This window comes from Gossypium arboreum, chromosome 12 (assembly GCF_025698485.1).
Source record: "Gossypium arboreum isolate Shixiya-1 chromosome 12, ASM2569848v2, whole genome shotgun sequence".
Taxonomy (NCBI): Eukaryota; Viridiplantae; Streptophyta; class Magnoliopsida; order Malvales; family Malvaceae; genus Gossypium; species Gossypium arboreum.
This window is the reverse complement of record NC_069081.1, coordinates 11,216,613-11,288,701: the sequence shown is the minus strand read 5'-3', so window position 1 is coordinate 11,288,701 and position 72,089 is coordinate 11,216,613. Positions and strand designations below refer to the sequence as shown.

The 72,089-nt window shown below is 32.5% G+C and overlaps 3 protein-coding genes across 6 annotated transcripts; 1 reads left to right on the top strand and 2 right to left on the bottom strand.

Moving 5' to 3' along the window:
- Positions 1-24,038: 24,038 nt before the first annotated feature.
- On the top strand, positions 24,039-24,925 carry LOC108477062 (uncharacterized). Its single transcript, XM_017779492.2, has one exon. It carries the CDS (start codon positions 24,240-24,242, stop codon positions 24,702-24,704), a length of 465 nt encoding a protein of 154 aa, XP_017634981.1. The 5' UTR covers positions 24,039-24,239; the 3' UTR covers positions 24,705-24,925.
- Positions 24,926-28,164: 3,239 nt separating this feature from the next.
- Positions 28,165-42,179, bottom strand: LOC108479333 (nibrin homolog). 2 transcript variants are annotated; one of them, XM_017781870.2, is made up of 13 exons: positions 41,889-42,179; positions 41,724-41,801; positions 41,344-41,575; positions 41,166-41,254; positions 40,155-40,285; positions 37,553-37,599; positions 37,352-37,460; positions 33,686-33,772; positions 30,874-31,045; positions 29,357-29,754; positions 28,932-28,993; positions 28,706-28,808; positions 28,165-28,612 (listed from the first exon to the last, which is right to left on the bottom strand). In XM_017781870.2, exons 1-13 carry the CDS (start codon positions 41,923-41,925, stop codon positions 28,550-28,552), a joined length of 1,608 nt encoding a protein of 535 aa, XP_017637359.1. In that variant the 5' UTR covers positions 41,926-42,179; the 3' UTR covers positions 28,165-28,549. The 2 variants fall into 2 exon arrangements, with proteins under 2 accessions (XP_017637359.1, XP_017637361.1); XM_017781872.2 differs by lacking the exons at positions 28,165-28,612; positions 28,932-28,993 and having other exon boundaries at positions 28,707-28,808.
- An 8,038-nt stretch (positions 42,180-50,217) lies between these two features.
- Positions 50,218-66,353, bottom strand: LOC108479383 (auxin response factor 8-like). Of its 3 annotated transcripts, XM_017781944.2 has the most exons (15): positions 65,805-66,297; positions 65,605-65,717; positions 65,404-65,502; positions 65,268-65,324; positions 65,033-65,188; positions 64,875-64,959; positions 62,929-63,019; positions 62,603-62,767; positions 62,401-62,523; positions 60,184-60,259; positions 56,474-56,621; positions 51,949-52,692; positions 51,749-51,855; positions 51,462-51,652; positions 50,218-50,600 (listed from the first exon to the last, which is right to left on the bottom strand). In XM_017781944.2, exons 1-15 carry the CDS (start codon positions 65,848-65,850, stop codon positions 50,426-50,428), a joined length of 2,376 nt encoding a protein of 791 aa, XP_017637433.1. In that variant the 5' UTR covers positions 65,851-66,297; the 3' UTR covers positions 50,218-50,425. The 3 variants fall into 3 exon arrangements, with proteins under 3 accessions (XP_017637433.1, XP_017637432.1, XP_052879039.1); XM_017781943.2 differs by having other exon boundaries at positions 51,749-52,692; positions 65,805-66,300; XM_053023079.1 differs by lacking the exon at positions 50,218-50,600 and having other exon boundaries at positions 51,479-51,652; positions 52,058-52,692; positions 65,805-66,353.
- Between the last annotated feature and the right edge of the window lie 5,736 nt (positions 66,354-72,089).

Here is a 72,089-nt window from a genome sequence, read left to right as displayed (position 1 = left end):
TTTTATTCATATGAGATGTGTTGCACACATTCTTAATCTCATTGTGCAATACGGTATTAAGGATACTTCTGTATTTGTGGATTGAGTTAGAGGTGCTGTAAGGTATATAAGAGCATCACCATCGAGGTTGACAAAATTCAACCAATGGGTAAAAGAAGAAATGATAGATAGTAAGGCTCAATTGTGTTTAGATGTGCCTACTAGATGGAACTCAACATATATGATGTTAAAGGTGGCCGAAAAATATGAGCGTGCATTTGAATCATATGTACGTGATGACCATAATTTTTTTATTAACCTTACTGCTGGAGATGGAGTTCCTACATTTGATGATTGGGAAATTGTTCGAAGAGTTATAAAAGTATTAGAGCCTTTTTATCATCTTACATTGAAGGTGTTTGGATCTTTGCATGTTACCTCTCATTCACTTTTTGAAGTATTGACGGATGTGCATTGTCTTTTTGATGGGTGGCAAGATTGTGGAGATCTAGACATAATTTCTATGACTTCCAAAATGAGAGAGAAATATAATAAGTATCAGGGTGAAGGAAACAAAATCAACATGCTAGTTTACTTGGCAATCATCTTTGATCCGCGATGTAAAATGAGTTTTTTGGACTTTGGGGTCAACTTGCTTTTTCCTAATGTTGCTAATGACATTATGAAAATGATTGATAAAGAACTACATTGCTTGTTCAATGAGTATTCTTCTAATGCCGGGAGAATTGAATTGTTTGAAGGTTGATCTAGTTCTTCGACAAATATTTGCAGTTCAATGGAAATAGATCAGTCGAAAATGAAAACGGGCTTGGCCAAACAAAAATACCTTAAGAAGAAGAAACAAGTTGGATTAGAAAGCAAATCTGAGTTGGATAGATATTTGGATGAGGATGAAGAAGTAAACAATTCAAGTTCATTTGATTTACTATTGTGGTGGAAAATGAACAGTCCTAGATTCTCTATTCTTGCACAAATGACTCGAGATATTCTTGGTATTCCTATCTCAATAGTTGCCTCAAAAAGTGCATTTAGCACGGGTGGACGTGTTCTCGATAGTTTTAGAAGTTCTCTAACTCCTTTCATGGTCGAAGCTTTGGTTTGCACACAAGATTGGCTTCGGAAATCTAATGATGCCATCAATCTTAAAGATTATGTTGTTTAACTTCAAACCATGGAAGATGGTAATATATAAATTTTAATTTATAAAATAAACTTTTGTATTCTTTATATTAGTAAGCATTACCATAATTTAGCTAACAATTTTGTTTTTAAATTTGCTAGACTTATCCAAAATACCCGAAGATCAAGAAGGTAATATGCTTAGCATTAGTTTATAAAGTTAAATGTTTATTATTTTTTATTATTTAACTAACTCATTCAATACTTTTACTAGATGATTCAAGATTATCAATGGTGTTTGAAGCACAAGAAGAAATTTAAATGATTCTATAATGGTTTTTGAACTGATGTGTTATTGTTATTAGTTTGGTTTGGTTTGTTATTGTTGTTGGTTAATTAGACTTTTGTTGTGTTCTTTTTTTTTTGTTTGGACTGGTGTAGGTATCTATTGTATTTTGGACTTTTGCTTATGTTTTTTTTTTATAATGTCGTTTACTTCGAATCATGCTATTTACTTGGCCTTTTACTTATATTTTTTTTATTATAATCTTGTTGTATTATTTTTGTTGTTTATTTGGAATCATGTTGTTTATTTGGGTTGATGTTGTGTTGCTTTCAAACATAAACTATCACCTCTTTAAATCATATAGAAATAATTGCAATGCATGAAGCAAGTCAAGAACGTGTTTGGCTAAGGTTATTGACCCAACATATCTAGAAGATATGTGATTTGCTTTTACAGGAAAATATGTCAACTATCTTATATGAAGATAATATATCATATATAGCTAAATTGAAGGGTGGTTATATCAAAGGTATTACCAATCACAGCATTTGAAAGACTAGTATACAAGATCGAATGCATCGACTCAAAGATGTAATGTGATGTTGCCATAAGGGGAGTCTAAAACACGTTGTACTCTTTTCCTTTAGCCAAGGTTTTGTCCCATTGGGTTTTCCTGGTAAAGGTTTTTAATGAGGCAACTTGTAATAAGAGATTGTGCACTCTTTTTCCTTAAGGTTTTTATCCCACAGAGTTTTTTCCAATAAAGTCTTAACGAGACACATTTTTATTGATGGACACCCAAAGGGGAGTACTGTAAACCCCTTGATAAATGGATGTCCATAATCCCCAAAATTATCCTTTGTAACCCCTAAAATATGAATGTCTATAACCCTTAAATTCATTATATTGTAACTCCTAAATCATTTATAAGGTACCTTAAAATTGGTCATCAATGCTTTGTAACTTATGGTTTTTGAAGCCTTACAAGTAAGGGCATGTACAAGCCTACTGGATGCCAATATGAAAGTTGAATCATCTTTTTATCTTCTGTTCTTCTCTCTTGCTCATTCTATATTTCTTTTAAATTTTATAACAATTAATTTTTAACATATAAACAATGTTAATTGTTTCTTTAACAATTTTGTAAATGATACATATTGCCATAAACATTTTATCAATATTTTAAAAATATTTTTAATTAATATGTTTAAAATTTTAAATTAAATTATTTTAACATTGTTAATATTGTTAACATATTTCTAATAGAATTTTTAAAAATATTGTTTTAACAAATATATTTAAAAAACTTAATTTTTTAATTATTTGAAAGACTGTTAAAATGTATACAAATTTAAAATTATTAACATCATATTTTCAAATTTTTAAAACTAATTATATTTATAAATTATTTTCAATAAAATAGTTTTTTTCAAAAAATAATTTAAATTAAAAAGTCTATATAAAATGCATGTAAAATATAATTAAATTTAGAATAAAATTTACAAAATATTGGTGTGTAGGGATAAAATGAACTTATGAGAAATTAACGAAGGCTTAAAGGTTTGTATCAATGCCAATTTATTCGCCTCCACCTATATTATGGTGTGCAAAAAAGTTATTGACAAATGAACCTTGAGGATACAATGAAACCCAATGATTGTCAATGTTTTGCATTGACGGGAAAAATCCACTAAATACTGAACAGAGCATAACAATGATATCAATTTCTATAAAGAATTTCTACAATAATTCTTTATATACTAATCTAAGAATATAAAAGATGGTGTAATTCTTTATAGAACAATCTAAGAATATAAAAGATGGTGGGAAAATAGAAAGAAACTTTGTTTCTATGTTTTTTGGTATGTCATGTAACAGCCTAAAATTTCAGTGGTGTCGGAATAATTGTTCGAGATCACTAAATTCGACAACTGGGATTAGGAAATTAAAATAAAATAATATTTAGAAGTGAGATAGATGTTACAAATATTTTAAATAGGTGAAATTAAAATTTAATGAGAAATTATTAAATAAATTAAGTTGAAAACGAGGTATCGAGATCTCGATCTCGTAAAACCAAGCCAAAAATATTTTTATAAATATTTATGGAGTGTTACTAATATGATGTTAAAATTTTGTTAGAAAATTTTATCGTTTGGATGATTAATTAAATAAAAAGAACTAAATTGTAAAGGTGTAAAACTTGTGAAAGTGATTAAATAGCTTAAGTGTCTAATGAGGAAGGACCTAAAGAGAAAATTTTCCCAAGGGAGATATTTTGGACGGCAATAGCTGAGAAAAAGTCAGGAAATTAGTGAAATAAGGGCAAAATTGGAATATTGCCAAGACTAACTAAATAAAAGTTAGGACTAATTTGGAATTATCTAGGTTTTTCTTCATTTTTCTTCTTTCTCATCAGCTAAAAACACCATAGGAGGCCTGGAATAAGCTGGTTTTTCATATTTTTGCATCATGTGAGTTTAATTCTTGCTTTTTCTTTGTAATTTTTGTATTTTTAAGACTTTTACAACTAGGTCCTACTATTAAATTCATTTGTTTTTGATTTTATGAGTGAAATTGAAAGTTTCCATGAATAAGTTCTGTAATTTTATGATGATTTAGCATGGATTTGAAGTTTTAATCTTATTATATGATGATTTTATTAAGCAATTTTAGTGGGAATTAATTTTTTTTATGACCTAATTATGAAAAAGTTTGGAATTAAGATCTAATGCTGAAATTCTGATTTACAAAGGTTATAAAGTAGTTTAAAGTAATAGAATAAAGTGTTAATTGAGAAAAATTAGTTCAATTGGAGGGTTAATTGAGCAAGGACTAAATTGTAAAAATTGTAAAATTTGACGTAAAAGTGCAATTTTAAAATTAAAGTGCATAAGCTGTAAATTAGAGTAGAATTTGAATAAATACTAATGAATAAATGGAAAAATTTTATATTATAGATAAAGAAATCGAGGATAAAAGAGGAAAAAAGAAAATTTCGGAATAGTTCCAGAAATCTCTACAACTACTGCAAATTGTTCCGGGTAAGTTCGTACGGTTAAATTATTAAATTTCAATATTATTTTATGAATGGTGATTAATATTTATGTATGTTAATTGTTGAAAATAAGTAAATTATATACAAAAGTTATGAAATTGAACTGAGTATTTCGGAGGAACGGAACGCAGGAAATGAGTACGATCGTTCAGTGAAAAAGATGAATTGAAGGTACATTACCCAAGTAAACTGAGATTCAACATTTGTTGAGAATTATCGTGTTTGCTTTCCGTTTAGCTCAGGAAATTTCCAAATGAACAATTTCAACGAAATCTTTCAATTAACCCTTATGAGTTTCAGTTAACCCTTTTGGGGTTTCAGTTCAGCTCTGATAAGCTTCAGTTAGCCTTCGGGATTCCGTTTAGCACTTGTGTGCTTCAGTTAGCCTTCGGGCTTTCGTTTAGCACTTGTGTGCTTTAGTTAGCCTTCGAGCTTCCTTTTAGCACTTATGTACTTCAGCTAAACTTCGGGCTTTAGATCACGATGTACTCAAATCCGTAAGTCGTTCCTTGAATGGACAAGTTGGTAAGTCGTAAATGTAACGTGTGGAAAAAGAAATGTAAGTAATGTTATCATTATTGTTATTGAGCTCAATTAAGTAATTTTTTTTAAAATGAGATTATGACTTACAGGATGAAAATAACTTACTTGAAATGTCCGTATGATTTAAATTTTGGAAAACTAATATTTGGTAAGATTTATAGTTAAAGTCGACGAACTTACTAACCTATAGTCAGCTTACTTGTAATGTTTATTGCTTTTTGTAGATTAACGGGAGGGTCAGAGGATCGGATCATCACGCTCAAGTCACACTATCTCGATTTTCTGGTAGATTTTGTTATAAATACTTTAAATGGTTTATATGCCATGTATAAGAGCTTATATGACTATGTTTTGTATTAACTCATGAATATATTAGTTAAGTTAATATAAGTTAATAAATGATATGAATGGAAATTAACTAAGATGTTTAAATACTACTTGAAAGTATGAATGGATATAATTAGATAAAATAAGGACTAGTGATATTGTTATGAAACGAATGTGATTTGGATGAAGATTGTATTTATTGAGTTGATGTTTGTGTTGAATTGGTTCCAAATTTGAAATTACAGGGAAGGTTAGATGTTTCTAAAGGGGTTATATTGAGTTTTTTTAAATAATAATAATAGGATGAAAAAGAATTTCTGGAGTACTTGAATAAGTCTCTATTCATTTATAATACGTGATTTAGGCCTCGAGGGTTCATAAAAGAGACTTAATGATTTAATTTTAATATGTTTGTTATTTATTCATGAATTGTTTGTAAATTAACCAATATGTTCGGTAATGCCTTGTAACCCTATTTCGGTGACTGTTTGAGGTTAAGGGGTGTTACATTTATTGGTATCAGAGCTTCGATTTAGCCAATTCTCGGAATGGACATGATGTGTAAAATGTTTAAAAATATGTGCCATATAAATCTGTGATAGTGTGATGTGTATGATACAATTTAACCCTTATTTTTTTTAATAGACTGTAAAGATGTCGGATAGGCCTGAAAATTCTGAACAGGAAGAAGTAAATAGTAGAGTACAGATATTTGAACAAGGGACAAGTAGTGATATTCCAATTTCCTTGTTGCGAGAACAAGAACTTAGAAACATGACTATTGGAGTAATGAATCAGTGGTATATTGAGAGGATGCAGGAAAGAAATCATACCTAGCAACCTCCTCCTCCTACAGTACCACCAGTAGTACCATCGGTTGCTTCTCCACCTCTTCCTCCGGTAAATGAATCAAGTAAGAGAACTCTGGTAGAAAAACTCAAAAAATTTAGGGCTGAAGAATTTCGGGGCAGGTCAGATGATGATCCAATAAAAGCTGAGTATTAGTTGCAGAGCATGATAAGAGTTTTTAAAGAAATGGCTTGTTCTCCAGATGATGATCTAAGGTGTGCTGTTTCCTTATTAAAAGAAGAAGCATATCACTGGTGGGAGACAATAGAAGTTGTGGTACCAGCCGAGAAACTTACTTGGGAATTTTTCCAGGCTGAGTTTAAAAAGAAATATGTTGGTAAAAGATATTTAGACAAGAAGAAGAGAGAATTTCTTGATCTTCGACAGGGAAATCGGACAGTAGCTGAGTATGAGAGGGAGTTTGTATAGCTTAGCAGATATGCTCGAGAGATTATTCCTACAGAAGAAGACATGTGTGTTCGATTTGAATAAGAGTTGAATGATGAAATTAGAATGATGATAGGTGGTACGAAAATTTGAGAATTTGTAGTTTTATCAGGTCGAGCTCAAAAGAAAGGCGTCTCACGGTCCTTCATGACGCTAGAGTTGGATTACACTTTAGAGTTGACGGGTTTTTGGAGTTAGCTCACCCTTGTGGAATCGCGACCCTTTGTCTCGTCTATTGTAGCACATGTGTCTCCCAGGGCATAAGGGGCATGATGACTTGATGTCATCCTCACCTTCCTCCGGCTTATCACCGGCAGTCTGCTTAGGGTTCCAAACTCAACGGTGGCAACTAAATCTGAAGGTTGCGCTTCGTTTGGGACTTAACCAACACCTTACGGCATGGTGACGATAGCCATGCACCACCGTGTCCGCGTTCGAAGGCACCCTCTCTTTCAAGAGGATTCTGGCATGTCAAGCCCTGGTAAGGTTCTTCGCTTTGCATTGAATTAAACCACATACTCCACTACTTGTGCGGGCCCCCTCAATCCCTTTGAGTTTCATTCTTGCGAACGTACTCCCCAGGCGGGATACTTAACGCGTTAGCTACAACACCGCATGGGTCGATACGCACAGTGCCTAGTATCCATCGTTTAGGCTAGGACTACTAGGGTATCTAATCCCATTCGCTCCCCTAACTTTCGTCTCTCAGTGTCAGTGTCGGCCCAGCAGAGTGCTTTTACCGTTGGTGTTCTTTCCGATCTCTACGCATTTCAACGCTCCATCGGAAATTCCTCTACCCTACCATACTCCGACTTGGTAGTTTCCACACTTTGTCGTGGTTGAGCCACAGGATTTGACGCAGACTTAAAAAGCCACCTACTGAATCTTTCGCCCAATCATTCCGGATAACGTTTGCATCTTCGTATTACATGCAATTCTTGACACGAGTTAGCCGATGCTTATTCCTAGATACCGTCATTGCTTATTCTCCGGAAAAGAAGTTCACGACCGTAGGCCTTCTACCTCCACGCGGCATTGCTCTGTCGGGGCTTTCGCCCATTGCGAAAAATTCCCCTTCTTGCATCCGTAAGAGTCCGGGCCTTGTCTCGGTCCAGTGTGGTGATCATCCTCTCGGACCAACATCGATCATCGCCTTGGTAAGCTATTGCCTCACCAACTAGCTAATCAAACGCGAGCCCCTCCTCGGGTGTATTTCTCCTTTTGCTCCTCAGCCTACTAGGTATTAGCAGTCGTTTCTAGCTGTTGTTCCCCTCTCAAGGGCAAGTTCTTATGCGTTACTCACCCGTCTGCCATTGGAAACACCACTTCCCCTCCGACTTGCATGTGTTAAGCATGCCGCCAGTGTTCATCTTGAGCCAAGATCGAACTCTCCATGAGATTATGATAAATCAGACAAAAAAAAATGTAGAAAGAAAAAGCAATACAAGAGCAACACGGAAGCAGAGCTTGACCAATTACCAATTTATGGAAAAAAAATCAAATTCAAGTTTGCATAGGTAGATAAAATGGGTTTTACACTTTTTATTTTGATGTAAGACAACAAAAAACTGGGTGGAGATAGAAAAAGAAAGACTTTTTTTTACGTTTTTTTGATTTCATCAATTCGATTTATATATCTTAATAGATATAGATCCTATTCTATCCTATAGATTTGAATGGAGATATAAAAAAGAAAGGTACCAATAAATTAAATACAAATTCTTCTCTTTTTTTTTCTGGATAGTGTATAGAGTATAAATAAAAAAAAAAGGGTTATATCATATTATTTTTTGTTCTAGAATAGAAGCATTTTATGGGATTTTCCCATCTCTATTCATTTTATGCAATTTGTATTGTAGTATATATATAATTATAATTTATAAAATCCATAGGAATAGATAAATAATGATATCAAAAGACCGATCGATTTGTTTTAAAAATAGATGTCTTTGACATCCAACTATAACACTGAATAACATTTTTTTGAATGGCAGTTCCAAAAAAATGTACTTCTACATCAAAAAAACGTATTCAAAAAAATGTTTGGAAAAAGAAAGGATATTGGGCGGCCTTGAAAGCTTTTTCATTAGCCAAATCTCTTTCTACGGGGAATTCAAAAAGTTTTTTTGTACGCCAAATAAATTTAAAGTAATCTGAATTGGTTTAACTCGAATAGGATACAAAGGTTTTACTTTTTTGAATTTTTGAATATCATTTTTATTTCCGGGGGGGAATTCTTATTTTCCCCATCGCCCGTTTGTATTTGTTATGTATCTTTGCGTACTTACCCCTAATCGAATTGTTTGGGATTCAAAAGTGAAAGAAATCATTTTATCTACTAATAGTGGACAAATTGGCGTATTACCAAATCACACGCCTATTGCCACAGCTGCAGATATAGGTATTTTGAGAATACGCCTTAACGACCAATGGTTAACGATGGCTCTAATGGGTGGTTTTGCTAGAATAGGCAACAATGAAATCACTATTTTAGTAAATGATATGGAGAAGGGTAGTGACATTAATCCACAAGAAGCTCAGCAAGCTCTTGAAATAGCGGAAGCTAACTTGAGGAAAACTGAAGGCAAGAGGCAAAAAATTGAGGCAAATCTAGCTCTCAGACTGGCTATGACATGAGTCAAGGCTATCAACGCGATTTCGTAACGAGTTGGTTAATCGAAAGAATTTCTGTAGAAAGCAGAACTTTCGTTTATACATCCCATTTTAATTTCGCCGATTAAATAGAATCAAATACAATCAAAAGTGAAATCGATTTTGATCTAACGAAAAATTTGAAAATTGAAAACGGAAATAGAATAGGATGAAAAGATAGAAAATCAATAAAAGAATGTGGGTAGAAAAACTTATTAGACACCGAGATCGATGGTATCTAATAAGTTTTACCTACTATTGGAGTTGAACCAATGACTACCGCCGTATGAAAGCAATACTCTAACCACTGAGTTAAGTAGGTTATTTATTATCATAAGGAATCATAAAGAGAAAGAAAAGGGACCTATTACATTGATGGATTATAAATCCAATATTACTTCTAAGCAATACCAATCAAATCGACCAAAAGGGTATGATTATGATGTTGGATCATGTAATATTCATCTTGACAAGAAATTATCTACATAATATGATAAAATATGTATCACAAACACAAGGGCTATAGCTCAGTTGGTATGAGAGGGAGTTTGTATACCTTAGCAGATATGCTCGAGAGATTATTCTTACAGAAGAAGACATGTGTGTCCAATTTGAATAAGAGTTGAATGATGAAATTAGAATGATGATAGGTGGTACGAAAATTTGAGAATTTGTAGTTTTATCAAATCGAGCTCAAAATAAAGGCATCTCGCGGTCCTTCATGACACCAGAGTTGGATTACACTTTGGAGTTGATCTAACTCTGGCTCACCTAGAAAGGCATTCTTACTGGCCGAGGATAGAAGCAGAAGAAGTGTACAACAGAAAAATGCAACGAGAAAGAAGAAACAAAGAATTTTATAAGAGAAGCTCCTCCAAATCATTTTCAGCATTTTCGATTAAAAAGGTTAAGGAGGATTCCATTCGAGCTACATCGGCACCTGAACGATCGAATACTAGAGTAACTCAACCTGATTATGGAATATCAATCAGCTCAGTTGCCAGTGAAGCTAGTGTATAAAATACTCTCAAGTCTAAATGTCAACATTGTAGAAAATACCACTTGGATGAATACAGAGGTAAAGCAAGAGCTTGCTACAAATGTGGAGCCACTGATCATTTTATCCAGAATTGTCCTCTGTTACAAAAAGATAAAGAAGAACAGAAGGAAAAACAGATGGCTACTTCTTAGACAAGTAAATGTGCGAGTCAAACTAATGCTGCAGAAGCTACTCGTTCGAGTGTAAAAGATTCTGTTGCTCGGTCAGAGGTTAGAGCACCAGCACGTACATACGCCATCCGAGCTAGAGAAGAAGGCACTGCTCCAAATATTATTGCTGGTACTTTCTATCTCTTTGATGTTATTGTATATGCATTAATTGACTCAGGGTCTACACATTCTTATATTTGCATAGTATTAGCATCAGAAAAGAAATTGTCTGTTGAACCAACTGAGTATGATGTTCAAGTTACTAATCCGTTAGGACAAAGTGTGATAGTAAATTTAGTGTGTCGAAATTGTCCATTGAAAATAAAAGGCTGTGAGTTTCCTGCTGATTTAATGTTGCTACCCTTTTGGGAATTTGTTGTTATACTGGGAATGGATTGGTTGACAAAACATGATGCTGTGATAAATTGTCACGAGAAGCGGATCAGTTTGAAATTTCAGACAGGTGATATACTTTCTGTTGAGCCTAAGAATTCAAATGATGTTGTCAAAATTATTTCAGCTTTTTTGGCTCAGAGGTTAATGCGGAAGGGTAATGAGGTATTTTTAGCTTACATCCTTGATACTCGAGGATATGAACCAAAACTAGAACAGTTTTCGATTGTTAATGAATTTTCTGATGTATTTCTTAAAGAATTACTGGGTTTACCACCAGATCGGAAAGTTGAATTTGTGATTGATGTGGTACCGGAGACAACTCCTATATCAGTGACACCATATCGTATGGCACCAGCTGAGTTAAAAGAGCTAAAGACACAGTTGCAGGAATTACTAGACAAAGGGTTTATAAGACTGAGTATGTTACCTTCGGGTGCACTAGTCTTGTTCGTGAAAAAGAAAGATGGATCTCTAAGGCTGTGCATAGATTATAGGCAGCTAAACAGAGTTACAATTAAAAATAAATATCCTTTGCCTCGCATTAATGATTTGTTTGATCAGTTGAAAGGTGTTGCTGTGTTTTCAAATATAGATATTCGATCCAGATATTATCAACTGAAAGTTAAAGAATCTGATGTGCCAAAAACTGCCTTCAGAACTCAGTATGGTCATTGCGAGTTTCTGGTAATGCCTTTTGGTTTAACTAATGCCCCTGCTACATTTATGGACTTAATGAATCGGATTTTTTAGCCTTATTTGGATAGATTTGTAGTTGTGTTTATTGATGATATACTGATCTATTCAAAGACAGAACCCGAGCATGCTCAACATTTAAGGATAGTGCTACAAACTTTGCGAGAAAAGTAATTATATGAAAAATTCAGCAAATGTGAATTTTGGCTTCATGAGGTTGGATTTCTAGGTCACATTGTTTCAGCCGAAGGGATTCAAGTAGATCCAAGTAAAGTATCTGTAGTGGTAAATTGGAAAACTCCAAAGAATGTAACGGAAGTACGAAGTTTCCTGGGTTTAACTGGATATTATCGCCATTTTGTTAAAAATTTCTCAATGATTGCTTCGCCTATGACACGATTGTTACAGAAGAATGTTGAGTTTGTGTGGTCTGATGAATGCCAGCAAAGTTTTGATCAGTTGAAAAAGATGTTGACAAAAGCTCCAGTGTTGACTCAACCAGAATCAGGTGTGCCATATGTTGTATACAGTGATGCATCTTTGATTGGGTTAGGTTGTGTGTTGATGCAGTGGGAAAAGTGGTGGCCTATGCTTCTCGACAGTTAAAATCACACGAGAAGAATTATCCAACGCATGATTTAGAGTTGGCTGCAATTATTTTTGCTTTGAAAATTTGGAGACACTATTTATATGGTGAAAAATGTTATGTGTATACAGATCATAAAAGTTTGAAGTATTTGATGATGCAGAAAGAGTTGTATTTGAGACAGAGAAGATGGCTTGAGTTATTAGAAGATTATGACCTTGTTATCGATTACCATCTGGGGAAGGCTAATATAGTTGCTGACGCACTCAGTCGAAAATCATCTTTGTTTGCACTTCGGTCAAAGAATGCCCATTTGTTTGTTAGTGAAGATGGATCTCTAATAGCGGAGTTGAAAGCCAAGCCTGTGTTTCTCCAATGAATTCAGGAATTGCAAGATGAAGATTCGAAGTTGGTATTAAAGAAACAAATAGCTCGAGACAAGTAGGATTCAGAGTATAGTATTGATGAAAATGGTATGTTATACTATCGTAAAAGAATTTGCGTTCCAAATAATTCAGACTTGAAAAATGATATTCTTTCTGAAGCTCACAGTAGCAGGTATTCTATTCACCCTGGAAGTACAAAAATGTAGTGTGATTTGAAACAAATGTATTGGTGGCCTGGTATGAAAAGGGAAATTTGTGAGTTTGTAGCAAAATGTCTAATATATCAACAGGTGAAAGCAGAACATCAGGTACCAACGGGTTTGTTACAACGTATTATGATTCCAGAGTGGAAGTGGGAACATGTTACAATAGATTTTGTATCCGGGTTACCTGTGACCTTGAAGAAGAAAGATTCAATCTGGGTAATTATCGATAGATTGACAAAATCAGCACATTTTATTTCAGTCAGAATAGATTTTCCACCGGAGAAGTTAGTAGAACTGTATATCTCTGAGATTGTGAGATTACATGGGGTTCAAACATCCATTATTTCGGATCGAGATCCAAAGTTTACATCGAGGTTTTGGAGAAAACTACAGGAAGCTTTAGGCACAAAGCTAAATTTTAGTACCGCTTTTCATCTTCAGACTGATAGCCAATCAGAAAGGGTAATTCAGATTTTGGAAGACATGTTGAGATGTTGTATACTTGAGTTTGGTGGTTGTTGGGAAAAATGTTTACCACTGGCCAAATTTGCTTACAACAACAGCTATCAATCCAGCATAAAGATGGTGCCATTTGAAGCTTTATATGGAAGAAAATGTAAGACTCTATTGCATTTGTTAGAATTGAGTGAATCCAAGTTAGTGGGAGTCGATTTAATTCGAGAAATTGAGGAAAAGGTTCGGATTATCCGAGATTGTCTGAAAGCTGCTTTGGATCATCAGAAATCATATGCTGACTTGAATAGAAGAGAAATAGAGTTTAATGTAGGTGATCAAGTGTTCTTAAAGGTGTCTCCATGGAAAAAAGTAGTACGATTTAGCAGAAAAGGAAAACTAAGTCCAATATTTATTGGACCGTATGAGATTATTGAAAGAGTCGGCCCTATAGCATATCGGTTAGCTTCAACTCCAGAGCTTGAGAAGATTCATAATGTGTTCCATGTGTCTATGCTGAGACGTTATAGATCAGACCCTTCACATGTGATTCCGCATACAGAAATTGAGCTTCAGTCAGATATGACTTATGCAGAAGAAGCAGTGAAGATTTTGGCTCGGGAAATTAAAGAATTGCGGAATAAAAAGGTACCATTAGTTAAAGTATTATGGCATCGACATGGTTCAGAGGAAGCAACCTGGGAAACCGAAAAGTCAATGAAAACTCAGTATCCAAATCTATTTTCAGGTAAGAAATTTCGAGGACGAAATTTCCTAAAGGGGGGAGAGTTGTAACAGCCTAAAATTTCAGTGGTATCGGAACAGTGATTCGAGATCACTAAATCCAACTACTGGATTAGGAAATTAAAATAAAATAATATTTAGAAGTGAAAGAGATGTTAGAAATATTTTAAATAGGTGAAATTAAAATTTAATGAGAAATTATTAAATAAATTAAGTTGAAAACTAGGTATCGAGATCTCGATCTCATACAAATGAGCTGAAAATATTTTTATAAATATTCATGGAGTGTTAGTAATATGATGTTAAATTTTTGTTAGAAAATTTTATCGTTTGGGTGGTTAATTAAATAAAAAGGACTAAATTGTAAAGGTGTAAAACTTGTGAAGTGATTAAATAGCTTAAGTGTCTAATGAGGAAGGACCTAAAGAGAAAATTTTCCCAAGGGAGATATTTTGGACGAAAATAGCTGAGAAAAAGTTAGGAAATTAGTGAAATAAGGGCAAAATTGGAATATTGCCAAGACTAACTAAATAAAGTTAGGACTAATTTGGAAGTATCTAGGTTTTTCTTCATTTTTCTTCATTTTTCTTCTTTATCATCAGCTAAAAATGTCATAGGAGGCCTGGAATAAGTTGGCTTTTCATATTTTTGCATCATGTGAGTTTAATTCTTTCTTTTTCTTTGTAATTTTTGTGTTTTTAAGACTTTTACAACTAGGTCCTACTATTAAATTCATTTGTTTTTTATTCTATGAGTGAAATTTAAAGTTTCCATGAATAATTTATGTAATTTAATGATGATTTAGCATGTATTTTAAGTTTTAATCTTATTATATGATGATGTTATTAAGCAATTTTAGTGGAAATTGATTTTTTTACCTAATTATGAAAAAGTTTGGAATTAAGGTATAATGCTGAAATTATGATTTAAAAGGTTATTAATTAGTTTAAAGTAATAGAATAAATTGTTAATTGAGAAAAAATAGTTCAATTGGAGGGTTAATTGAGCAAGGACTAAATTGTAAAAATTGTAAAATTTGGGGTAAAAGTGTAATTTCAAAATTAAAGTGCATAAGCTGTAAATTAGAGTAGAATTTGAATAAATACTAATGAATAAATGGAAAAATTTTATATTATAGATCAAGAAATCGAGGATAAGCGAGAAAAGAGAAAATTCAGGAATAGTTCCAGAAATCTCTACAACTACGCAAATTGTTTGGGTAAGTTAAATGCGGTTAAATTATTAAATTTCAATATTATTTTATGAATGGTGATTAATATTTATGTACGTTAATTGTTGAAAATAAGTAAATTATGTACAAAAGTTACGAAATTGAACTGAGTATTTCGGAGGCACGGAACGCAGGAAATGAGTACGATCGTTCAGTGAAAAAGATGAATTGACGGTAAATCACCCAAGTAAACCGAGATTCAGCATTGTTGCGAATTCTCGTGTTTTCTTTCCGTTTAGCTCTTATGAGCTTCCGTTAACTCATATGAGTTTCAGTTAACCCTTTTGGGGTTTCAGTTCAGCTCTGATGAGCTCCAGTTAGCCTTCGGCCTTCCGTTTAGCACTTATGTGCTTCAGCTAAACTTCGGGCTTCAGATCACGATGTACTCAAATCCGTAAGCCTTTCCTTGAATGGACAAGTTGGTAAGTCATAAATGTAACGTGTGGAAAAAGAAATGTAAGTAATGTTATCATTATTGTTATTGAGCTCAATTAAGTAAATTTTTTTTAAATGAGATTATGACTTACAGGATGAAAGTAACTTACTTGAAATGTCCATATGATTTGAATTTTGGAAAACTAATATTTGGTAAGATTTATAGTTAAAGCCGACGAACTTACTAAGCTATAGTCAGCTTGCTTGTAATGTTTATTGCTCTTTGTAGATTAACGGGAAGGTCAGAGGATCGGATCATCACGCTCAAGTCACGCTATCTCGATTTTCCGATCAATTTTGTTATAAATACTTTAAATGGTTTATATGGCATGTATAGGAGCTTATATAACTATGTTTTGTATTAAGTCATGAATATATTAGTTAAGTTAATATAAGTTGATATATGATATGAATGGAAATTAAGATGTTTAAATACTACTTGAAAGTATTAATGGATATAATGTTAAGTACTAGTGATATTGTTATGAAACGAATGTGATTTAGATGAATATTGTATTTATTGAGCTGATGTTTATTTTGAATTGGTTGCAAATTTGAAATTACAGGGAAGGTTAAATATTTCTAAAGAGATTATATTGATTTTATTTTTTAAATAATAATAATAATAGGATGAAAAACAAATTCCGGAGTACTTGAATAAGTTCCTATTCATTTATAATACGTGATTTAGACCTCGAGGGTTCATAAAAGAGACTTAATGATTTAATTTTAACATGTTTGTTGTTTATTCATGATTTTTTTGTAAATTAACCAATATGTTCGGTAATGCCTCGTAACCCTATTCTGACGACGGTTTGGGGTTAGGGGGTGTTACATGTCATGCAAATAAAATTTCACTCCTATTTATAGGAAGTCTCATGTCTCTTCATAGGGACATAACTACCCAACTGGATAGTCATATCTTTAATAATAAACATAATTATTCAATAGATATCTACTTGAATAATTATGACTATTTGTTAATAATCAAATGACATAACTTTCGATTATTTATAACTTTCATTTACAACTATTGAAACACTATATATATATTGAAAATGTTCCAACAATCTCCCTATATTCAAAATATTCTAGTTTTTATAATATTAGAAATGAATTGCATAAATGAAGGTGTCTTACGATTGAACCTTCACTTAATGAAAACATGTTAAAGTTAATTGAAATTGCATGGTAGATTATGCTTCGAACCAACTATTCCATTTGATTAACCGAACACATCTCATACAATGATTTCAACACAAACTATGCACAGTATCTAGGGACACTATTATGGCCATGTGTCAATAACCTCTTTTTATGACTATTGTCAGAGTCAAGCCTTTGAGCTCTTAAAAGCGACCACACTTCCACTCATATAGGTAGATCCCATCGAGAGTGTTCTCGTAATTACAACACTTTAACATATTTATGTTATGGGTATATTGTGAAAAATAAAATAAAATAAAATAAATAAAATAAAGAACACACAAATTTTACGTGGAAACCCTTTCGGGAAAAAAAACCACGGGCAGAGGAAAAGAAAATTCACTATGTCAAAAATTTGAATCAATACAAGAGGAATAGACTATGTCTATTTATAGGCTTGTAAAGCTATATTCTAGTAGGATTGAAAGACCTTATCCTAATCAATATAAAATAGATGGAGTTTAATAAGGTTTAAAAAACCTTATTCTAAAATAAAATAAAAGAAGTCTAGTTCTATATGGATTTTACTTTTATTTTATTTTCCATCGTATTTTATTTAAATAAGAATTTGGGTCACTTAATTCTAACAATCTCCACCTTGACACAAATTCTCAATGAACAAGTTCTTCATCGCGAACTTTCAATAAACAAGTTCTCCACCTCTTCCATAAAACCCCTTAAGGGTTTAACTTCAACAATGAACACCAACCAAGTCTAAGCAATGCTCAAACTTGGTTATAGGAAGTGACTTAGTCATCATATCTGCAGGATTTTCACGAGTACTAATTTTGCTCACAACAATATCACCACGAGCAATAATATCACGAACAAAATGATACCGAACACCAATGTGTTTTGTTCTCTCATGAAACATTTGATCTTTTGTAAGAAAGATGGCACTCTGACTGTCACAAACTACTGTACTGATTTGAAGGTCTTCATTAATTTCACTAAAGAGTCCCTTCAACCAAACAACTTCTTTACAAGCCTCAGTAATCACCATGTACTCAGCTTCAGTGGTAGACAAAGCGACTGTAGTTTGCAAAGTGGCTTTCCAACTGATTGCACAACCTCCGATTGTAAAGACATAACCTATGAGAGATCTTCTTCTATCAAGGTCTCCAGCAAAATTAGCATCAACATACTCAATGACTCCATCTCTAGTTCTTCCAAACTATAAGCAAACATCAGTAGTACCTCGTAAGTATCTTAAAATCCACTGAACTACTTTCCAGTGTTCTTTACCAGGATTCGCCATGTATCTACTAAGCGCGACCGTTGCATATGATAAATCTGGACGTGAACAAACCATAGCATACATGAGAGATCCTACTGCACTAGAGTATGGAACATGTGACATGTACTCAATCTCATCATCTGATTATGGAGACAAAGCTGATGAAAGTCTGAAATGAGCTACTAAAGGAGTACTGACAGGCTTAGCACTCTGCATATTGAACCTGCAAAGAACTTTCTCAATGTACCCCTTCTGACTTAGGTACAATTTACTTGCTTTTCTATCTCTAAGGATCTCCATACCAAGTATCTTCTTTGCTGGTCCTCAATCTTTCATCTCAAATTCTTCACTTAGTTGGGCTTTGACCTTTCTTATCTCTACTTTATCTTTTGTTGCTATCAACATGTCATCAACATAAAGAAGTAGATACACAAAAGAACCATCACTGTTTTTCTTAAAGTAGACACAACTGTCAAAACTACTTCTTTTGAAATCATGAGAAGTCATAAAGGAATCAAACCTCTTGTACCCTTGTCTTGGTATTTGTTTCAAACCGTAAAGGGACTTTTTGACAAGCAAACATAGTCCTCTTTTTCTGAGACTGTAAAACCCTCTGGTTGTTGCATGTAAATATCCTCCTCAAGTTCTCCATGCAGAAATGCAATTTTTACATCTAACTACTCAAGCTCCAAATCATGTATGGCCACAATACCAAGCAAAGCTCGAATCGAACTATGCTTAACAACTGGGGAGAACACATCTGTGAAGTCCACTCCTAGAATTTAACTGTAACCCTTTGAAACAAGCCTTGCTTTATATCTGGGTTCTTCAACTTCTGGAGTCCCTTCTTTCTTTTTAAACACCAATTTACAACGAACAGCTTTTTTACCTTTAGGAAGTTTTACAAGATCCCATGTTCTGTTTTTGTGGAGTGATTCCATCTCCTCTTGCATTGCAAACATCCACTTTTCTGAGTCTTCACAGCTAATCGCCTCAGAATAATTAAATGGCTCTTGATTCGCATCTATATCTTCACCACATTTAAAGCATAAGCAACTAGATCACCTCGGCATACTTCTTTGGAGGTTTAATTTCTCTTCTTGTTCATTTTTGGCGATAGAGTATTACGGTGAAGAAGCAACTCTATTCTCAATTTTGTATTGGCTTGAGGAGTTGATTACGTATTAATCGATGCTCTACCCGCTTTTGGTTTTCTTTATTGGAAGAGTCTTTAAAAGATAAGTTAGGTAGCATAGCGGTTTCATCAAAAACAACATCTCTGCTAATCACAACTTTTCTATTTTCAGGACACCATAACTTATAGCCTTTTACACCAACTTTATAACCAAGAAAACGCATTTAATGGATCTCGGTTCCAATTTTCCATTATCAACATGAGCATACGCAGAACACCCAAAAATCTTTAAATCGAATAATTAGCGGGATTACGGACCATACCTCTTGTGGAGTCTTTTCTCAATGGCAGCGGATGGAGATCGGTTGATAAAAAACATGCAGAGAGGTCGCTTACGCCAAAATGACTTGAGAAGTTGGCATTTGACAACATACATCGAACCTTCTCCATGATCGTTCGTTCATTCGTTCGCAATGCCGCTTTCTTTGTGGAGTATGACGAATCGTCAAGTGTCTCATGATCCTTCGACTTGCACAATCTATTAAACTCATCAGAACAGAACTCTAAGCCATTATCTGTACGGAGGTATTTTATCTGTTTTCCCATCTGTTTTTCAATCATAATTTTCCAAGACTTAAATTCGGAAAACACATCGCTTTTTTGCTTCAGGAAGAACGCCCAAACTTTTCTGGAAAAATCATCAATAAAGGTTAGCATATAATTAGCTCCACCTCTCGAAGGCACTTTGGATGGCCCCCACAGATCAGAATGAATATACTCCAACGTTTCCTTCGTGTTATGGATTTCTCTAGTGAATCAAACTCTCTTTTGGTTCCCAAAAACACAGTGCTCACAGAAATTCAGTTTGCAAATTCCTTGCCCATTAAGAAGTCCTCTTTTGCTTAATTCAGCCATGCCATTCTCACTCATATGCCCTAGGCGGATATGCCAAAGTTTAGTAATATCATCATCTGACAAGGAAGAGGAAGCGACAGTTGCATCACCAGTAATAGTAGAACCCTGCAAAACATATAACTTGGCAATTTTTCTCTGCCCTTTCATCACAACAAGGGACCCTTTGGAAATCTTTAAAACTCCACTTTCAGCTGTGTATCTGTACCCTTTTGAATCAAGAGTACTCAACGAAATTAAATTTCTTTTCAATTCTGGAACATGGCGCACGTCACTAAGTGTTCGACAACTCCATCAAACATCTTAACTTTAATTGTTCCAACACTGCGATTTTACATGAAGCATTATTTCCCATCAAAACAACACCTTGAGATCTTGTTTCATAAGTTGTAAACCAATCCCGATTGGGACTCATGTGGAAGGTGCAACTGAATCAAGTATCCACCTCGCTTACTTTAGAATCATTGATGAAGTGACTAGAAGTTCACCATCGTTGTAGTCTTCTACAACATCGACTTCACCGAATTTTCGGTTGTTTTCCCTTTGATTCGCACCTCCCTTTTAATCTTATTTTGTAGCTTATAGCACTCAGATTTAATGTGCCCTTTCTTCTTGCAGAAGTTGCAAGTTTTACCTCTGTTTGAAGACTTCGATCTACCCTTAGATTTACCACAAGGATTCCGTTCCTGTGTCCTACCACGATCATCATCAGCATTTCGATCTTGTCTCCCACGAACAATGAGACCCTCTCCCTGAGAGTCGGGTTTAACCACAAGATGCTTCATCTTATCATACGAGGTTAAAGAATCATAAACCTCATCAACTGTGAGAGACTCGTGGCTATATAAAATCATGTCTCTAAAGGTTGAATAAGACGGGGGCAACGAACAAAATAGAATCAACCCTAGATCTTCCTTATCAGACTGAACCTCCATGGCCTCCAAGTTTGAGAGAATTTCTTTAAACACTATTAAGTGTTCGTGTACAGACGCACCTTTCTCCAAACGATGAGCATAAAGACGCTGCTTCATATGCAACTTACTTGTTAGAGTTTTCGACATACATATTTGTTCTAGCCTCTTCCATAATGCAATGCGATTTTCTCTTTCATCACATCCCGCAAAATTTCGTTGGACAAATGCGAGATATAATTGTGTTAATGCCTTTCGATCCTTACGCTTCTTCTCTTCATCTGTTAATGTCGAAGGCATCTTATCTATCCTAGCGGGGCATCCTCCAGATCCATCGTGCAAGAAGCGCTTGCATCTTAATTTGCCACAATGCAAATCGGTGTTGCGATCCAACAATGAATTTCATACTTCAAAGACGCCATTACCGTGATCGAGATGAATAACCCGAAGCTCGATACCAATTTGTGAAAAATAAAATAAAATAAAATAAATAAAATAAAGAACACACAAATTTTACGTGGAAACCCTTTCGGAAAAAACCACCAGAGAGGAAAAGAAAATTCACTATGTCGAAAATTTGAATCAATACAAGAGGAATAGACTATGTCTATTTATAGGCTTGTAAAGCCATATTCTAATAAGATTGAAACACCTTATCCTAATCAATATAAAATAGATGGAGTTTAATAAGGTTTAAAAACCTTATTCTAAAATAAAATAAAAGAAGTCTAGTTCTATATGGATTTTACTTTTATTTTATTTTCCATCGTATTTTATTTAAATAAAAATTTGGGTCACTTAATTCTAACATATATTAAGAGTATAATACTCATCATTCTCCTTATCATTACGGGTACCAACACTTTTTATCTTGGGATGATATATCATATATTATTTTATATTGCTAGCAGTCACATATTGATGATGTACTCCGTCTCATTGAACTCAAGTCTTGATGTTATATCAAACATTGAGTTGAGTTTCCATAATGGATGACTCAAATATTATAGGATTGTACATCATTCCTAAATTTTCAAATTTTCAACATAACTATGTTAATTATCTATACCACATGGTGAAACTTTATATTTATTTGTATCTTGAAAATTCAGAAGACCAATATCCCCGCCAAGTTCTATTATCCATTTTTTCACAAAGGAATATTATCAAGGATGTCTTTTCTACCATTGTCCAATTACAATGATCACTTTATCTTTTCTTATCATAACAATTTCATATTTAGCTACTTTATTTATTTCTTAATATCCAAGAAATTAATTTCACAATTACCTAATATATGAAATCATGCATCATGTCTTTTTCACCAAGTTATAAAGAGACCTTGAATCCCTTGGTGAAACTAAATAACATATTTGCTATTTGTCATAATTTCTTTTCAAAGTCAATACATGACTTTAAAACTTTTTTTTTTTTGCACTCATAGTCAAATAACGTTATTTTTCTTAACACGCTATACATATGCAAGGGGTAACATATATAGTCATATTAGAGGACCATCAATTGCCCAATCAAGTGACTATTAAATCACACATTTATTCACCCTTCACCATGGACATTATCAATTATTTTTTGACTATGATCAAAATCATGTCGATAACATAAATGGGTCAAATAGCATTCATATTGCTATTTATACTCACGAGATCATCGATTCACGGTTTCTAAAGTAAATTTCAAAATTTACTACTAAAAATTTTATAGAATCACGAGATTATAAATCATATCCAACCATATATAAAAATCACATGCACCATCATAAATATGCATAATATAATCTTGATTTCAAATATATAACTATCACGTTATATATTCTCGGAAAAAGATTTCATATCGAATAGTGATCTTATTATATGAGCTAATGTTTTCCACTATTCTACATTGACTAGAAAAATTAACCATGCATATGCATATGACTTATTTCATTTCCATTTCTAGTCCAAACTTTATAATATAGAATAAAAATTGTGAAATCATATATAAAACTAATTTAGCTTAAGATTATTTAACAAAACAACAACCAAAATTATTTATATTATACAATCACCTACAAACTTTCATTTTAAGTAATAAAATAATGTCTCATCAATATCATCTAAATGCTAGTTACTAATATCATGATTTAAATGAACAAATAATTTCATATCTCAAATTAAATATATATCACAAAAAATAGTTTTATATTAAAATTTTCACTCAAAAATTAGATGGAACAATTAAATTTCAATTTCTCAAATATATTGTCTATTTATAATGCTCTAATAGGTGTCTAAATAACTCTTTAAAATGATATTATTTTTCAAGTTGCACCTTTTTATTTCAAGAGATCATTTCAACCCAAAATTTTGAAAGTAATCATTGAATTCAATAATGCAATTTTTTAGTTTGGGAAAGCTCTCCCAAATGATCATAATGCTTCTATATTGGATAGAAGGTTGTTCAATTAATATTTGAGCAATGTCATCACCATTCAAAACAAAAGTATTGTTTCGATCCATTAATAGATAATTTTCCAACCGTGCATTTTTATTCCATTCATCTTCATTCTTTCTAGCATGATATATAATATATATTATATAATTTTATGCCAATAATAATTATGCATGTTAAAATATTATGTAACTGATAAACTAGCATTTTATTTCTACCAAATAAATAATTCACGAGACAATCAAATTTTAGGCATGATATGTTAAGTTCAGTATAACTTAACTTGACTTCGATGCAATAACATTTGTCAATAGTCATCCTTATAGTACCATGCTTGTAATGTGGCATGTGAATACGCGATAAATAAACAAACCTTCTTTAATTTCTCATAAATTGAGAAAATAACTAATTTCACTCCTATTTATAAGAAGTCTAATATCTCTTTGTACGGAAATAACTATCTAAATAAAAACTCTTATTTTTAACAATAAATATAATTATATATATATTGGAAAAGTTCCAACACAAAATCTATATAAAATGTCATTATAAATTTTTTGAAACAATACAAACAATCACCCCCCCCCCCTGTATCTAACCAGTTTTATATATTTTAATTTAGATACACTATTAAGCCATGAATAGAATAGCAGGAGATAGAAAAACTAGTATAGTATAAGCCAGTGCCGTGTGGAAAAAGAGGGAATTTGGAATCGCAAATCGGTAGTTAAAGAGAAGAAAAATAGGACAAAAGCTTCGAAGAAGAAACAATGGGACAGTGGTGGAGTAAGTATGCGGTGGCGTTCATGGCGTTGGCCCTCTTCTCTATCTCCGCCACAGCGAGGCCCTGCAAGACCTTCCTCGTTTCCTCCTATTCCATCTCTTTCCATAACCCTAATGACCCTTCCTCCGCTGTCTCCTCCCGATTTGTCACCGTCTTCACTGAGATCGGTCAATGGAACCCCTTATCCATGCCTGTTGATCCCAAGCCCTCCTACGCCTTCAGCTCCCTCCGTGATCGTAGTAGGGACATTCTCAGCGTCGTCGTCGCTCTCCTCTTCGGCGTCGGCTGTGGCTCTCTCACTGCCGCCGCCATCTACTTGGTCTGGATTATCTTCACGGCCCGTTGCGAGTACCATGAGGATGATGAGTCTGACGAAGAATTTAGCCCTAAAAAGATGGGGTATGTTAACATTCCTGCGAATCCTGCTGTTAACGTTAAGGAAGCCCTTTGATCAAATACCATAGTTGTTATTAATTATTTAAATAAATTCTCGGTTTGATTGTTCAGTACTTCGGTAAATCATGTCTATGTCTGTCTATGACTTTTCATTTTATTTAAAGTTTCTTTTTTTAAAATATGTAATATGCAATCCAAGCACTTGTACTGTTATTGTATTACTCTGGACGCTATTTGCTGCTTGCTTTATTCTAATATGCTTTAATCTTTTTATCATTCTATGTGATGTCGATCTAAAGCCTTCATACAACATTTTAAGCTTATTATTAGTTTCTTATTGACCTATCTTTGATTGTGTAACGATTGCATCTTTGTTCTATGGTATTGTGAACCTAGGATTGTTACCTCTTGGATGCTAATTTTATTATATTTCATGCGATTGCCTGCAAACGGTTTGTCTCATCAATCGACTGTCATCTGCACTTCTTTGGCATAAAATTATCTGGTACATGAAACCAAAAGAGGTGCTTGTATGTTGGTGATGCAGTTCTGTTGCTCATGATTATGAATCTTCTTTATCATATATATATATATCACCTTAAGCAGTGTCCGTATCCTCTGTTTAATGTTTCCTGCTTTCCATTTGAAAGATAAATTCAAAAGCACAGTGCCTAGAAATTGTTTCTGCAAACTTAAAGTTCTGTTGTCTATACAATTGTAAAGTGATATTAAGCATGGTAGTCTCTGTAAAACTTGTATAAACTTCATGCTTGGAAACATTTTTTTTCTATAATTGCAGTTACTTAAGGATGGTTTAGGTATGAGGCTTACTTAGCATTTAAGGTAAAATAACTTAGTCAGTAGAAAGCTGAGATGCTGAAGGAGATGTTAAGACTTAAGAAAGGTGATTAGTAAGTTCTGTATTGCACTATTGTACTTTTTTGCCTTTCGTGTTAGTTTAAACTTTCATGGCTTAATTTTATTGACTTCATTCTTTTTCTTAGGTGATGTATTTGTGTGCTTTTGATGCTCTCACACTTTGAGATGTTGAGAAATATGAGGGGTATGATGTTATGATTAGGTTAGTTGTTGCAATGAGCTTGCATTTGGAATTCAAGAATCAGAATTCCAGCCATAAGCGTTTTATATACATATATATATATATATGTTTGATAATATTTCAAGGGGAAAAGGGGATGAAGTATCATATGATATGAGGTTAGAATTATATGATTTAGGTATGTTTGATAGATGGATGGTTTGAGTTTGGCATGGTCTTTCTTTTAACGGCATTTAATAGCATCCTGTGTTCAAATTAATGGTCGATGCCTAGCTTTGGCCTTGGCTTTGCCCGTAGAGATTTCTATTTGTTTTGTTGATTGCTTTGCTATTATGATTTAGGAGGTGGTGGTGGTGTAGCTGTTGATATTTCTTATATTGGATTCGCAGGTGCACATTTTAGAGTGCACTATAACTGCAGTAGTGATACTGTAAGATAATGCCTTAGACCGTGGATTGTTTTTATTGTTAGTAGTATTGTCTACCCCGCCATGCCTGGGGGTTTTAAATCTTTTTTACAAATTTTATTTTAATTCATACTAAAATAATTTAAAAAAACTATAATTATTCTTTTTTGTTAATTATGAAAATTATTTTATTATTTAAAATTGAGAATAGGCTTTAAATTAATTGGTGAGTTAATGTCTCGATTAATCATTTTAAATATATCATTTAAATATAAAAATATTTTGTTGATATGATGTGAATACTTAATATTTTAATCAATCTACAAGTGAAGGTGTGAAATTAACTATTTCAAGTAGATTATTTTCAAATAAAAGCAAAAAAAAAAGTTAAAATATTAAGTACGAATCTTAAATCGATTTGCAAATTGCTGGACGGATTAACTTTTTATATATAATTTTAAATTAAATTTAAATTATTTTTCTCCTTTTAACTTTTTTTAACTGGTTGGTTGTAAAAGTTAACATGGGAACCAACCAATTTAAATATATCATTTAAAATTAAAATTAAATTTATTTAATACATTATCAATATAGCTTTTAGAGTTCATAAGTGGGTTCTATTAGACCCATGTTTGATTTAGCGTATAAAAGAAAAATTAAAAATTTAAAAAGGACATGTATCAATAGTTGAACCTTCTAATATAATTAAACATTTGATATTACAATATTATCTACGAAAATAAAATTAATTAATTAATTAAATTAAAAATAATTTATAAAATGATTTTTCCCAAAATTGAGTCAACATGATAAATTATTTAAATATTTTTAAATTTGATGTCTTAAAAATAAAATAATATAAGTTGACATACAACATAAAAAATTTGACATAATGCAGAAAAATATCAACTACCATAAAAATACATACAAAATAAAGCTAGCTAGCTAGTAGACCCACCTACAAAAGAAGAAAAAACAGACACTTGCTTTGGTGTTATTTGTTTTATGTTTGAAATGTTATAACGTGTAAATAATTCGTTTATATGTATATATATATTTGTCATATTTATTTTATTTTGTGTTAATATAATTTTAATTTTTAACTTAAGAAAATGTAAAACTTAATAATGTAACATTTTGAGATTGTGCCACATTTTCACTTGAAAAAAAAATTTTAAGTTTGAAATGTAATACTTATTTATCTAAATTCATTCTAGATGTATTTTAATAAGTTTAAATTTTTTATTTTTTATAAAATATCAGTTTTAAGTTATTATTATTTTAAAAACCTATATAAATTTACAAAAATAAATATATATATATATATATATATACAGTTAAAAACGTATAAAAGACTATAACAGTGAAAATTATTAAAATTTTATAATATATAAATTAATAAAATTATAAAAATATATAAGCATATAAAAGGACTAAAATTTATAAATTTATAAAAAAGTATAAATATATAAAATAACTAAAAAGCACATGACCATAGACAATTGGTTGTCTAGATACATTTAAAACCTAGTCATCCATAAGTTTAAGTCCATTCTTGATGCAAAAACTTTTTATATTCTTTTATTACTTTATATATTTAAAATTTCATATATTTTAATTTCAAAATAACAATAATTTGAATTTTTATAAAAAAAGTTAAAATATATAAATTTATTAACAAATACATCTAGAATGAATATATATCTAGAATGAATATAGACAAATAGTTGTTAAACATATGTCCAAACTCATTCTTGATGTAAAAATATATATTTTATTAATTCATATATTTTAAAATATTTTTAAAATTTTTAATTTATGTCTGCCGTGACATACTAAGATGTTGCCACATCTCTGGCGGATTGGTTATTAATATCATGTTAATACAAACTAACGGTTTTAGGGAGGAAGTATCAACTAGGTCCACAAAAAAATTTCAAGTACCAACTAAATATTTTTGGACAAATTCAAGAAACAAACTAGAACATGTATAATTGGCTCGCTTTCTCCCCTCAAATATATATATTGAAAAGCCAAAAGAATAAAGCATTTATATTGAATTTATATAATATAAAATGTATAATATACATATATTTACATTGAAACGTAAAAGATTTCCCAGAAGAAATAAAAAGAATCAAACCAGTAAAGCATTCTAAGTTGGCGTCAAAATAGGAAAATTCAGAAATGCATATTTATTTTACTAATGCATATCTGAGTCAGCCCTCTATAGCAGCAACCAGAAAAGATGCAGAAAGGAAGATTTTATAATGCAATTATCCTATCCGGGACTAACTTAAATGTACGTTCTACGGTAAGTCCATTGTGCAATGATGCCAACTCTTTTAACTCATGTCAAGCGTCTCTCTACCAAAGGTGCGTATACAAATGTTACAAAAGGAAACAATGCACTGCACTAAATACTTCACCTTTGTCAACCACGTGTATGAAGAAGTCCACGACGAAGAGAACCTGATAAACCACGCTGTCTCCCCCCCTACATTGTTAAATTAGAGGGTAAGCTACTTACTAGGTGTATATATATATATCACCAAATCAAATCCAGGGACAAATTAAACAAAACAAAAACCTTTTCACTGTTAAACATGTCATCTGCAATGGCATCCATTTTTTTTCTCTTTTTCTCCTCCTTAACAGATTCGGCCAAGTCCCCACTTCCAAATTCATAATCTCTAGGATCCAGAAAAGGAGATACAACCATGCACACAGATACGAAATAAGTTACAATAATATCCAATCCAAACAATCAAATATAATGTGGAATCCAAATAGAGCTTTGATCTAGGATCTTTTACTTGTAAGGATACTTTGAAAATGGAACAAGATTGTTGAAGCTATTTCCAGACTGAATGCTTGCCTATATAGGTTCACGAATATAAGACAAACAATAATAAAGATTCGAACAGTTAATAATATTCCAACCATATACATGATGCAAGTAGAAGTCAACATGAACTCTAGTTTTCCAACTTATATTTACTTGGCAGGGAATTCCTAGCAGACAAATTACATGTCGCACAAATTGATGACTTGAGAAATCAGTAACAAAAAGGAAAAGGAAAAAGAAGCATGATTTTCCAGAGTCAGATCCAGTCCCAACCATAAAAAGAAGGCAGTGTTTCTATGTCTCAACAGAAAACCAAGGAGAATTAGCAACATAAAATCATGATGACATGATTACAGAATAAAACCTAATGCATGCATCCATGAAGACTGTTACCTTGCGAAAGCGCTTGTAATTTATAACACCGTTGTCTTCTTTAAAGCTATTTTTGGAAGTTATATTTACATCTCTGACTATTAAAACTTGGCTATAAACAATATTAGAACTTCCATATTCAGACTCGTCAGCCTTGTCTCTTCTTGCTGTCAAACAACAATTATCATCTTTAGAGGTCACTTGGTCATCCTTCAATCTAATAGCATCCAGATATGTAGACACTTCCGCTTTGCTCACATAGCTAGGTGCTTCCATGGAAATTCCATCTCTGCTCACATAATTCTGGGCCCCTTCTTTACATGTAGTAGCATTCACATTAACTGATGTAGCCATTTCAATTTCCTCATCGGAATCTGCTACTACAGTTTCGTCTGTGGAGCAAGAAGAAGAAACAGGTACTGCAAAGAGATAACTCATTAGCCTAACCTTAATACTCATAAATTAGAAGTAAATGCTACTTCCACGAAATATAAGAACAGAATAAATAAGAGGAATCAATTCAAAAATAAAAAGTTAAAAAATGATTCCATTGAATCCAGTCAAAATTTTGGGAATGAAATCATCTATATGCATACAAATTGCAGTTAGTCATACTGCAAAACTAATATAATACAAATACTACAGAGAAAAAAACAGTATCACTAGGCACCATTTACAAACTTTTACAGCTAAAGAACCTTCACTTAAGAAGGGGAGGGGGTGGGGGAAGAGAAGAGTTTATCCTAAAGCAAACTTCAAAAAGTCATGGTAATCCAAAATTTTATGCATGTTAATCCAAAATCCATATCTAAACTCTCCTTTCCATCCTCCAAATAATAGTATCCTTACATGGATTTTAATAGTATTTACATCTGTTAATATTTATAATTTATCTTTATCATTGATTTGAAATTTTCCCATCCAAATATATCATATTTTATTTTGTACCAAAAGTATAGTGAAATTGTCAAATTTGCACTTTATTATTATTTCTTTCTTTATGTTTATGCAGATTGTGTGCCTTATTAACTCCGTTAGCTAAATAAATAACATGCAAAACAAGCAACATCCCTAAAAATGTCATGATGTTTCTCTTTTTAGTTTATTTTCTCTAAATTGTTTAAAACTTTGAATTAAGGTTTTTTCCAAAAGATCTTTCAGGGAAAAAAAATCTTAAGAGAGAAATTGGGGAGAATGAAGGAGAGTAAGTGAACAGAGAGAGAGAGAGAGAGAAGGAGCACTGGCAGTAGATAAAAGGTCAGATCGATGTGATGTGCCTAGCATGAGGTACCCTCCCCCATTCCACCGTATCCTCTCTCTCTCTCTCTCCTTTCCTCCCCTCCCCCTCCCCCTCCCCCTCCCCCTCTAATTTTCTATCCCTGATTTTGTTTCTTCTTCTTTCTTTCTTTTTTTTTTTTTTAAATTTTCTTCTTTTTCTTCAGTTCATTTTTGAAGTTGTCATTCAATTTAAAAAATAGAACACTTTTTACAGACAAAGAATCGACGTGCAATTATCTGGATATAACATGAATTCATACCTGATGATGATATCAATATAGACTGATCCAATTTTCCACATAAAATAGCACGTATTAATGCCATCTCATCCACTCTATATGATAAACCGAGTTTATCCAAGTGATCAAACTTGTCCACTGATCTTCCAGGGATGACATATGTAAGACAAGTATTTTCTCCACACCCAAAGGCCTAGAAGAAAAATGTTCAATAGCAAGCCCACATGCAGATGACAAATTTGCAGGGTTATCACTTGAAGCTTAACCAATAAATCAACAGTAAAAACAGAAATAATATTTAATGTCAATTACTGGGTAACATTCTATTGGCAGATTTAGATTAGCATCCATCAAATAAATTCAAGCACTGGCCTCCCTATTATTAATGTCGCTTCCTCATAACATAGGAAACTTGCTACTACACATGCTTGCGTTCTGTAATTCATGTTAACCAACATTCTTGCAACATCAACTGAACGCTATAAGCACTAGTTTTCCTGTCCTAAAACTCCTTCCTATTCATTTTATTGTTTTTGGGTATGATACATTCTTAGAGAAAAGAATCAACTGTAATTTAATTCTGCATGAGAGGTTTAATGGTCAGAGCACTCTCACCAAAGAAAATATCCCACTAAACTACCTAAGCCATCCAACTTGTAGCTTACCTTTCAGGAAATTAACAAATAGGCAGCTGGTTAAGAGGCATAGAAGACAAAACTGTGGTAGGAACAATTCATTCGTTCACATTCACGAGGTTTGCCATCTTATTAGTGTGTAGTGAAAACGGTTTGAGACCTTAAAAATAATACTTTTAGTAACCTAGGGCAAAATACCAAGACCATTCTTGCGATGTTCTCGATCCAATAAATAAGGGAACATAACATACTTCATGCAGAACAAGTAGGTGAAAGAGATAGAAAATAAGTTTATATGATAATCACAAATAGGCAGAAACAATTACAGAGGAAGTGAGGAAATAAAGGGAGAAATTGAAGAAAGGAGAAAACCCAACAAGAATCATTAAGAGCGTGAGCATCTCAATAATTGATATCTCAAAATCTCAACTATTCATCATCTAAAACCTAATTAAAACTAAAATAAGAAGATATTTATGGCTAAACCCAAAACCTTAATAAAATGCCAATACCAAATTTAACCCTAAAACTATTTTAACCTAACCATTCTAAAATATCTCATCTATACGATGATTAAACCAATAAAATATAAAAGAAATTCCTAGAAAAATTAATCTCTCAACTAGCATGACTCCATTGTTCAACATTGTTACAGCAGACTCATCCAAACATAAACAACTGCTAATTACATAGAACTACAGTAGTTTCAGTAACACTACATGCTATTTGTACAAATAAAGAACAAGTAGGTGAAAGAGATAGAAAATAAGTTTATATGATAATCACAAATAGGCAGAAACAATTACAGAGGAAGTGAGGAAATAAAGGGAGAAATAGAAGAAAGGAGAAAACCCAACAAGAATCATTAAGAGCGTGAGCATCTCAATAATTGATATCTCAAAATCTCAACTATTCATCATCTAAAACCTAATTAAAACTAAAATAAGAAGATACTTATGGCTAAACCCAAAACCTTAATAAAATGCCAATACCAAAATTAACCCTAAAACTATTTTAACCTAACCATTCTAAAATATCTCATCTATACGATGATTAAACCAATAAAATATAAAAGAAATTCCTAGAAAAATTAATCTCTCAACTAGCATGACTCCATTGTTCAACATTGTTACAGCAGATTCATCCAAACATAAACAACTGCTAATTACATAGAACTACAGTAGTTTCAGCAATACTACATGCTATTTGTACAAATAAAGAACAAGTAGGTGAAAGAGATTAGAAAATAAGTTTATATGATAATCACAAATAGGCAGAAACAATTACAGAGGAAGTGAGGAAATAAAGGGAGAAATAGAAGAAAGGAGAAAACCCAACAAGAATCATTAAGAGCGTGAGCATCTCAATAATTGATATCTCAAAATCTCAACTATTCATCATCTAAAACCTAATTAAAACTAAAATAAGAAGATACTTATGGCTAAACCCAAAACCTTAATAAAATGCCAATACCAAATTTAACCCTAAAACTATTTTAACCTAACCATTCTAAAATATCTCATCTATACGATGATTAAACCAATAAAATATAAAAGAAATTCCTAGAAAAATTAATCTCTCAACTAGCATGACTCCATTGTTCAACATTGTTACAGCAGATTCATCCAAACATAAACAACTGCTAATTACATAGAACTACAGTAGTTTCAGTAACACTAGATGCTATTTGTACAAATAACAAAATTTTATAACTACTCCTGGTTGAAATGCAAATATCAACACTTCAAAAAGAACTTAAGAAGCCCCAAAACTTATTGAGACACCCTGTTCAAATTCAACCAAAAGATCTAGTTCAAATGATCAAATCTAAGTTACCTCCCAAACCTTTGTTGGAGGTCCTATGGGACTCATGCTGACATGCTTAAAAGAACAAAAATTCAGCCAAAGGTGACCAATGCTTAAGCTCTTTAATTCTAGGTGTTATCACAGTATTGATATTCTGTTTTAAAATACAACACAAATGAACAAACAACACTTGAATAATGTTTTCTATGAACTAGTACAACGAGAAAAAAATATATATCAATTACAATAAAACAAGCCATAAAGAATATTTATGTCACAACAATGATTTTATGTAACTTCTTCAGAGATGACATATTCTGCAACGCCGAGACAGTTGATAGTTTGTTGTAAAAGAAAACAATGAATAAGAAAACATGAAAAATGAAAGATACCTGACTACTTGAACAAATTTCTTCAACATAGTTAACCCTCGAGCCACTCACTTCCAGCAGAGACTGCAATCTATCCCCAAACTTGTACTACATCAGACAAAAGAACATTAAAATCTGTAGCATGCATTTCAATTCAATGTTCCTAGATACCAACTAGTCTTAGGAACACACATAAAAGTTTTTAGAAACTTTTCTTTCACAAATTATATTAATCCAAAGATTAAACGGTAAAAGCTAACTTAGGATAAAAAGGATACACAGGTAACAGCATGCGTCTCAAATTTGGAAATCAAGATGAATGCAAAACATGGTCACTCCATAAAAATCTAGTGCTTACGGACCCAACTGTATGCATGAGCTTTTACAGCAATAAAACAATGATTTAGATAAATATTTAAGAGGCGTCCAATGACAATGAAAGTTGTTGGAAAACTGTGAAAATACTTCAATGCAAGGATTTAATTCACTGATTTTTTCCCTTGTATTAGGTATTAGATTTAGAGCATATCTTAGGAGAAATTAGTCGCAGATTTTTAGAAGAAAAAGCAGATTTTTGGAGAGATTTTATTGATCATGTATTTAGTTTGTTTTGCTAATTAACGTAGGTTGTGTACTATAAATATTTAATAGTCTTTAGCCATTGAATATACAAGCCTCTTTTTAGTTTACAACATGGTATCAGAGTTATAGGATTCTTTTCCAGAATTCTTAGTTTTGACCTTCATTGTCATATATTTTGTGAAGCTTTGTGGCCTTCATTGCCAATTGATCACCTTTGTTTTTTTTCCTCTACCAAAAAAGAACTTGTTTAGTCAAGTCTTGAAAACTTTGTTGGCCTATGTTGACTAATTGACAGCTAAAAATTAGTGTACATAGCTGATTTCTAGGAATTTAATATCCTTTTTCTTCCCATTTTGTGTACATAAATACCTATGTATTTTTTCTCTTTGTCAATAAAGAGTGAAAATTCTTCAAATCTCGTTGCCTCCTCTGATTTTAACAAGGTATCAGAACTAAATTTCTAGATTTAAGAAGAATTTCTCTCAAAAATTTTCAAAATCCCAAAACCTAGGATTAAAATTTTTAGTACTTACCCCTTTAGGCCCACCATTTTTTCTCACTGCTCCCACCAAAGGAGTTGGAACCCATCGCCATTGAAACCCCGAATTCCGATGACTAACAGACCCGCACATGAGTCTTATGCACCTCCGTCAGCTTGTAAACTCTTCCTCACATGTCAGCGCATAATACCACTCTGCCAAAGTTCCTTCTTTCCATCCTTGCCATCAAGCTTGATGCATATTCTCGGTCCTCCTCTGTTCTTGAGGTCAATTGGGGTTGGTTAGATATCCTAGTATTAAGCCACTATTTGGGTAATAGAATTTTGGAATTTGTTTTTGGCTATTATCATATTTTTTTTTCAAAGGAATATCCTTTTTTTTTGTTATTTGGTCTTTTCCTTGCTCCTTTTTTTTAAATGGTGGATGATAAAAACATCATAGCAACTAGTTTCAACAACCCATCATTACAAATTAGTCCCGCAAAACTCAATGAGAATAACTATCTTGCATGGTTGAGGTCATGTTTGTTATTCATGAAAGTTAGAGGATTGCGGGGTTACATCACTGGTGATACAAGAAAACCAGCATCGAATAATCCTACTTTTAATCAATACGACTCAAAAAACTCTTGTGTTATGGCATGGCTCATTAATTCCATACAACCCCACATTTCCGGAACATACCTGCTACTTGACAATATAGCAAAAATATGGAATGCAACTTCCCTCACCTACTCGCATGTTGGGAACGACATTCAAATTTTTGAAATCCAAAATAAGGTTCACATTACTAATCAAGGTGAGATGACAATTTCTCAGTATTTTTCTGAACTAGGTGGTTTATGGCAGAAGCTAGATTATTATCAAGATTTCCAAGCAGGGTGTACTAGAGATGCGGTAAAGTCTCAAAAGCTAGTAGGAAAGGAGTGAGATTATGATTTTCTGGTCAGGTTAAACAATGAGTATGATCATATCAGGGTTTAGGTCCTTAGAAAAACCCCATTTCCCTCTCTTGAGCAAGCATGTTCCTATGTCCAGCAAGAAGAAAGCACAAGAGGTGTTATGCTCTATATAGCACTGGATGAGAAGGCTAGATGATCACTAGTCAAGAGCAACAAAAGGTTGGTAATTCTAAAAAAAATCACCAGCATTATGACTATTGTGAAAAACCACGACACCTAAGAAACTTGTTGGAAGATGCATGGTTGACCCACTAGTGGACATGGGGGAAACAAGGTAAGTCAACAAGGCCTCAAGCAAATTTGTCAGAAACCACAAATACTGTTAAGGAGACAACTTCCTGTTGAGAGCTTTTCTTCTAATGAAATTCAGCATCTTAGATGTCTTTTATCCCAAATTGACTCCACCTCTAGTGTAACATCCAACTGTGTGAAATTAGGTACTGCTTTTAGCTCCCACATTCCAATAAACCGTATTTTGTTCTTACTAAATGAATTGGAAATGAAGGAAGCTTGAGGCATACACTAATGTTGATTATGCCGGATCAATAACTGCTAAAGATTAGTGTCAAGATACTACACCTTCCTCCAAGGCAATCTTGTGACATGGAAAAGTTTTTTTTATAAAAAAAACACAGTGTAGGTCAATCAAGTGTAGAGGTTGAATTTCAGGTAATGGCTTAAGGCCTGTCTGAAATACTTTGGTTGAAGATCATTATTGAAGATTTCAAGATTAAGTGCAATGACCCAATGAGCTTATTGTGACAACAAATCTGCAATTAGCAAAACTCATAACCTAGTAAAACATTACCAGACAAAGCATGTTGAAGTCGATAGATAGTTTATCGAAGAGAAATTAGACAATGGATTGATATGCACACCTTATGTGTCCACACATAGAAACTTGTTGATGTTCTTATCAAAAGGTCAAGTAACTCAGTTTTCCAGACTATTTTATCCTAGTTGCATACAAAGAATACCTATTCATCAGCTTGAAGAGAAGTCTAGGAAAACTGCAAAAATAAATCTTCAAATGCAAGGATTTAATTCCCTAATCTGTTCCTTGTAATCAAGGATTTGATTTAGAGCAGATTTTAGGCGAAAGTAGCAGCAAAGTTTTAGGAGAAATGGAAAATAATTTGGAGAGATTTTATTAATTATGTATTTAGGTTGTTTCCCTAATTAGCTAGGCTATTTACTATAAATCTGTTCCATTCTTTGTTGATAAATATAGTTTCTTTTCAGTTTATGAAAAAAATCATAAGCAAGAAACCAATTCAAAAATGAAAAAACAAATGATACAGGTGTGTTAAACATATACTTTCTGTGGATTTGGTGGAATTTTTCTTTAATTGTTTATACGATGTCCATGTATGTCACATCCTCAATTTTGCTATAAGCTAATTTAGCAATGTGTCCAGCAAGCCATATATAAAATGGATACCCAAAAAATTAAATACTTTTCCACTTGTAACCACCCAATATTAACATGTGGATGTGAGAATCAGTGAACAAAAAGCAAAACCACCAAAGCAAAAGATGATTATATAAATGGCATCAACTTTCTTCTTTCCCTCCCCTTTTATGGTGGACTCTGGACACAAGAAAATAAAACCTTCAGAGCAATTACGAGTATGAAAATATTACCACATGTGTAGATTCTAAGAGAAAGGTGTATCCTCCCAAACAGTTTTCACGCATTTTTGGGTCTGAAACTTCAACAAATGCTCCATCCACCATAATTGTTGGAACATGGCTGAGAGCAAAAACATAAATTAGTACCTTTACAGTGGAAAAACTTCATGTGTAAAAATAACCCAAAAGATGTAACATTGAAATAACACTTACGAACAGCAATCAGGAAACTTAGTCTGGATACTTCTCTCAGCTACAAGCTAAAAAAAGTACAGTAGTAAGTACAATGAGATAATAAGTAAACATCAACAGTTTGAATTGGATCAAAGAAAAAGTTGTATTAATTTGATCAACAAAAATATTCTTAAATGTGTAAAAATAGCAAGGCAATTCCACAACAAATCTACTTGTACTAGATATGGTAGCAAATAGTAGATTCCACATTGTTTGATAATAATTGATTGAGAAAACTATCATCTTAATGTATCATCTTGGGAAGTTAAACACTTACCTTTACTTAATTCCTAGCTAACAAAGCCTTAAGCCTTTATAATTTCTTTCAATTTTTGCATTTTCCAGCATATCTTGGTCATTCAAGTAACTGGAAACTTACCTCTTCATGTACCATCATTTTTTTAGAATGAATAAAAGGGAAAAAAAAAAAAAAAAAAAAAGAAGCAAGCCATTTGAGTTCAGAGGATGTTTACTATTTTCCATTTCAGTACTTTAGCCCTACATTTCTGTTTTTACAAAGTGACCATTTTGAAGAACAAGTACAGACAATGAATGTCAGAGCCACTCAACAAAGATAATATGCTAATAATCTAATTTATAATGATAATTTTTTTCTATTAAACTAACAATTTTGCATAATTGAATTCAATGTAGATTAACATAGCAAATCTAATTTCTCTCACTTTTTGCATTTTCAGCATGCCTTAGTGATTCAAACAACTGAAAACTTACGTCTTCATGTACCACTTTTTGGAAAAAAAAAAAAAAAAGCCATTTGAGTTCAGAAAACTTTTAGTATATTCTCAGTATTTTAACCTTAAATGTCTGCCTTTAAAACTGGTAATTTTTGAAGAACAAGTACAGACAATGAATGTTGGTGGACTCAACAAGGATAATAAGCTAATAATCTAATGTATTATGATAATTTTTTCTATTACATTAAAAACTTTTCATAGTTGAGTTCATTGTAGATTAATTCACTTTTTCTTTTCCTTGAACAAAAAATATAGAACAATTTACAAGCATTACTTAGATAAGTTAACCTTGTCTATTCAAGACAGGAAAATATAATACAATTTACAAACATTGCTCAAATAAGTTGCTTCAATTCTTAGATCCATATCTCCATCTCCGTTTGTAATCCAAACATAAAAAAGGCACCATTTCAAGGCAGAAAATGCTAGCCAAACATATTAAAAATGTCCAGGAAGAGGTAGAGAAATCCTCACTAAACACTCTGATTATTTAAGTTGTTAGATACACTTCTATAACCAAAGGAGTATTGGGAAAATACAGATATAACACCTCAAGGAATTTTACCTTGCTGGTTGACTGGTAGCAAAATGTAAAATGATGATTTATACAACTACAAATAAAAGGAAGGCCCTAAGGCCTTCCACAATGGACACCGGTCCATTTGTTTCCTTCCACTTTTTGATATGAAAACATTATGGGTAAAGTTCAATTCTAATCCCTCTACTTTTTAGATTATAAGAATGGTTAAAGTTCAATTTGATCCCTATATTTCACTCAAATTTAAGATTTAATCAATATACTTTAATTTTGACATAATTTGATACCTCAACTTTTATAATGCCATTGGTTAGTCTAAATACTTTATTCTAATTAAAATGATGATGCGAATTTTTAAGAATTGTTAGCACCGTTAAAATTCTTTATTATATTCAAGTCTGTTACAATGTTATTTTTTTGTTAGGTGGATACCAAGTTTATTTTACTTTTTTCAAAATGTCATACCAACATAATAGAATTCTAACAGTGTTGACAAATAGACCTAAATTTTTAAATTTGAAAAGTAGAGAGACTAAATTCCTAAAAATAAAAGTATGGACACTAAATTTCAAATATGCGAAGAGTACAAAAACTTTGAGCAAATTGTAACCTTTAAATTTTTACACTATAATTTAGTCAAGAAATAAATAATTAACCCAACGCGAAGCGTGGGTGGAAACTGTACTAATTTGAGACTAAAGGTCAGCATACAAATTCTTTCCTTTAGTTCTCTCTTTACTGAATATTAATTGTGTAGTCTTTTCTAATTATGTCTGGGATGTTTGGAAATAATCTCCTCTTTTACCAAATTGAGAGTATATAGTCTTGCCTTTCATTGAAATACTGAGTTTAGGAGCAAACTCTAGCTTCCATGAAACTTGAAGATATATGTTACACAGTAAGGAACAAAATACTTCATTCCTAAACCTTTGTGCGATCAAAGAACTAAGCTCTCCAATTAGGTTTGGCATCTTGAATTCAAATAAAGATCTCGAACTTTTATCATTAATTCAGTAAACATCAGGTAGGACTAAGATCCCTAACATTTGGAGTGTGGAAATCTTATAGTCAGCTAATAGCAACCCCATAGACAAGACCAAGAAGAAAAATAAGCACAATTCTTGAATATTTCAAACAAAGAGATTCATAAAATAAATATGGCATTTTGATATTAAGCATTCTCATCCAATCAAAATTACATGCCTACATAATTATTAATTTTGGTTGAACAACTTAAAATCATCATTACAATTAAAGGAGATAAGATAGGGTATTTGACTATCTGTACCTCAAGCCAACTAGTACGTAAGAGCGGTTTCTTAGCCACAATTGCATCAAGTAGATCCCTTTTCAGGGGCACATGTTGATCAACAATCACATGTGTACAATCCTCACTGTAAACATGAGTAAGACGAGCACCTTCATGACATGGTAATGATAGTCAGCCAAATATATAATAAGAACTTTTCTCTCATCAAAAAGCAAGCTGAGCTTAATACAAAATCAATATTATATTCTACATACTAATTGGCATTGGCATAGTTGTCAGTGCAAGAGGATGTGGGTTCAAGTGCACTGAAGCGCCTTTAACCTCCTATTTATTAAAAAAAAAAAATCTACATACAAAAGGTAAAGAATTGAAGATTATGATTCTAAGATTTTCACCATTCTACCGTATTTCCTAGTGAACAATTTCTTTTTTCAGCATCCTAGCAATGCAACAGCCATCCAAGTAAAGTCAGTACACCCCTTATTTGGTCAAGCCAAAATTATTGACAATAAAATGTTAGATACCAAGTAGCCTAAGTTGTTGAACTCTAAGACTCAAATAGTGAAGTCTTTACAATGAAATCACATGAACAGAATCCTATTCTTTTGGCCAATTCTTCCTTCCAATACGTGTTTCTCCCCAATGACTTGCAAAATCCACAATTAATTTCAACTTCAACGCACCTAGTTTTGAGAGAAGTGGATCATAGTTTTTTCTAATTGTTCAATTTATCGCTCATGCTAAACAAGGAAATAACGACAACATTTCCTAACACCCAGATGTTAGAAGCATGATAAGCAAAATATTTGAGGGTAGAACAAAAGGACTCCAAGTTTCAATCCATCAAATTTAATTATCAGTTTTGGTTTCCCTTTCTTAATTCTAGACGTAGAGGCAACATTAAAATTTTCTGAATGTGGATAAAATAATTTAAAAGGAAAAAAAAAGAATAAAAGATAAGTTTTAAAGTTGAAATTATAGGAAAAAATCTTTGTGAAGATTGAAGCCAAATGATGGATTTTAACTAACCAATGGATGAAACTTTGTCCTGAAGATGATGATTCATCTGGGAGGCCTCAGCACAGCAGATATAGAGTACAAGCGGCACATAAGAGAATCTAAATAGATACAACGGGCAGAGAATTTAGAGAATTGATACGAAATCACTGAATTCATTGAAATAGGGAAATTATTGAATTGGCAGTACCGAAAGGTTGCATTTCCTGTTCCAAAAGAAAGGAGGTCCCCATCTTCTAATGAGGTCTGTTTATTAGGAAAATGATGAACTTTCTTGTTAGAACTAAGATTCTTGTTAATGAATGTCCCGTACTTTGACAAATCTCTGATTCGAACTTGACATGATTGAGTCATTTCATCAACCATTATATGAGCATGGATTCTGGACACTCCCTTGTCTTTGTGAATGATGATATCACACCCTTCAACAAATCAAAACACACACACAAAATGAGAGAGAGAGAGAGAGAGAGAGAGAGAGAGAGAATCCCAATAGCAATTATCAACAATAATTAGCATTTAGCAATTTCCTCACAAAGAAACAAAAGGAAAAAAAGCAAATTAGATCACCTTTTCGGCCCACAGAATACGTTCCATTCTTGAAAATATAGTACTTATCTTCTTCTTCTTCTTCTTCTTCTTGTTCAGCTGCACAAATGGATTAGGGTTTCGGTTGTGAGAATAATCCAATACAAAAATGAAGCAATGGTAACACTTCAATTAAGCTTTACTTGCCTGAGGAGGGATCGACGGGAAGCAAAGCCCAAACCATTCTTTACAAATTACTACCTACTGGATTCTATTAAACCAAAGTTAATTTGAAGTTTAAACCAAGTTTTCTCTGCAAACTCCAAACACAAAAAACTTTGCGATTAGTTGCTACGGTGTTTCTGGCTTTGACCGATTAAGGAAAAAGAAACATATATCATCGAGCTCAAAGCTGGACCCCCGACTACAACTGATCATGGCCGGGCTGCCAAGTTCGGCTCAAATAAAAATATTAAATTGAGTCTCGTTGGGCTTCGCTGGATTGTATTAAAAATTAATTAATATTAATTTTTATATAAAAATAAATTTAAAAAATATAATTACATCAAATACCTCAGATACATTAAAATAAATATTAAAGTTTTTATAAAATAAACATATAATATCCAAACAATAATAATAAAATATAACAATATAATACCAAAATGACAACAAACAATAACAAAATAAGGGTGAAAAAGAATTTACACAAATTCGGTCCTAGCTCGAGCCACAAAATCTTATCTGAGAAGCGACCTGTTTAGAAAACGGTCTTATTTTTTATCTAAGTCTATTTTTTGAGCCTATATTTTTACCAAGTCCACCCGACTCCTATCTTAATCCTTTTTCATTAATTCTCTAAGAGTTAAATCCTTACGAATCATCAAAATATCCGATTCATCTCTCCCGTTGAATAGAGGATATAACAATTTCGTTTGGATTTATCGGTCTAAGCAGGAGGCAATATACTTTGATATTATTGATTATTCTTTGATTTAAAGAATCATCTCATCTCAATTGAAAAGCATAAATACCTTTTTAGGAAGAAATCAAGCTCCTTCGTGTTGCTCTTGTATTGCTTTTTCTTTCTACGTTTTTTGTCCGATTTATCATAATCTTCTTCAACATCTTTTTCTTGGTTTGAGAGAACGGATTTAAAATTTCCTTGTTTTGTGCATCGATACAAGACCCCTTCACCTATGGGTTCTTTTCTTCTTGATTTCGATTCTCTAATCCAATAATTTGTTTTTCGTTTGGTGCTATAAGGAGTCCTTTTTTATTTTCAATAATATTTTATTAATGTTCCTATTTCCATTAAAATTGAAAAGAAGTAATTTTATTGGTATGATCCATGGTTTAACCTTATATGCATTATATAGCAAAGACAAATTCAGGAAGAACCAAAGTTCTAGATTCGGTATAGGATGACTTAGTATTTCTTCATTCAGTCCCATCCAATCAAAATGGCTTCCTTTTTATAGCAAATAACTATTTTAAATGGTAAATAGTTGAACTAATTAATAGTATTATAAAATGGTTAAAATATGTCACAAGTCTCTGTACTTTTTAAAAATTAGGAATTTAGTCATTATACTTTTAGATTTCAAATTCAGGTTCAACTAGTAACACTTTTATTTTGGTTAAATTCATTGTTGTGATATTTTTCAAATAAAAAATACTTACTTGATAACTATGTAATTAAAAATGACTTTTTAATTATAACAACACGTTTTTTTGTGGTGTTGAAAACAGTAATTTCGGGACCACAATTCTAACAAATGAGTTCGTAAATATTATTAAATATGATATTATTGTGAACTTCAATTTTATAAATATTATTAATTGCTCTGTTGGTCAAGGTACAAGTGATTAGTACCGAAAGTTAGTGGTTTTAGAAATGGAGGTATCGAGACTTCATTTCTATAAAACTAGCACGTAAATTATAGTATTTAATATTTACGGAATTATTATATTAGTGAATTGAAGTTTAGTCCAAAAATTTTAAAGTTTAGATAACTAATTAAGGAAAAATAATTAAATCGTAAAATTCGTAAAACTTCATCGCTGTTGATATTTCTTAGCAAAAAGGCTTAATTAATTAATGTGGATAACTCCTTTTAAATAAATGGGACGGTTAATTCTTGATAAATTAGTGAAATTATAAAGTAAAAATAAGGTTAAAATGACAGTAATTTCGGGACCACAATTTTGACAAATGAGTTCGTAAATTTTATTAAATATGATATTATTGTGAACTTCAATTTTATAAATATTATTAATTGCTCTGTTGGTCAAGGTACAAGTGATTAGTACCGAAAGTTAGTGGTTTTAGAAATGGAGGTATCGAGACTTCATTTCTATAAAACTAGCACGTAAATTATAGTATTTAATATTTACGGAATTATTATATTAGTGAATTGAAGTTTAGTCCAAAAATTTTAAAATTTAGATAACTAATTAAGGAAAAATAATTAAATCGTAAAAATCGTAAAACTTCATCGGTTTTGATATTTCTTAGCAAAAAGGCTTAATTAATTAATGTAGATAACTCCTTTTAAATAAATGGGACGGTTAATTCTTGATAAATTAGTGAAATTATAAAGTAAAAATAAGGTTAAAATATTAGTTAAATAATTATTAAAACATGAATAAAAGAAAGAAAGCCATCATCTCTTTCAATTTTTCTTCTCCACCCAATTCCTCCATTTTTAGGCAAAGGGTGAATCGGCCAAGCTTTTGAATCTTGCGTGTAAGTCCTTTTGAAGCTATTTTTCGTAATTTTTATATTTTTTATATCATTGTAATTTAATTTAGTTAAATTTTCCTCCGTTTTCAAAATCGTTAAAGTTTAGTAACTTTTTTTATTAATGTTAATTGAAGTTTTTGAATGCTAACGGTAGATTTTGAAGCTTAGAAATGAAATAGGACTAAGTTGTAAAAGAAATTTTGCTAGTTTTAAATTCAGGGACTAAAATGAAAATATTTCAAATTTGGCATGAAATTTCTATAAATATTGATCTTAGAGGTTAGTATAAGGATATAATTGAAATCGGATTGAAAATTGGGGCTTAAATATGAAAATTATGATAGTTTCGGTTTTATGGACTAAATTGAATAAAAAGAAAAAAATTAGGGACATCCAAATAATGAAATTGACCTGATATATGTTTATAATAGGGTGATATAAAAGGGTTGAAATTGATAATTGAATTGAATAATTGTATAGATCGGGAATTGGACCAAATTAGAATTAATCGAGAAAAAAGGCAAATCTGTTGATTAGTCCTTAGAGAATTGATCGTTTGTTGTTTTTTCCAGGTAAGATCATACGGTATGTTTGTGTTAAGTTTTTATGTACTTAAAATCATAATTGTAAATATGTTTAATTGAAATTTTGATTGTTTATGATTTGGTACAAAAAGGTGAAATATGGATTAAATCATAAAGAAATGACAAATTGACTAATAAATTGAATATAATGAATTGCAGACTAAGATTGATTAGTTGAATTGAATCAAATTGATATGATTATTTTTTATCTTCGAGATAGAGGACTAAATTGAAAAGATTAAAAATATTATATATTGTTGTAATTACAAAATTGGCTTTGTGATAAGATAAGTTATAATGTTATGCATAAAAATTGATAATTGGTTGATGACATGACAACATTAAGACATTGGTGCATAAATTAAATTGAGTAAATTATTACCCTATTATCTGTTCGGGCAGAATCAAATATAGTTGGCATGACATAGGATAGGAAGAATTCAGAGTTATTTTGATTATGTGTCGATAAGGCACTAGGTGCCAAATTACTTCGATTATGCCGATGAGACACTGGGTGCCAAACACATTGATGAGTGCTAGGGGTAAACTATTTACTTCAACATTGTCCAATGAGGCACTGGGTGCCGAATTGGTGTGATTGGTTGGATCCGTATATATGTTCGAGTCCAAGTTAGATTAATAGGGAAATAAAATGAAATTTTAATAAATGATATTTGTATTGGACTGATATTATGAATTGATGATTTGTCTCCATATTGTGACCAATGGATATTAATGACAAATGAAAAATCATACGAACCAGTTCTACGAGCCCAAAGGGCTGATATAGAAATGTGATGAAACAATGAATTCGATTCGAGATTCGAATAAGGAAATGAAATAGTAATTAACATTAAAATTGAAATTGGATGTATAATTGGTAATATATGGAATGATATAATATTACGAGAATGATTTTCATATGGTTAAATGTTGAACTAGTTTTGAGAATGATATTGAAATGTTAATCTAGGTGATGTGGTTTATTTCATATTGAAATGTTATATGATGAGGTTAAATGTTAACTCACTTTTTTTATATTTGATTTGCCATGATAGGTAAACTTTACCAAGCTAAGTAGCATGTAGTGTTTAATTATAACTTTAGGTAAGTTACTTGGTTTAATACCTGTGAACTTACTAAGCATTTGTAATGCTTACCCCCTTGTTTCCTGTTTCCCTGTAATGCCAACTTGGGGAACGTGTCAGGCGGATCGTCGAGAAGCTCACACTATCATGTGGTTGATTCGGTATTCTTTTAATCGATTAAAGCTTGATTTTGTGGCATGTATATAGGTGATTTGTTTTTTGTCAATCTTGAATGTGATTTGTATTTTGAATGGTTATTTGTTATATACATAGGAGTTAATGAATGTGTTTACTTTGAATGATAATTTTGGTTTAATGAATGTGTTTACTTTGAATGATAATTTTGGTTGAAATTGTGTTAAGTGCTTGGTTTTGAAAAAGTTAATACTTATATGTATATATGTGTTTGCTTGGTAACATGTGGTGACATCTTGAATGACTTTTAAATGGTATGATTGAGCATGAAATGGTTTGGTTAAATGATATTATTGAATAGCTATTTGAAAAAGTCGAGTAAGTTGAATTGGTATAAGTTGGATTGTTATGTTGGATGTCAAATTGGGGAATTGTTGCATTGAATGGTTGAAATGGTTAAATTGGTTGTTTGGGCTTGCATTTAGTTTTGTTTTGTGCAGGTTTGAATGACCAAATATGCATTGTTTGAGCTGGTTTATCTTGAGACCAAATATGCACATAATGACATATTTTGTACCACATAGCCTGTCCACACGGTAGTGTGTCAAACACGGGTTAAAGACGCGACTATGTGTCCACTGGAATTTAGGAAGCATTGAACCCACATGGTTCCCGATTGTCACATGGGCTAGTCACACACCCATGTGAGTACTGTAGATTTGGGTCATTTAAGTTTCGCACGATCTCAATTCGTTACACGGTCCAGCCACACAGCCGTATGACTTTTGATGAAATTTTACAATTCGGTCCACACGGCTATGTGACCCTTATTTTACATGATTATCTTTAACTTTTAGAAATGTACCAATTTAGTCCTTGTTCATACTCGAGTCTACAACAGAGATTTCGTAAACTCAATTAAGGCTCGGATTCAATTGTGTATCTCAACATCTAAGTATTTGTAACATGATTGAATATTTGAACGACTTGTTTTTTGTATACTTGACCAAGAATTTTAAAAATGTTACAAAAGGGTCCATATTTGATCTAGGGCTGACTCTAAAGCATTCATATACTCGTATAAGACCCGAGAAAAAATGCTCATGTTATTTAATGTTATAATGTTGATAAGATTGCATGATTGATGAAGTAAGATGATGTTTTTACTGTGAATTTGTTTGTAGTTGCTCTGGCAACAAAAGTAGCACTTTATTACTCGATTAATTGTAACGTTAAGTAATTAAGTGGGCCTCCTTATTGGATGGTTTTGACAACCCAACTGAGAGCAGACCTCATTCTTTTCAGTAACCATCTTCCAAGTTGGGTTGAATTGAATGTATGAACCCAATTAGTGAGCTTGTCGTCCACATGAAGTAGAAATTAACTTGTATTCATGTGTGATATTATTGACTCCCACATGAATTAATTTAGTGGTCCAACTACAGCACATTGAGTAAAAATTAACATGTAGTATAAAATAGCAAAATTATATAAAATTAATACTAATTTCTATAAAATTACAAACTTCACTCAAATTATGTCTAATGTCTTAATATGAATTTAAATGGCTCAATTGGCTACCTACGTGCTCGGAATTTGCATAAATTATGAGTAAAAAAGTGCTAATAAAACCTATAAAATTTAAATGTATCATATACTCAACACACTACCTTTTGGTTCCTTATCTATTTGAACTCAAGTTTTTACCACATCATCCACTTCTAATTAATGTATGTCACACTATGAACGTCACAAGTGAATAAATCCATAAATGGATTCAAGATCTATTCTACTAAGGCCATCCGCTTCGATACTCAAAACAAAGCATCTCCCCAAGTGGACTTGATAGACAACATATTTGTTTTTCAATCGGTTTACTCATTTTCGATTAGACTAAGGACATGTTTAGGTTCATCTACTAAATTTGTCTTCCTGTATTATGATCTAACTACATAATACCGCTTTATATTAGCTAAATATTAGATAACCAGCAAGTTAATATTTGCTTTCATTTTGCTTTGCATGCAAAAGTCATTAAGGACAATATACAGAGGGTATTAATGTAATTTGTAGATAATTTTGTTAAATCAATCTATTAAAAAAAATACAAGTGTACAATAGACCGTTTGACATTAATGTTTGGCAGGTTGAGAAAAATGATGTAAAATTTAAGGAACTATCTTCATGGTCGCAACATTTTCCTGTCAGTGTCTTTGTTTCTATAGTCATGACTCTCCCTTGCTGAGGTCGTGACATTGAGTATATCGTCTTCAATGTCGCTACATTCTCTTATTGAAATCGCAATGTCAAGTTCTTGATTTCGTGGTCACGACTTAACCCAATTCAAAGTCGCGGCATCAGACTGTTGCCCTCAGTGTCACAACACTCATCCTTCAATGTCGTAGCATAACTCTTATATTAGTAGTTTTTTCATAAGAGCTTCCGTAAGCTTCATTGGAATCCAAGATTGAATTAATAATACTTTTAAAATTTGTAAAATTTATTTATTTTAGTAAATGCATGACTAAACTCAATCATTTGCATGGTTTGTCTATTGAATATTGAAATAAAATCATAATTGCTTCAACAACGAAGATGACATCTCACATCTTGAATCCAACAATTAGATCAGGCATGGAGTGTTTCACCACATGATTCACATTTCTAAATTCGTTATCTAATTTAGGAAATAAACCTAATCCACTCATACTATTAACATAACACAACCTTAAATACCTCACATTCAAAAATATATATACAGAAACAATTAAATTCCATTCATTTCAACATTCGATTTAAATATGCCTTTCACAAGCATAACATTTCCCAACGAGTATGCCCTTTTTCATAAGAATCTCATATATAATGGATTACAAGGCAATTAAAATCCGGTTTTCATAAGAATATCTCATATATAACGGATTACAATGCATTTAAAATCCGGTTAAGTTCTTCAATGTGTCACCTGATGGACAACTATGGTTTAAACTTTTTTTTTTTAAATCGTAATAAATCCGTTTCGAATATTTTGCGATAAATTAGATAAAAAAATATTTGAATATATTTGGTTCATAATAAACCATGTCAATTAGGATTGAGAAAAAATTAAAACCAATCCAAACCAAATTATTTGAATGATTTATAAAATATAAGTTTAAAAAAATCACTCAAATTGAACAAAATTTTATTATTTTATTTATTTTGTAATTAATTTTAATTTTTATGATGTAAAAATTATATTTAAAATAATAAAAATAACTTAAAAGTTTAATCTAAATAGCATTTCTCAAGAAAAATACCATATCGAATTTATTAAATTATTTTTATATAAAAATAATTTTTAGAAATAATTTTTAAACTTTACAAATAACATTCAAAAGCTGTAAAATAAAGCTTATTTTATCAAAATAAATAAAAATAATATCCAAAAGCCATAAAGTAACATTCATTTTCTCAAATTAAGTTCAAAATTTCAAAATAAAAATTAATATGAAAAATCAAAACCAAAACCATCTCAACCTTAATCTTAATACCAACTTGCTTGCATGTCAATTTTACCCTCTCAGCTATAATCATCATTTTATATTATATTACATTATATACTTTGTATATATATATATTGTACGTATTACATGTATAGATATTATATTATACGTATCCCACACACGATCTGTTAAATCTTCTACTTGTTTAAACCTTGGACCCTAAGCTCAACTGAACAAATTACCTAAAAAATTTACTAGTGGTGATAATTATGGATAATATTTAGTGCTTTTATAAAAACATATATTTGTGTTGAAATTTCAAAAAGAAAAAAAGCCACCACAGTTGGACTGGTATTATATACAAATTTTTATATAGACTTTTAAATTATTTTTACTATTTTAAATATAAAATATTTCTACATATTATAGCACAATTAATTAAGAAATATAAAAATGAAAGTAGGAGGCATAATATAATAGCACAATTATTATAACATATTTGCTTTAAGTTGGACTGATATTAATTTGCCTTTGATATAACAATATTTAATCTTTCCTTGTAATCTACGCTGTAAACTTAAGAAACAACTTGGTCAATGCAAGGACGGTGATAAATAAGTCTTTGGAGATTGCGGAAATAAGTTTGATTCTGATAATACTTACTATTACTCTCAAGTTGAGTGCCATGGCAGAGGCCGTTGGGAGTTTAGTATTCAAGGGAACCAACAGATGAGAGTCTACCAGTGCCGGTGTCAGTGCCGGTGCTATTCATCCTTTGACCTGGGGTTGTGGGGCTAAAAGGCTCTGCCCGTTGCTCGCCCATCTTCTGCACATCCTCAGGTGAAAGTATCTTTATGTACCAAACATTATTCACAAATGCCCTGAATAAGAAACAAATTAATCACTTCAACAACCAGTCTTTTATTGCGTAAATTGATAATCAAGCAAATATCATCAATTTGAAAAACGTTGAAAACAATCAATCAAGCTACTACTAAAATATAATAGTTTGGTTAAGAACTAGAATTCAAGGGGTCTTGGAGAAGGAACAAGTTTATTGGACACTGCTTAAGGAGTCGTAAAGAGATGACAGACTTTTCCAATAAGTTTAAAATTCAGCGTGAATTTTCTTTTTAAAGAAAAGGAAAGAAAATCCATTCAATACTAAGCTGACCATTTGGACTAGGAACAATCAACAATCTAAACACACCCAACCAAAACCCGAATGACAGAAATCCTAAAGAATGACCCAAAATTATCTGTAGTTAAAATGTTCCGAGTCTTAAACTTGATAATTTAGACTGAAATGATCTGGGTTCGAATAATCCAAAACCTCAAACTCAATTCTAAAATGGCTCAAACCCACTCTACTTGCTACCTCTAGTTCAAACAAAAAATCAGGTTCGAGACTACATATTATTTGCTTAGTTATTGATGAACTTAATAGGAAAATTGAACTTATGCCTCTTTATATGGATTTAGCAATTTATAATACATAACATTTGAAATGCAACTTCAGTAAGAGCAACAATCAGATGTGCCGAAAAGTAAAAAGGCATAGTAGATTCAATTACTCAAACCTTGAAACGATTAAAAGGATCTCAATTTCATTAAGTATAGCAAAAATAGGTTAGAAAATGCAGTTTTTCACTTGTGTGACTCCAATCCAACTAGCATATCATGCATGCATGTCTACCTCTGCTTTACTGTTTGACTAATTTATCACCACAGAAAATACTTACTCCCATGGGTCGTCTCCAAGGAGAAGAATATCATTCTCCCTGTCGACAAATACAAGCTGCCAGCCTGATCTTAAAGGGTCTTCCAACTTCCCCTCAATTCCAAACATCTGAGCCAGCTCCTCTCGCAGTTCATGGTAACTGCTGAACCTGGAGATGTCTAACGAGCGTCCCACTGACCCTGATTTATAAACCTACAAAATAAATAATAAAGAACCATCATCACTATAATCTTAAGCATACTATGACTGATATGAAAATAACCTTTAGAAACAGAAGCTCATACATACCTTGACAAATGTTGGAGTTGGGGTCGGTGGGTCAACTTGCCCTCTGCTCTGCAGCTCTGAAGAGTCTTGCATGCAACCATACAGAGGATTCTGGAATGAGGAGTCCCCTAATGGAATTGAGGGCACATCAGCTTCACATGAAGATGTTGCAATAGCAGGCATCATTGTGGGAAGCAGAAGGCCATATAAATTGTTATTACCAAAAAGAGCAGAATTCTGGGCACCGGAGTTGCCAATATCTGGCTTTATTATAGCATCTTTTCCAGGAAACACTTGTGGAAGTGATGTAGAGCTACCAAAGGCATTTACCTCTGAATGGGTATACTTCGGAGCCCAGGACCGCTGTGTTAACTGCCCAACTAGCATTGACTGACCGGATCTGGAAAAGTTCAAAAGATTTGCACTGCTTTCAGGACATAATGAACCCAACATATTCTGGACAGGGAGGACTGATCCTGAGAACTTTCCTGAGTCTATAAAATCCGTTTTCAGAAATGATGAAGGCAAATTTGCTGGCTGCCTCTGCAGAAGCTGATCACTTTGAATCATGTTATGCTGTTGCTGAGCCTGTTCCTCCGGGTGATTGCTTACTTGTTCCCGTCCAAGGACAGAAGGCAAGTTCTCACTTAGAATTTGGGATTGTACCTGCACAATGTTGTGTGGAACTGATTGTGAAACACCTCGTTGTTGCTGCTGCTGCAACAGTAAACTATGGCTGCCTGGCTGTTGAACATACGGCAAAGATTGTTGCAACTGCTGTCTCAGTGGATCCCCACTTCCTAGGTTCTGCAACCCATTGGCAAGCATGGCTTGGTACTGCAGATTATGATCATTTACAGGGAAATTTGGATCTATTCTCTGCTGCATCCACGGAAATGTGCTGAAGGACTCCCCAGATCCCCCTCTTAGCCACATTAACCCACTAGATACATCATCTCTGTTATCTGAAAGTAGACAATTATGAAGGTCAGGTATCCACATAAACAGATAAAAGAAATAATAGTTACAGACATGTCACCCATGCATCATGATCAAACTGTCCACAGTTAAGGTAAACAATGAAAATCACCATATGCAATAGAAATAATCCAGCCTAATGAGTTGTAAAACTGGTGGCAAATTTGAACACTCTAAATTATGCAGCACATTACCCTTCAACGAGTAGATGCTACACTGATACAAGTTCAATTAAGAATTGGAAAGGCTTTCCTTCAAAGATTGATTCTGTTGACTAATCCTAGGCAGATTCCTAGGCCCTAATTTATGTCGACTAATCTTAGGCAGATTCTTAGTAGATAGTTGATTCTATTGCGTTTATTGTATCTTTCCTAGTTAGGCTTCAAGATTGTGTAGAAATACCACTGTAAATTATTGTAAAAAACACATAAGAGGATCGCCAAAATCCTTTTTCTCAAAAATCTACATGGTACCAGTGCCTTAAATACTAATTTAGGGTTCCAATTGATTTTTTTCCCCTAATTCTCTTAAAACCTAGAAAGCCAAATTTGCTACTACTCCCTCTAGACTTTTTTTCTGTTTTCACCCCCAGCTTTAGAGGAGTCATAGCATCATCAATCAACCCACCAACTCTAGTGACTATCCTCTTAGTGCGTGCATCTCACGTGCCTCCCAATGCATTCTGATTAGTTGTTCACATGCCGGCACATGTAGCTCACCCGTCGGAGTTCTTTCTTCCGATCATCACTGTGTTGACTTCAATGCTGCATTTCAGCCTATCCCTGCTACAGTTGGCTCTATTTGGTGTTGATAAGAAAGTCTATTGTTGGCTCTTGTTGTCAAAGGTATCTCATTTCTTAGTTGTTGCGCTTGGCTATATCTCTACATTTTATTGAAAAATTGGTGGATGATCCTAAAAGAGCCGCCGCTAGTTTTGATAACCCTTCGTTGCAAATTAGCACATAAAACTTGATAGGTCATATGGTATCAAGTAGTCTCCACAAGCTTGGCTTGAGTGATTAACAAAGATTGTAAAGAATCATGGTTTCTTACAATGCCAAACAAACCATACTATATTCATCAAGTCTTCTCCTGAAGGGAAAAAGACAATTCCTATTGTAGAAGTCAATGATATCATGCTACCAGCTACAAGAGACCAAAGACTTGGGACAACTTAGATACTCCCTTGGCACGAATTTGGCAAAATCAAGAAAGGGAATCTCAATCACTCAACCACTATGTTCTCAATCTCTTAAAAGGAACTATGAGGCTTGGGTGCAATCCAGCAAACATTCCCATAAACCCTACCAACAAGATGGAAATGGAGGATGGAAGTCCTCTTATAGAGAGAGGAAGGTACCAAAAACTTGTAGGAAAACTACTACACTTTAGCTCACACTAGACCGAAAATTATATTTGTTGTAGGTATGGCAAGTCGACTCATGAGCAATTCAACTGAGAAGCATTTGAAAGCTGTGTATTGTATCTTTTAATACCTAAAAGGAAGTTTCTGCAAGGGATTGTACTACAAGAAAACATTAAACAAAGACAAAGATGCATACACAAATGTTGATGGGCCAATTCCAAGACAGGCCAGAGATCAACTAGGAGTTATTGTACTTTCATAAGGGGGAACCTGACTACAGGGCGAAGTAAGAAGAAATCTGTTGTAGTTCAAAGCAAGGGCGAAAGCTAAATTATTAGAAATGTCACATGGTATCCGTGAGGGAATCTGGATACAAAGGACGCTGAAAGAATTAAAGATATCTATTCAAAGTTCCATGAAACTTGTCACTGATAATAAAGCAACTATAAGAATTGAGAAAAATCTCATTCACCATGATTGAACTAATCATGTGGAGACTGATCCCCCAAAAGACTTGTATGTCACTGATAATAAAGCAACTATCAAGCTAAGCCTACACACCTACAGTCAATAGACTATGAACATTTTTACGAGGCATTACCCCAAAATACTTTCAAGAACTTGAAGTCCAGGCTTGACATGATAGATATTCAAAACACAACTTAAGGGAGAGTGAGGAAATCAAGGGATGTTTATAGGTGTTATGTAGCAATTATGTTGATTAATGTTAGTACAGAGACTTTAAGAATAATTTGTTGACCAGTGGTTGGGAGAGATAATTTAGGAGTAACTGTTGCATTTTGTATTAGTGCCCATTATTAGATCCTAATAGCATGCTTTGTAATAGTTTTATGTTTTAAAATTTTAGCATGTATACATATAGGCTATTGTAACTCACAAAATGTATATTAAAAAGTACTCTTTTTCTCTCAAAAACTCTCCTTCTCAATGACTCTTAAAATTCTCTTTCTCAACAAGCAGCATTAGAATATATAGCTTCGACCTTTTTTTTTAAAAGTACCTTGTATGTCACATTTTCGAACATGGCTACAGAGAAGTAACCCTTTAAGGACTCTCTAAATACATGAAAAAAGCTTAGAAAATGGAACATGCCCTTGTTGGACACATACCAGTGTGGTTTAGGAAGAAAACAACAATAGAATTAAGGCTGAAAAACAAGATAAAGGATGAAACTCCTTAAAACGCAGGGCTATTAAAACTTGTAGTTTCTGAAAGGTACTAATTCAAAGAACATATTAGGGTTGGCTGTAAATTTATTTTAAAGCTTAGTTATATTAGGGTGACATATAAACATTTAATCCTAACTCTATATTTAACCCTAAAGAAAACTTATAATTCTAGCCATCTACCTATATGTTTAAAAACTAATAAATAAGACAAACTAAAAAAATTACATAACACTAGTAGCTTTTGCATCTAATATCCATACCCATCACTCACACCCAAGTAAAATAGTCATTAGGTTTAAAGCTTTGAGCAGGTTACAACAATATATCTCATGCAAAAAAAACTCTTGCATTGCAAAGCCAAAGCCCACAATTTCATGCCTCAACTTCTTAAACAAGGTTTGAAGTTGCACATGTGTATATATATATGTATGTATACGAGAGCAGATAATGGCATATTGGAACGAAAAGGAATAAATGAAATAAAGTATTATTTAAACAAATTCTCATATTTATATTATTAAAATATTCATATTTTATATGATAAAACATTTATTACACAATATTTATAAATTGTAATATATATCTATTATCAAAATATTAATATAAATTTTAATAAAATATTAAGAATATTACATAAAATTTAAAATTATTGTTAGTATTAAATTTTATTAATAAATTAAATAAAATTGTATATTAAAAATTTTATATGATTAAATATAAATATTTTAATATTTTTAAATATTAAAATTATTTTTATTAATATAATAATATTTGGCTTTATTCAAATTATTTTTATATAAAAATCAAGTTTCTCATAAAGAATTGTTTTCCGAAGAATGATTTACGCTTTCCAAAGGGATTTTTCAAAAGAGGAAGCCATTTTCCAAAAAAAAAAAAGGAATTTATTTTCCGTTAACCAATAAAACAAGCACAGGAAAACGTACAAAATATTTTTCGTAAGTCACTTCAATTAAAAAAGACATCCTTATATTTAGTCATCCCCATCCCACCCCACCCTTCCTTCGTTCTTTCTCCTGTCTCCCCCAAGGTTATTAAGCACTCTTGCCTCAGCCAACTAACTGATCTTAATTTCACAGCTTCAAAAGAAGACAGATTAATCAATCTCAAATGCATTAATTGTTTTTTCCCTTCAAAGTCAACCAAATTTCTTTTAAAAGGGGATTAAGACTAGAACCTCAAAAAGAACAATACCATGCAAAGATGAGGAACCAGGATGCCAAGGGCGTTTCAATCTAAGGGGAAACAAAGATGGATACATTGGAAAAGTTGTTAAAGGCTCAATCTCCCACAACGATACCCTCGGCTGCCTCTCACCTGCTGTTGATTCGTCCCAACCAACCTACACAGCGAGCAAGAAATCAAATTGCAGGCAATTAAAAATTTAGGAGCAAAATTTTCTTCACCCAAATTAGTAGTTAAATATAGAAGACACATTCATTTAAATTGCCATGCATTCTAATGGGATTTAAAGTAACTCTAATAAAGGTTGACAAGCCTCAAGTTCAGCATTTTGTATGGTATTCACCTTTGAAAACACAGAAAAAGAAGAAAGGTGATTTTGGGCATACACTTGAAAGTGTTAGAAGCTCAACGCAAATAGATGTAATAGATGCGTAAGCAAATAAGTACTTCTTGGCTATCCTATCTGTTCCATTGATGATACAAAATACAATAAAACATGATCAAAAAAACTAAGGCACTTTTGGATACTAATTTGGAGGCTATAGCAGAATAAAGGGCTTCTCTCAAATTGGTCCTGATGAGATGCTGCAAACATTAACATGCATAAATGATACTGAACCTAAAGGACTAATATGCTAATAACAAGCATAATGCAAAACATTGCCTTCAAACCCTAAATTTTAGACTACTGCAGGAGAAAGTGCATAACCCAAATCATGCCCAAGGAAATGCTGCAAATATAAATAATTAGTTCAAAATTAATTAGCAATAAAAGCACGAGTTTGAAGATACTTCTGAGCCGATGAGTATACCATTTATTTTCAATCATATTACTAAATTGATATTTAAAAATAATTACAAATTTCAAACAATTATTTTTAATTGTTATGATTAAATTTGATCATTAATTTAGTATAAATATCTTTCGTATTTACTTTCTTATAAAGTTCCAAATTTGTATATTATTTTAATAGTTTTATGTATTAATTCAATTTTTATTTTCTTATTTTTTACACATTATTTTATTCTCTCAATTATTTTTTGAAACTAATTGACCTTTAGTATAAATTAAGTTAATCTAATTTAATTAGTACAAAAATATTATTTTGAAATTATAAAAAATATATTATTTAATGAACTAAAATATGTATAAAATCAAGTGCAACGCATGTGACAGTAAAAGCTAGTACTATTAAGAGCACAACATTGCTCTTAGCACAAAGGCACCACCATTGCCAACCAGCACTTTAAACCAATTCCCAACATTGAAGTTGTTGAAATAGCAATGTCAGTAGAATATAAGTTTTAAATAGGTTGAACACATTACTAGACTCTTTTTGATAGTTTCCAGCTAATAGGATCCCTTTTGATTTTAAAAAAAAAAGGCATAACTCAACATAGAAGCCTTTAAAGATGTTACCATGCACATAAAATGATTGGTTTAAAGTTGAATTAGGCCAAATGTTGGCATAACACAGTAAAACTAGTGAGCCCTGATCAACTAAGAGGCTGGAAAGATAAACAAAAGTTTTTTGTGGTGATAAGAGGTGAACATAAACATAAAGTAGGGTTATAACGGGCCTGAACCACAAAACTGCACAGGCAGAAAATCAAGTTACAGGAACATCAAATCACACGATTTATTCTAGTTTTTTTTTTTTTCATTTCTTTATATTTCCTTTTTTTCCCTTTTTAATCATTTTTATTCATTGGAGAAACAAAGCAATGATACCCAAACCCAAATGCCAGTTTTACAAAATAGAAAATGTATAAAATCTAAGTCTCAGTTTTAATGAACTGTTGCTGAGTAAACAAAGACTAGAGTGTACTAAATCATGCATTCAAGAGAACATATGCTTTTCTTCCCGTTTAAAAATACTACTACCTTTTTACACGAACAAATGAACAAGAGAGATTAATTCCAATGAACTTTCAATTTTCTTGGTATGTCAGGAACAATGCTCCAAATGAAGACCAACCCGTTAGTAGATAATACACAAAAATTGTCATACTCATTGGCACTCCAAAAAGAAAACACCCTTATATTCAGACCAAGATATTTCTCATCAATTTACCATCAAATTTACCTCATAAGAGCACCTGAATTATTCAAATTACCAAGATCATCATTCTTTTTTCCTAAGATTTGCATGACAAGTTTAATCACTTATGAAGGTGAATCAAGTAGAACCCTTAGCCTAAAAGGACAAAGACGAAAAAGGCTAAAAGTTCCAGGATGCCCTAAAAGAAAAACGAGTCAGCTTATGTTTTTATTGCCCTTGATTTGAACCAAAACTTCTATTTTTATGCAATCACCTAACATTTCAACACAATTAAAACATGTAACTTACGTACTATTAAGCTTTATAAAGTTGCAGGCTGAGCAATAGATATTAGGATCTTTCTGCACTTTTCTTTCAGCAATCAACTTGTCCATTGTATTCCATACCTGCTTGTTCTTTTTTTTTGTTTCTTTCTAATTTATCTCCCTCATTTTTATTTCTTCTTCCACAACTTCCTTCAACACCATCAACAAACTTATCGTTGATAGAAAATGAATAGATGGAAAACTTTTCACGTCTCTTTTCTCACCTTTGTCCTATATCACCTACTCTCGTTAAAAATGTAAATCCACAAAGTATATAAACCTTAAAAGTATTAGCGGTACCAGTTGATCACATTTGAACCTACATTTTCTAGAATTTAGCTCAAATAAAAAATAATATAGTTATGCAATACAAAATCAACCACCTATATTTTACACATTTCACCCTTACCATTGAACCATCATATATGCCTGCACATCTTGAACAGATTGCTGCTAAAATTGAATTTATTGTTTGATTTTTTGTGGATATCACACTTATTTGGCAACAAGTATTTATGGGTTTTTACCTTGTGCATAATTTCCTTACTCTTTTAGGTGTTTGAAGCCATGGTGGAGAAGACAAGGGAGGGGAAAGTGAACGAAGACAGTAACACTTTTAAAAATCGATTTAGTTTATTAAGACTTAAAGTTTATTAGAACTGGTCAAAGATAAAGTAATATAAATTATGACGATTACAATTTAGAGAAACATTGACCTATAATTTTTTTGATGCAACAACATTATCATTTAAGTTCATTTCTTTATCAATATTTTAGAGTTAAAATTAAATAAATTTATTAATAAAATATGTATCAGTTTTGTCCAAGGCCCAACTATGTCAGATCTAGCAGTTCACCTAGCTCATGGGCAAGTCTACATGTACCTTTGATTTTTTTTACTTTGAACTCTAGAAACTGCAATATCAGGCTTATCCAAGAATCTAGTACAGAAGTAAAATAAAGACTAGATGCACTTGGATAACAATAATGTGTCAAGGTTGAAATGGTACAAGTTGCATAAAAGCAAAAATGTCTGAAATTAACCTCCACCTGAGATAATCCGAACGAAAGATTATTATACCCACTTGTGTGCTACCTGTACTCTTATTTGCTAATCCAACAACGTCAAACACTCATTCCTAACCTCTCTTTCATTCAAGATTCTAACATTACATAATCATTCAATTAGCACTGAATCCCCATGAAATCAAAGACATCAGACAAGAAATCATGGACGTTAAACACATAAGTTTTCTTAGACATGCATAATAAAATAGAATATGATATTATCCATCCCAAACAATAAAAACCATCTACTATGAGATCCATGTAAAAAAGTGTTAATAATTACCTTCACAGACCGCCAATGGGAATTTGGCCAGCGAACTTGATCCAAATCACTTATGCCAGTTACTGTACCCATATACCTGGAGAAAAAAGAGTGCAATTTATATTCAGGGTTCTTTAATCAATGGTTGTAAAGAATATGGGACTCCTCCTACACCAAAAAGGGTAAATATGTTACTCTCTTAGTATTGGTCCTTGGTTTACAACTATTGTTAAAAAATTTTAGACTATTCCATTCTTTCCTGATTCTCCTATCTATAATCATGACAGGGAGCAAGATATTTTGTAATGTACTATGACAACAGTTGAACCAACTGAGACTACTAAACCACCTATTACTAAAGTGTATTATTGTCGCTCAGCAAATTGATTCACATCCATCCTCCACTAGTTTCCTAATTAATCCGATGCTTTCATCTATGTTCCCTAATTAATCCTATGCTTTCATCTATTCTATCTAGCAATATTCCATAATCCATTTTATTTCCTTCTCACTGGTATCCAAGTTGAACCACGAATTTTAGTTTTACTCTTTTTTTCCTGTGATGTTAGTCCTCAACTCTCTAAATTAGATCCTAAGTATTTCAACTGTGTCTTTCTAAGATACCCCTCGTCATCAAAAAGGGTATAAATGTTACTATCCAGCTTTAGGTCCTTAATTAATGTTACATTTTTTTAAACTACTATCTATAATCCTAAGGAGCAAGATATTTTGGTAATACACCATGACAACAACTGTTGAACCCACTATGACCACCGAACCGCCTATTACTCAATTGTATTCTCATTGTTCTCAGCATATTGACTCACATCCTCCACTAGCTTCTCCATCTGAGGATCTCAATCTTGATCTTCTTTTGCTCAACAAGAAGGTAGAGGACAATTTTCATGCCCTATTTCTTCATTTGCATCTTATGAGCATTTGTCTTCTCCTTTGCATTGATTCATTGGTTCTCTAGATTTTATATCCGCTCCTAAAACCATCAATTAGGCTTTGGCACATCCTAGGTGGCTAAATGGTAATGAGTGTACTTAGCATATGGTGGAAGAGGCAGATGACTTTATATGATAATGGTACTTAGCTTATGGTAAAGAGAGCTATTAACTATAAATGAGTGTTTATTGCTGATCTTGATGGTTCAATGGCTTGTATCAAAGCTTGTTTTGTTTGTTGATAACTGGTTTGCTCAAGCAAATGGTGTTGGTTATTTTGATACTTTCTCTTCAGTTGCTAATTGTTTCTCTTGCTACTACTAATGATTGACCTTTACACCAATCAATTTTTCAAAAACCATTTTTAATGGTGATTTGCAAGAAGTGTACATGGAGCAACCACTTGGCTTTGTTGCTCAAGAGGAGTTTGGTTAGGTCTGTAATTATCTTTATTTGGATTACATCAATGTGTTTGTGCTTGGCTGGGTGATTAGTGAGGTTATTCAAAAGTCTAGTATGAAGAAGAGTACTTGTGATCATTATGTTCTACAAACAAAGTAAAGCAGCTATTATACTTTTAGTTGTGTACGTTAATGATATTGTTATTACTGCTAGTAAGAATGAAGGTATCTAAGCTCTCAGACCTGTTCTTCAGACATTTTCAGATGAAAGACTTGGGTATGTCAAAACATATTCTTACTTCTGGACAAATACAAAACAGTTGGGTGCTAAATCTTATAGTGTACCAGTGATAAGATCACAAGCGAGTCAGAAAGTAAGCAAAAGATTTGATTAAGAATATAGATGGCTTTCAAGAACATGATTATATAAACAAATGCTAATAATCACACAAGATAAACCACCAAAGAAATACTTAACGAACCACTAAGAACTATTATACCTACAAACACATGATTCTTCTGTCTCAAAAAGCATTCTGAAACGCATCCCAGCTATTATACTTTTAGTTGTGTATGTTAATGATATTGTTATTACTGCTAGTAAGAATGAAGGTATCTAAGCTCTCAAATCTGTTCTTCAGACATTTTCAGATGAAAGACTTGGATATGTCAAAACATATTCTTACTTTTGGACAAATACAAAACAGTTGGATGCTAAATCTTGTAGTGTACCAGTTACAAGCTCACAAGCGAGTCAGAAAGTAAGCAAAAGATTTTAACAAGAATATAGATGGCTTTCAAGAACATGATTATATAAACAAATGCTAAAAATCACACAAGATAAACCACCAAAGAAATACTTAATGAACCGCTAAGAACTATTATACCTACGAACACTTGATTCTTCTGTCTCAAAAAGCATTCTGAAACGCATCCCAACTGAAACACGTGTGTGGAAAACAGCCTTGATGTATTTTGAAAGGGGTATGACAAACTCAGATGGACTCGCCCTGAATTTAAGGAGAAAAGAAAACATGTTAAACACATTCAAAATAATGATTAAATTAAAGAGGTAAGAAATCATCACACCTTGGATTATAAAATACTGTAAAACAGCTATTAGTTGCAGCAGCATGAGCTGCAGCAGCAAGGAGTCCAATGTGCATGCTATCACTAGATAAAACAGATGATGGCATAACAGTTTGTGGGCGAGTGGCACGGCGAATTCCCAAAAGAAGCTGGTTATTTTCATTCCTATGACAATGATTGACAAGATGTGGTCAACAACGCATATTTACATACTATTACCCTCCTAGCTTTCTCTCTCGCTAAGTATCCCAATAAACTACATGTACTAGTATAAAACAAACAAAGGCATATTCAACAGCAGAACTAGGAAAAAGGAAAATGTATACCAAATAAAAAGAACAGAATCCCCAGCAACAAGTCTCTTGGCACTAACAAACACACTCCAGCCTGTAGTAAGAAGGTGTCTTTTAGGCTGCCCTGCAAGTGTGACATCACGTCAACTTAAATAGAAAAACAACAGTTATAATTTTGATGGGCCGTATTACTATGCAACAAAAGACAATCTAAACAGTAATTAACATGAGTGCAATGCAGTTCACAAAAAGACATTACAACTAGGGTTCCCTCAACTAAAAACACAAAACAACCAGTTGAAGAATATTAACACACTGCAGCCAGTACTAAGATGGTGTCATTTAGGCTGCCATGCAAGTGTGACATCACGTCAACTTAAATAGAAAAACAATGGTTATAATTTTGATGGGCCATTTTACCATGCAACAAAAAAACAATCAAAACAGTAATTAGCATGAATGCAATGCATTTTACAAAAAATATGGTACAACTAGGGTTCCCTCAACTACAAGCAGAAAACGACCAGTTGAGGAAAATTAATACACTAAAGTAGTACCTCCAAATTTATAGAATATACAAGTTAATCAACTCAGACGGAAACTTCGGGTACATAACTTCAGTTTATGTGTTTTGAGATTTTAAGTTTATTTAGCAGTTGTTTGGTCCTAACCCTGCAATGTTAAACCACATACTGACGGGATTTTTGTAACATACAGTGAAAACTTGAACATAGATGTAATTACAAAGATGATCACACACCATGGCAGTAACTTCCTCAACCCCGTAAAGCATACATAAGTGCAGATTCTAGCACTGAACCCTTAAATTGAAAAACATTGACCATTCCAGTCTATCAGCATCTTTCAATCAATCTCAGATCTAGCTTCTAATTTTCTTAAATTTGAACAAAGATGGTTTACCTCTTTGAGTACCTTATAGATTCTAGGGGGAAAATTACTTAGAAATTCATGTTTCGAAAACATGGACTCAAAGAGCAATGTACCTTTACTCTATGGATCAGCCTTAATTTTACACAAGATCCAACCATGAGTTCCATGAATTTTACTTTAGAGCCAAGTTGAAACACATACAGCAAAAGCATTGTAGCTCTAAACCAAGGAGAATTGTATCAGATTAGTAAAAAGAAAATTCTTAAAACCATATGCGTGAGGCATTTTGAGAAACTTCCACAGAATGTTACTCTTTCTTAAAGCATTAAAGTACTACTTACAAAAGCCCAATGCATCCAGCTATTCACCAAAGTCAAAGAAAGTGTTATTCAATGTCAACATTAGCACGAGCAAATGCCACACTTGCCCTAATCACTAGTTCATGGTTAACAAAGCTCATTATGACTACAAGAAATAATACGATACCCATATTAACAGGGGCTGTATGAGATTTGGCAAGTTCAACCGATTGGTTATGACAAGAAATTATATAAGCAACAAACAACCTATAAGAATACTTGATATAGGGTTGTCAACAGCAAATGGCGAAAAAAGTGCTGGCCTAAGTGAAGTCGGGTGCAATAAGTTTATGTGTGTTTTGGAAAGTGTGTATAATATGTTTAAGATATATAATTATGATAATGAACTCTAAAGAGTGGTCCAGTTTATCTACAAAACATGCAATTTTTTGGTGGCTAGTATGCATTACTTTCCCATAGTCCCATGTATGTTATTGGATACTCAAATAGTGGGAAATAGAAAGTAAGATAGTAACCCCTTTCTTACTAGTAAAGATACACATAGGCAAAAAAAAAAAGTTCAAAATAAATGAAACTAGAAGGACTTCAATCAGGCAGGTCTTTTATGCCTATCAGTGCCCAGGTGCACCACACATGCTCCTGATGAATGAGCCTTGCCTAAAAGAGTCAGAGATGCTTCTGTTGTCTAGCAATAAGGCAGAAGGCATACACAAGCCTAGGCACACACCATAATAACACTGCTTGATAGGAACAGCAATTAAAACTAACCTCTAAAGATATGTCTAAATTTCCACTCAATGTCATGGAGATCCCTTGCAATGAGTTCCTGAGCAGGTGGTTGCTGCGAGAAATCCTGCAAAAACAAATAAGGAACACATCAGCACCCATAAAACAGTAACAAGGTAGAGATACAAGAAAGACAATACCAGTGGAGGAAAGACTTTCTCAGCAGCACGACGAGGAACAGAAAAACCACCATGGGTACTAGTATCACTTGCAGTAAGTGTCTTGCAAAAATAATTTGTTGGCTGCTTGCTTGGAATTCCCAACTCCATTGGAAGAAATGTATCCTTCTGCTCTTCCTATATTCAAACATAGATGAGGGAAGACCAAAAAGATCCAGAATAGTATATCGAAATTTAAGAAAGCGATGCTTCTTACTGGTGTCAAAGGCTGTAGCGTCATTTGAGCATATACTTCATCTGTCTCAACATCAGCCTGAAATAACACATATAATCTGTTACAAGTCTTGAGGCACTCCATCACCGGGAAGGAAGAGAAGAGGAAAGTAACTGACATGCATGGTAACATTGTGGAGCTGGCATATCAACTGAGGAGGCAAATTAGGGTAATTTGGAATGTGGGCGTCAACCTCCTTGTTAGTGGTGGCTGCTACCTGGAATGTTATTTCATTTCATTTCCACTGTATTTTGTAAGTAACAAAAAGCAATGCCCAGAAAGAAAGAAAGAGAGATATGATTAAGCAAAAGAGACGAACCTGCTCGCTATGACCCTGAGGAAAGTAGACCACCCGGCTCCCCACGGTGGGGAGGCACACCAGTGGGCCAGCGCAGGCGTGCCATAGCTCTGAGTTCAAGCATTTGTTTTCCCCTAATAATTGATGAAACCAAATCAAAATCCATGAAAAATTATCACTTAATTTTTTTTTTAATTTCTTTTGTAAAGAAAATAAAGTACCTTCATGAGCGGCCTGCTGACCCAGGCCTGAAGCAGAAAGCTTCATATCAAAACTTAGCTTTTTGTTTGGAAAAAGAGGAGAGAAAGAGGGGAATTGAAGTGTTACTCTAAATTTACAAGTTCCAACAAAAATCCTAACCCTCACTCATATAGCAGAGGAAATGGAAACCCTAAAACTCTTAAAAAATAAGAAAGAAAGCGGGAAAAGGGAAACCCATTTTTAGATCTTTGGGTTGAAAAGTAGGAGAAGAAGGAGATAACAGAGTTTCCTCTTCTTCTTCCAGAAAAGCACCATCGCCACGGATACTGAGTATCGCGATCACCTCACACAAGCTCTGAAAAACAAAAGAAGCAGAAAAGAAAAAAAAAATGTAAAAGGTAAGGAAGAAGAGTGTATTTATAGGGGAGCCGACCAAAGCAGGAGTTGGAGCAGTACGTAGAGAGAGAGTTGGGAGGAGAGACAATCTGAGCCGTTGGCTCATCCGTACGGAAACATCCTGAACGTTCATTGCAGGTCTGATATGACAGCAGAGCATGTGCCACCATCGCTGTCACAAGTACGGATTGTGGTATTAATTAATATTATTATTTTCTTTAAATTTTTGAATGTTGATTGACGAGAGTCAACATCCAAGACTCAAAAAAGCCATGGATAGAATTCAATTATTCAATTATTCAATTCAAGGAATGAATTCTTTTTTTTTTAATATAAAAGGGATGGTTTAGACTTTAATATAACTAACATTTCAAATCGGTGAAACTGTTATTTTCTAAACCAATGTATCCTTTTATATTTTTTACCATTATTTTTCTGATCCTCACTTTTAATAATGTAATTTTAAAATTTTAAATTTGAGTTTATCAATATATTTAATATTTGTTAGTAACGAAAGGTTTCCTTATCATTCAGTAGCTTTGACTGAGGATTTCAACTAATTTGTTTTTATCTTCATCTTAATTATATTATTAGTTATTAAACTATGATAAGTTTTTGTTTGTTCATTTAATAAAAAATTACAATTTAATTATTAAATTTTCAAAAGTCATTTAAGTCATAGAACTATTTAAAAATTTTATTTAAATAACTAAGCTATTAAATTTATAAAAAAAATCCGTAAATGAGCTCTAAGTAATGATTCGACGGTTAGTATGATGGTTCAGTACTTATCGACGAGTAAAAAAATATACCTTAGATCTAAGTCAATTTAATAGTTAATGTCCAAAATCAAAGAAAAAAGTAACTAAATTCATGACGTTCAAAGTTGTTTCATAAAAAAAAGTTAAATGGTAGAAGAGAAAAAAATCTTTCGATTGTCGCATTAAATGCAAACGAAGAGAGCCATATAACATCGAGTTTAACAATCCGATGACTTAAATAAAAACTTTTGAATAAATCAGTAACCAAATTGTAACTTTTTTTAGTTAAGTATTAAAAACAAAAATTACCCATAATTTAGTGACTAATGGTGTAGTTTATTTTAAATTTTGTAGGGATAAAGAAATATTTAGATTTCGAATTTGACATTTTTTCTCACTTTGGTCTATGAACAATTTTTTCTGTATTAATCCTGGAACTTGACAACTTTTCTTAATTTGATCTTTAAATTTGGATTCCCTTAGACTATGATGATATGGCACTTTAATATTGTGTCATAACATCACCTACTTTTTTTAATATATTTTTGTAACCACCTAATTAATGTTGGAAAAGTTAAGTTCAAACTGAAATTAATAAGATGGGTTGCCTGGAAATTTAATTGGGAAAATTATAAGTCAAATAGGGGTTAAGAAATGAAAACTTGTTAGTGAATAAGCTGATTAATTCATTAATTAGATAGTACAATGATTAAATCGCAAGTGTTTTAAATTATAAAATTTAATTGAAGAAATATTAGAGAGTCTAATTGAGTAACTAAACCTAAGACCAAATGGCAATTAATCCACATAAAGGATGGATTAGCGGTCTTCAACCTTGTAAACTTATTGATCCCACCATAAATTAATCTTAAGGCTTAATGGCAATTAATTTTATAAGTGATCTTAATTAATTAAAGTTTAGTGTATTAAGATTAGGGGTGTTCAAAGAACGGTTAATCGAATCGAACTAGTATTAATCGAATTAACTGAAACCATTGAATTTGTTCTTAATCTTAAAGGATTAATGAATACCACCATAGTGTAGTAAGATTTGATATAAATTCATTGTGAAATTATACAAGCTAATAAGTTTAGGTATATTGTTAAAGAAGAAGCCATTGAATTTGTTCTTAATCTTAAAGGATTAATGTGATTGGCTTATTTTTATCATTTATATGGAAATGGAATAGTTGAAATCATATTAATGAGAATGAGTTGCGGTCACAACCGATGCCAACTATTTCCTAGAAAAAGGAAACAATGTCCAAAAAGAATGTTGTAAAATAGACATTTGCACATGTTAGCTTATGAATTGATTATATAGTAGAGATTTAATCTCTAATTTATGATAATGAATGTGAGAAAATAATTTTCTTTGTTAGTAATACTACAAATAAAATGAGTTTCAGCCCTATTATTAGACATAATGAGAACCCAACTTTTAATTAGTAATCACTAATTTTAAAGCTCAATAGGTAAAAACAAGTTATTATTATGTGTCTATGATGCACTAGTAAAACTCATTCTAAAAACACGTTTAATGGAAACTAGTGTAGTCCATTGCGTATAGAGGATGAGTTTGAATACTCTTAATGGAGTTCACTGTTTATTGTTTGGAGACATTAAATGAACTTTGTCTATATAAACAAAAGAAGTATTGTCGCTTCCACAAGTAGATGTGAGGTCTTTATTGTAAATGATTGGTATGAACAACCATGTTAGTGCTAAAAGTGAACAACCTCTGATAAAAATATAAATGAATATAATGTATGGTGTATTTCAACTTCTAATACCAGGAGTTGTTGTAGCACCCCAAACCCGGCCCAGAAGTTATGGCCAGATCCGGCATGCCACATAAAAAACGTAAAAAAAAAAATTTTCATTCTAAGTCCAGAAAATCGTACTTGATGTTCAGAAGATTAATTCATTAAAGGTTAAAGTGAATGGAAGCTGTGCACCAAGTAGGAAACCGGAAAAGAGGTGGTGAGTCCATCTGACTGCTTAAGTACCAAGCTCCCTTCGGATCCAATCCTAGACATGCATACCGCCATTGCCACACCTTAACGTCATGGATATTTCTAAGAAACCGATTTGATTAAGTCATTTCTAGAAAAAGTGATTAATTTTGGAAAATACTTTCATTGCGGAAGCTTTGCTTGTTGTCGTGTTATTTTGAAATCAATTGTTGTTTTTGAAAACGCGCCCTAAAGCTATCCAATTTTAACAGTTAAAATAAGTATTACCTATATTAGTAATACATATTAAAAACATCAAAAATAATTAAGCGGCTTTATTATATTTAAAAGCCTAAAAACTTCAAACGTAAATAAAAGGATGTCCAGTTCACGGAAGAAAATCAAACTTTGAGCGGTGGCCACTCAAATTCCCTCACGACTCCAAGCCCACTATGGTTGGGGATTTCTGCGTGGATGAAAATAAAATGGGTGAGTTTGAGGAAACTGGTGTGTAAGGAAAACCCATTCAAAGTCCAAGTCACTCAAGCCTATTGGGCCTAAGCCCATTCAGTAATGATGGTCTTGAGCGAGCCATTTTGATTACAATAAACTAGGCCTTAGCCCTTATTCAGATAACAGTATGGCCCATAGGCCCATTTCAAAATACATACAACATCAATAACATATGCAAGCCTATTTGGGAGACTACTCAACCCACCAACCACTACACTCCACCCGTACCCACCATACACTCCATGTGGGAATAGCTCAACCCACCCATTTAACACTCTCTGATTCTTACCAAGCCGCTCGCTCGTTAACGATAAATTGAGGCAAAGCCTCCAGTGTATGGACAAGCCACTTTCAGTACTTCCTCCGTCAATATCCCGGTCCATGCATCGATAATAACATGGCATGCGATAAATAACAACGATCAAACATGCATTTAGGTCAATTTAACCCGAAGGGTATTTGATAATTTATCTACTAAGGGTAAAGCGTAAATTTTCTACTTTTAAAGGTATTTCAATAATTTATCTATTTTAGGATTTTCATGCATATTCCTACCTTTCACGTACTAACGAGAATCACGTCAGGGGTTCTTACCGAATTGGACCGATTGGCCCATCATTTCAATTTTGGCCCATTAAGCCCAAAAATATCGAGGCACGAAATCATTCACTTTGCGGTCAAACATTGCAACTTACCAAAAACATTAATCGATTTACCTCACGAGCATTCGACACTCAGAAATCTACAAAATACCGATTTTGGCATTTTGGCTTTTCGACTTTTGCCGATCTAGACTAAGAAAGAGGGTGTTAGTTATACACCTGTTTGCGACGATATGCTGACGAGATCCACACACACGAACTGCCTACAATTAGATTACTAACACGTTAATTTAACTATTCAAACACGAACTACATATTAACCCCATACCATATTCGGCCAACCACACCTACAGATCATAGTAAGCTTATAAGAAATTAATAAGCAACTCATTAACAAATTTTTGTCAATGTTTACCACATAATCATAATTTCACTACAAGTTGTCTTCCTGAGCAACAGTCACTAAATTATTTATAACTGAAGCTACGAAACTCCAAATCAAGTTCCGTTAATTTTCCCTGAAAATAGACTCATATATCTTCTATCCATGAAATTTTCAAAATTTTGGTTTAGCCAATCAATACCAAATTTTTCTCAAAGTTTCCCATGTTTCACTTTGTTTGACTAATCGACCACTCTTCATTCTGAATCAAATTTCTCATTGTACGAATTCAAAATATGTTCTTGTTTATTTCATTAGAAACTAGACTTAATAAGCTTTAATTACATAATTTATTCACTTCTAATTCATCTCCCACAATTTATGGTGATTTTTCAAAGTCACGTTCTTTTTCTTTGTCCCAAGCGATTTATTACCAAATCACTCTTTCATACACCTATCTTGCATGCATGTTATTTAAACATGTATATCACCAATCAATCATCACATATCTATGATTTTTACTTAAGCATAATCTTCATTTCATCATTTTAAAGCACAACATATTAGTCGATTTCCCTTTAGCATCTAAGGCACATGCATGCTCATTTGTTTGGCTCAACTTCACATATCTTTCATTTTTCATCAAAAGAACATGAAACAACAACCATTTCCTTCATTTTAATTCATCACCAAATACTCACAACACAACGAAAAATCAAAATATACTTCAAAAGTTAAGGTAGAATCAAGAAGAACTCATGAACCGCAAAATAAAAGCAAGGTACCAAGAACTTACCTTCAATTTTCCTCCTCCTAATGACCGAATACTCAAGAGCTTTCTCCTCTCCTTTCTTTTCTCTAACTTTCAGCTATGATGAACAAAGATGGACAAAACTTTGTTCTTTTCACCCCTTTTTCTTTTAATAAAACTTCATATTTCATCCATTTAATTCTTTAATACAAAAGACATGTAATTCTTATCATGAAACATTTACCTCACCCATTATCATTAAACATTTACCTAACCCATTATCATGAAATATTTACCTTAATCCATTGTCATGAAATATTTACCTATCCCATTATCAATTTGTATCAATTTGTACCATAAATTATGGATATTAAGTGTACATTTTGTCTACAACAACATGATGGCTGGCCACTTCATGTAAAATGTGAGGTTTATCATGCAAATCCTCCTATTTTGCACTCCTATTTATTTGGCCACTTTAATTTAGCCTATATCATTTTCAAACATTTTCACATAGGTCCTATTTCATAATTTCACTCACAAATGACAAAATCAAAGCATAAAATTTTGTCAACATTCACAGAATTCCCGAAAATTAGGGCGTTACAGTTGTGGTTCAATCTTCAGACACTAACAACTTTATTAGAACTCTGATACATTTATGCTAATTGATGGTTCAAATCGAGAGATAACATCTTAGATGCATAATATATGTTTGCATGGAAGACTATAAAGTAAGATACCAACATTTTAAACTTAGGGGAGATTGTTAGTAGTTTATAATGTTGGTAGGAAATAATATTTTATTATGTAAAAGAATCTAATAATTTATAATTATTGATCAAATAGTTGTGTTGTAAAGACATAACCTTTGCATGTATTGTTATCTTATAGAGATATAACTTTATGTAAAGTTGTCTAGTAAAATAACGCAATCATATGAAA

Excerpts from the sequence above, each read along its gene's own strand:
- LOC108479383 (XM_017781943.2), bottom strand. The coding sequence starts at position 65,850 with ATGAAGCTTTCTGCTTCAGGCCTGGGTCAGCAGGCCGCTCATGAAG. Across the intron at positions 62,524-62,602 it reads ACAGTATTTTATAATCCAAG|GGCGAGTCCATCTGAGTTTG; the intron begins GTGTGATGATTT and ends CCTTAAATTCAG. Across the intron at positions 52,693-56,473 it reads TGGTTCCTCATCTTTGCATG|ATAACAGAGATGATGTATCT; the intron begins GTATTGTTCTTT and ends GTCTACTTTCAG.
- LOC108477062 (XM_017779492.2), top strand. The coding sequence starts at position 24,240 with ATGGGACAGTGGTGGAGTAAGTATGCGGTGGCGTTCATGGCGTTGGCC.
- LOC108479333 (XM_017781870.2), bottom strand. The coding sequence starts at position 41,925 with ATGGTTTGGGCTTTGCTTCCCGTCGATCCCTCCTCAG. Across the intron at positions 37,461-37,552 it reads AAGTTTCCTGATTGCTGTTC|CCATGTTCCAACAATTATGG; the intron begins GTAAGTGTTATT and ends TTTTGCTCTCAG. Across the intron at positions 28,613-28,705 it reads ACATGTTTAACAGTGAAAAG|GGGGGGAGACAGCGTGGTTT; the intron begins GTTTTTGTTTTG and ends TTAACAATGTAG.